This window comes from Salmo salar, chromosome 28 (assembly GCF_965601325.2).
Source record: "Salmo salar chromosome 28, fSalSal1, whole genome shotgun sequence".
Lineage (NCBI taxonomy): Eukaryota > Metazoa > Chordata > Actinopteri > Salmoniformes > Salmonidae > Salmo > Salmo salar.
In genome coordinates this window covers 35,074,101-35,135,048 of record NC_138318.1, presented here as the reverse complement: position 1 = coordinate 35,135,048, position 60,948 = coordinate 35,074,101, and the positions used below count along the sequence as shown (strand labels likewise).

Here is a 60,948-nt window from a genome sequence, read left to right as displayed (position 1 = left end):
ACCACCAACTAACATCTATATACCACTATACACACCACCAACTAACATCTATATACCACTATTACACACCACCAACTAACCCTCCATCTATATACCACTATTACATACCACCAACTAACCCTCCATCTATATACCACTATTACATACCACCAACTAACATCCATATACCACTATTACACACCACCAACTAACATCTATATACCACTTACAACCACCAACTAACATCTATATACCACTATTACACACCACCAACTAACCCTCCATCTATATACCACTATTACATACCACCAACTAACATCCATATACCACTATTACATACCACCAACTAACATCTATATACCACTATTACATACCACCAACTAACATCTATATACCACTATTACATACCACCAACTAACATCTATATACAACTATTACACACCACCAACTAACATCTATATACCACTATTACATACCACCAACTAACATCTATATACCACTATTAAACACCACCAACTAACATCTATATACCACTACTACATACCACCAACTAACATCTATATACCACTATTACATACCACCAACTAACATCTATATACCACTATTACATACCACCAACTAACCCTCCATCTATATACCACTATTACATACCACCAACTAACATCTATATACAACTATTACACACCACCATCTAACAGATATATACAACTATTACATACCATCAACTAACCCTCCATCTATATACCACTATTACATACCACCAACTAACATCTATATACCACTATTACACACCACCAACTAACATCTATATACCACTATTACACACCACCAACTAACCCTCCATCTATATACCACTATTACATACCACCAACTAACCCTCCATCTATATACCACTATTACATACCACCAACTAACATCCATATACCACTATTACACACCACCAACTAACATCTATATACCACTATTACACACCACCAACTAACATCTATATACAAGTATTACACACCACCAACTAACATCTATATACCACTATTACACACCACCAACTAACATCTATATACCACTATTACATACCACCAACTAACATCTATATACAACTACTACATACCACCAACTAACATCTATATACCACTATTACACACCACCAACTAACCCTCCATCTATATACCACTATTACATACCACCAACTAACATCCATATACCACTATTACACACCACCATCTAACAGATATATACAACTATTACATACCACCAACTAACCCTCCATCTATATACCACTATTACACACCACCAACTAACATCCATATACCACTATTACACACCACCAACTAACCCTCCATCTATATACCACTATTACATACCACCAACTAACCCTCCATCTATATACCACTATTACACACCACCAACTAACATTCATATACCACTATTACACACCACCAACTAACCCTCCATCTATATACCACTATTACACACCACCAACTAACATCTATATACCACTATTACACACCATCAACTAACCCTCCATCTATATACCACTATTACACAGCACCAACTAACATCTATATACAACTATTACACACCACCAACTAACATCTATATACCACTATTACATACCACCAACTAACATCTATATACAACTACTACATACCACCAACTAACATCTATATACCACTATTACACACCACCAACTAACATCTATATACAACTATTACACACCACCAACTAACCCTCCATCTATATACCACTATTACACACCACCAACTAACATCCATATACCACTATTACACACCACCAACTAACCCTCCATCTATATACCACTATTACACACCACCAACTAACATCTATATACCACTATTACACACCATCAACTAACCCTCCATCTATATACCACTATTACACACCACCAACTAACATCTATATACAACTATTACACACCACCAACTAACATCTATATACCACTATTACATACCACCAACTAACATCTATATACAACTACTACATACCACCAACTAACATCTATATACCACTATTACACACCACCAACTAACATCTATATACAACTATTACACACCACCAACTAACCCTCCATCTATATACCACTATTACACACCACCAACTAACATCTATATACCACTATTACACACCACCAACTAACATCTATATACCACTATTACATACCACCAACTAACATCTATATACCACTATTACATACCACCAACTAACATCTGTATACCACTATTACATACCACCAACTAACATCTATATACCACTATTACACACCACCAACTAACCCTCCATCTATATACCACTATTACACACCACCATCTAACATCTATATACCACTATTACACACCACCAACTAACATCTATATACCACTATTACACACCACCATCTATATACCACTATTACACACCACTAACTAACCCTCCATCTATATACCACTATTACACACCACCAACTAACATCTATATACCACTATTACATACCACCAACTAATCCTCCATCTATATACCACTATTACATACCACCAACTAACATCTATATACAACCACTACATACCACCATCTATATACCACTATTACACACCACTAACTAACATCTATATACAACTATTACACACCACCAACTAACCCTCCATCTATATACCACTATTACACACCACCAACTAACATCTATATACCACTATTACACACCACCAACTAACATCTATATACCACTATTACACACCACCATCTAACATCTATATACCACTATTACATACCACCAACTAACCCTCCATCTATATACCACTATTACACACCACCAACTAACATCTATATACCACTATTACACACCACCATCTATATACCACTATTACACACCACTAACTAACCCTCCATCTATATACCACTATTACACACCACCAACTAACATCTATATACCACTATTACATACCACCAACTAACCCTCCATCTATATACCACTATTACATACCACCAACTAACATCTATATACAACCACTACATACCACCATCTATATACCACTATTACACACCACTAACTAACCCTCCATCTATATACCACTATTACACACCACCAACTAACCCTCCATCTATATACCACTATTACACACCACCAACTAACCCTCCATCTATATACCACTACTACATACCATATGTATTATTGAATGTGCAGTATAGAGTAGAATACCTATAACTTTTTTTTCTTCGTTTTTTTCTTCTTAAACCTGTGTGTTTGCTTATGTTCTTTGCTAAATATGCATTTTGAATGTATAATTCCACTTACGTATATGTTTGTACAAGTTGCTTGACCGATAAACGATTATTCACTCGGAGCTCTTTTTATTTTTTGTCTTGAACGCACTGAAGTCGGAAGTTAGAGATTTCCGAGTTCCCAGTTGTCTTGAACGTGGAAATAATCTTCATTGACTCTTGATTGTCAGTGTCATACACTTTGACCTAGTGCGTAACCCGGAAGTGTAGTCCCGTCTGCAGTTTTCACAATGATGAGACTGGTAAGTCGTCAATTGTCGCTTTCTTTCATCAAATCATTTAATGATTTGAATGAAGTTTGGTTATTTGGTATGGTAAACATGTTACTAAGAAATCACATCGTAATATTTCATCGTCCTGGGACGTATGGAGAAAAATATACCTCTCGTTCAGAGAAGCTAGCTTGCATGCTAACATTATCGGTTAGCTAGGATTTGTTTACATGTTAGGCCGATGTAACAAACTGGTGATTTTATGACAATAGCCACCTAACAAATCACGAACACTAACAAATCAGTATCTAGCTAGTGAGGTTAGTGAAGTTGATAGCTAAGTGCCCATCACACACTGGACATGTAACAATCCAGGTATTGGCTGTCTAGCTAGCTAAAGGTAGCTTCTTTTTTTTAACGGGATCACAGTTTTAGCATGCAATTGGATGAACTATGCAGATTATAGCATTTTCACATCACATGTATGGAGTGATTGTTTTCTTTCATATGTTTCTAGGATGACAACGATGATGACGTCTCCCTGTTTGATGCAGAGGAGGATACAGGCAAAGGAAAGTCAAAGAAGAATAAAATCAAGTAAGTCGGTTCAGCGTTGCACTCAGTGGCTCAGCCGCAAGACGGTATAATGCAATGGCGCTCAGCCCTGAATAGAAGCGACACATCAATTCAACCTACTGTATTGGCTGAGAAACGCATGAGAAGTTCATGCTCTTGCCATGTTTTCCAGGCATCCAGTGGCCTCCTTCTTCCACCTATTCTTCAGAATGAGTGCCATCCTGGTGTACCTGCTCTGTGAGCTCCTCAGCAGTAGCTTCATTGCCTGCATGGTCACCATCATCCTCTTCCTGTCAGCTGACTTCTGGACCGTTAAGGTAGACTAAACAGTAGTAGAACAGTTAAGAATAATAATATAATACTAATAGATCAGTAACAGCAAAATAATATAAATAGAACAGCAATAGAATAGCAATAGAACAGCAATAGAATATGAATAGAACAGCAATAGAATATTGATGGAACATCAATAGAATATGAATAGAACAGCAATACAATATCCAATAGAATATCGATGGAACATCAATAGAATATGAATAGAACAGCAATAGAATATCCAATAGAATATCGATGGAACAGTAATAGAACATTGAATAGAATATCGATGGAACAGCAATAGAATATCAATAGAATATCGATGGAACAGCAATAGAACATCCAATAGAATATCGATGGAACAGCAATAGAACATCCAATAGAATATCGATGGAACAGCAATAGAACATCCAATAGAATATTGATGGAACAGCAATAGAATATCAATAGAATATGAATAGAAGATCAATAGAATATCGATGGAACAGCAATAGAACATCCAGTAGAATATCGATGGAACAGCAATAGAATATCAATAGAACATCCAATAGAATATCGATGGAACAGCAATAGAACATCCAATAGAATATCGATGGAACAGCAATAGAATATCAATAGAACATCCAATAGAATATCGATGGAACAGCAATAGAACATCCAATAGAATATCGATGGAACAGCAATAGAACATCAATAGAATATGAATAGAACATCAATAGAACAGCAATAGAACATCGATGGAACAGCAGTAGAATAGCAATAGAATATCAATAGAACAGCAATAGAATATCGATGGAACATCAATAGAACAGCAATAGAATATCAATAGAACAAGTGTAAATATTGTCAAACCTCTTTTCTTTTGCTTTAAGTATGTAGCCTAATTATGTATTAACACCAAATACTATATTTCAGAATATCACAGGCCGGTTGATGGTGGGCCTGAGATGGTGGAACCAGGTGGATGGCGATGGAAAAAGCCACTGGGTGTTTGAGTCCAGAAAGGTAGATCACACACATCCCAGTCCTTCTGGACAGGCAGTAACTAACTACCCAACGAACTACTACCCTCTACTGAAATACCTTCGTCTTTAGGGTCAAACCTAGTTCCATAGAACCTGTATCGACTCTGGATTTTTATGGGTAAATCCATTTCATTTCAATCACTTTTTTTGACAGCATCCCTTTTGATTTAAACAACATTTTCCATACATGTTTGACCCATGGTAGAAGTGGTTAGAAAATGAGTGACTTTTTGGACCTGAATACCAAAACATTCAGGAGATAAAAGGTGCTCAGTTGACCCATTTTACATACCCCAACATACCATGATACATTCATGTCTTCATCAATGGAAAAGATACATGGTTGAGTTTGATATCATGTAAACGCTTACAAACATTTTTATCAAACTATATTTTATTATTTCTTGAAAAAAACGTTTTTTAATAAAAAATTATTTCATTTTTAAACCTTTAACATCAATGATATAAAAATGTGTGAACCCAATATTTTTTTCATATTCACATATGTTGTAATTTAGACCTTATTTCACATAATCTGAGGTTTTTGTGTGGTGCCTGCCATCTGTTGAGAAACAATATGCTCTTGAATACAGGGTGGGTGTCATTTCAATCAAAGATATAGAAATTGTAGAATGGACCTATCCCTTCAGACAACTGCAATTTAGCTGGTACACCATTGAAATTGGGTAGAACTGTTAACTTCTAATTACTACCACAAAGATCACCGCCAGTCAACCCCTTGTCGACTGTGAACTTAAATGGTCATGTCTATTCTATTATCTGTATTTCTATGATTTCAATAGGTTTCCTATGGAGTATTGAGAGTATAATATAAAACAACAGATATTCCCACTGAAGTCAACATTCTCTGATGTGTGGACCTCCAACCATCTTTATGGTACCACTTGAAAGTTGACATTTTCAATTTTATTCCCGTATATGTACATTTATCAGCCAAAACATGACACCACACTGCATTCAATAGCATGCTGTGTGCCCGCCATCGGTTGAGACAACACAAAAACCTCAGATCAGGGATGGGGAACTTTCATTGGGGTGGGGGCCTCACTAGAGTCTGCAGAGGCATACCCATACCCACACATGCTCTTGAATCTCCCCCTTGACAGTGGAGAGAAAGGGGAGAAGAAAAAAAAACGTTCAGAGTTAATTTCCTGCAATTCTACACATTTTGACATGGGCCGTAGAGAAAATGCTGCAGTTTTAAAACAAGTCTGCTGCAATTTTACACATTTTGCCATAGGGTGGATAGAATACTTTGCAATTTTATAACAAATTTCATGCCATTTAAAATGTAGTGTGGAAATAAATGTTTGCAGTTTTTTAGTATATCTTAATGAGTGTGACTAACAAAATCAATGGGGGCCCCCTGGTTGGCAATTCGACTACTACAAGTTTAGACAGTTGGCTAGACAAATTTACCAATCTCAAAAATGTCAGCTGACAAGGTCTAATTGAGTGACTGTCAGTGACTGACATAACAAGAGAGAAACTGCTGATGAACAACCAAAAATGTAAATTGCATCTCGTGTATTCTACTATTCTAACTCTCAACAGTAAGTTGAGACCCCGATTGAGTTCCAAAAACAAATGTTTTATCTGCGGGCCTAAAAAAGCGGGGCCGTGCCAGTTGCCACATCCCTGCCTTCGATTATGTATAATATGGTCTAAGATACATCATATTCGAATATGTATCATACAAATGTATCCTGAAATGATTAAATAGTTTGACAACCCTGTTTGTATGTTTACATGATATCAAACTCAACCATGTATCTTTTCCAGTGATGAAGACATGGATTTATCATGGTATGTTGGGGTATGTAAAATGGGTCAACTGAGCACCTTTTATCTCCTGAATGTTTTGGCATTCAGGTCCAAAAAGTCACTTTCTGACCACTTCTATAACGGGCAAATACGTATGGAAGGTTTTGTTCAAATCAAAAGGGGTGCCTTTCAAAAGTGATTGAATTCAAATTGATTTACTCCATAACAAAGCCTATTAGTTGGTAATATCTGACTCCACCTACTGCATACAGTCTTAGGGTTTACAGTCGTGGCCAAAAGTTTTGAGAATGACACACATATTAATTTTCACAAAGTCTGCTGCCTCAGTGTCTTTAGATATTTTTGTCAGATGTTACTATGGAATACTGAAGTATAATTACAAGCATTTCATAAGTGTCAAAGGCTTTTATTGACAATTACATGACGTTGATGCAAAGAGCCAATATTTTGACCCTTCTTTTTCAAGACCTCTGCAATCTGCCCTGGCATGCCGTCAATTAACTTCTGGGCCACATCCTGACTGATGGCAGCCCATTCTTGCATGTTCAATGCTTGGAGTTTGTCAGAATTTGTGGGTTTTTGTTTGTCCACCCGCCTCTTGAGGATTGACCACAAGTTCTCAATGGGATTAAGGTCTGGGGAGTTTCCTGGCCATGGACCCAAAATATTGATGTTTTTTTCCCCGAGCCACTTAGTTATCACCTTTGCCTTATGGCAAGGTGCTCCATCATGCTGGAAAAGGCATTGTTCGTCACCAAACTGTTCCTGGATGGTTGGGAGAAGTTGCTCTCGGAGGATGTGTTGGTACCATTCTTTATTCATGGCTGTGTTCTTAGGCGAAATTGTGAGTGAGCCCACTCCCTTGGCTGAGAAGCAACCCCACACATGAATGGTCTCAGGATGCTTTACTGTTGGCATGACACAGGACTGATGGCAGCGCTCACCTTGTCTTCTCCGGACAAGCTTTTTTACGAATGCTCCAATCCCTGTACCTTTTGCAGAATATCAGTCTGTCCCTGATGTTTTTCCTGGAGAGAAGTGGCTTCTTTGCTGCCCTTTTTGACACCAGGCCATCCTCCAGAAGTCTTCGCCTCACTGTGCGTGCAGATGCACTCACACCTGTCTCCTGCCATTCCTGAGCAAGCTCTGTACTGGTGGTGCCCCAATCCCACAGCTGAATCAACTTTAGGAGACGGTCCTGGCGCTTGCTGGACATTCTTGGGCGCCCTGAAGCCTTCTTCACAACAATTGAACCGCTCTCCTTGAAGTTCTTGATGATCCGATAAATGGTTGATTTAGGTGCAATCTTACTGGCAGCAATATCCTTGCCTGTGAAGCCCTCTTTGTGCAAAGCAATGATGACGGCACGTGTTTCCTTGCAGGTAACCATGGTTGAGGAAGGAAGAACAATGATTCCAAGCACCACCCTCCTTTTGAAGTGATCTCCAGCCTTGTCCTCGTCAATACTCACACCTGTGTTAACGAGAGAATCACTGACATGATGTCAGCTGGTCCTTTTGTGGCAGGGCTGAAATGCAGTGGAAATGTGTTTTGGGGATTCAGTTCATTTGCATGGCAAAGAGGGTCTTTGCAATTCATCTGATCACTCTTCATAACATTCTGGAGTATATGCAAATTGCCATCATACAAACTGAGGCTGCAGACTTAGTGAAAATGTATATTTGTGTCATTCTCAAAACTTTTGGCCACAACTGTACATTCTTTTAGATGCACTTTTTATTTTAGTCTATTTGGTAAATATTTTCTTAACTCTTCTTGAACTGCACTGTTGGTTAAGGGCTTGTAAGTAAGCATTCCATGGTAAAGTCTACACTTGTTGTATTCAGCGCATGTGAGAAATAAAGTTTGATTTGATTCTAAGCATTATAACCCTCAATTATAGAATTGACCCAAAATGTTATATTGCCAAATACTAACTTGGTCAACAAGCTAGTAGGTTATTCTCACATCTGTGAAATGCCTATCTTCCTCAGGGGAATTCAAAGCAGCTGGTTTCAGACTCCGAGTCGAGGATCTTCTGGCTGGGTCTAGTCGTGTGTCCTGTCATCTGGGTCTTCTTTGTCTTCAGCACCCTCTTCTCCTTTAAGATTAAGTGGCTGGTTAGTTTCAATATAAATACTGTATTTACCACTTAGCAGACACTTGTACCCAAAGTGGCTTACAGTACATTGAGTGCATGATTTATTTTTTTGTCTACGGGATCACTGCGGGAATTGTACCCCACGAGCTTGGTATCGCCAGCGCCATACTCTCTCATAATGAGGTTGATTAGTGTGAAAAGTGGTGTGTAAGTCCCTGTTGTCAACATCTCCCTCTCCTCCACCCAGGCCGTGGTGATCATGGGCGTGGTGCTACAGGGGGCTAACCTGTATGGCTATGTTCGATGTAAAGTGGGCAGTAGGACGAACTTGAAGAACATGGCTACTAACTATTTCGGACGGCAGTTTCTTAAACAGGTAACTTTTTTTAATGCCTCGTCTCAGAATTTCATTTCATTTCAGAAGCTTTGAAAGCGCCCTGACACACTTCAGGAGAAGGGTGGAGAATCGGGATGCAACGTAGATAGGCCTTCCGGAAATGGACAATAATTGTTTGCGTTTATTGGATCAGGATGTTATATCTGTTGTTTTTGTTTTGTGTGTTTTCTCTGACAGGCAATGACTAAACAAGAGGAATCATAAAGAAGGACGACTACTCTTAAGATTTGAAGATATGTTTGCATTATTCTGAATGCCGTTGTATATCTGGAGTTTTACTAGCAACTAATACTTAATAGAAATCTTTTGGGACATTGCTTACCTTTGACGAGTTTTCCCATTTTGATACCATTTCAAGAGAGAAATAGCATAATTTGTAGATAAGTACGTTTTTCCACTGTAGCTATACTGACTCAAAGCAAATCCCTTATCTGTTTTGTTGTTTTGCATATTATCCCTAGACTTTATACAATACAATGAAATGTTGTTTCTGACTTGTATTATACAAACATGTTGCCTGTATAATATTGATGGTTGTAAATATAGAACATCAAGGTCATGTGTTCATGTTTTTGTGCAAATACATTTATAACATTTCAAAATGACGTGTGTTTTTGAGTTATTTTGGATGTACTGCGTGAGGTGCATTCTACACTACTAAACTTTTTGGAATCTGACATCTTTAAATTTACTTAGATGTTTGGTGTCAAAGAGTAAGGCCCCCAAGTGGCGCAGCGGTCTAAGGCATTGCATCTCAGTGCTAGAAGCTTCACTACAGACCCTGGTTCAATCCCGGGCTGTATCACAACTGGATGTAATTGGGAGTCCCATAGGGCGGTGCAGAATTGGCCAAGCGTCGTCCGGGTTAGGGGAGGGGTAGGCCGTTGTAAAATAAAAATGTGTTCTTAATAACTAACTTGCCAAGTTAAATAAAGGTTAAATAAATAAAGTTCACACAGAAACATAAATCCCCTCTAATTTGTACTTTTACTTATGGGAACTTTATGGGAAGGTTTAGATAAAATGATGTGTTGTAGTTAAATCAGTACTTTGTAAGTAACTCATGAGCCTGCTTAACATCAGTCATGCATGTTGGTCATAAGTTTGGTCCATTGCTCCACAAATGTTAGCGACACCTTGTGGTACATTATTGCAAGATTTTCTGCAACAACAAAGATGGCCGCTGTCCATGACCGATATGAAGAAGACCTATAGGGAAGCGATCTCTTGTTGATTGTCCCTCCCCAGCCAATGATCATTCTGGGTGTCATTGTTATTATTTTTTGAAAGCTATTGCTAAATATATTTTCCATATTAGTAGCCTTTATTCTGTATCCACGTTTGACACGAACGCTCAGGATGATCCCGACCGAGGATGCGTCCGCGAGGGAGATAGAGGACAAACCAAAGCAGGTCGGGTTCAGGTAATCAGAAGGGTAACTTAGCTAGCTTGACTCTGGCAATTAACTACTTTGACAGTTGAATTTGTCTTATTTTCTACCATTTGTATGCATGTTATGAGTGTAACTTATTCAAATGATGAGTGCACAGTAAATGTTCCCTAACAAAAAAAGATTGCAGTTTTAAAACTGCAGTAAAAGTACACTAACTCAAATGTGACCAATACTTATTTCCCTCATTAAAATGCAAATCAATTTATAATATTTTTGACATGCGTTTTTCTGGATTTTTTTGTTGTTATTCTGTCTCTCACTGTTCAAATCTCACTGTTCAATCTCACTGATCATTTCTTTGTCAGTGGGCAAATGTACAAAATCAGCAGGGGATCAAATACTTTTTTCCCTCACTGTACATACCCCAACCAGAAACCACGGATTACAGTAAGCATTCGCACTGAGCTAAAGGCTAGAGCTGCCGCTTTCAAGGAGCAGGACTCTAACCCGTAAGCTTATAATAAATCCCGCTATGCCCTCCAACGAACCATCAAACAGGCAAAGCGTCAATACAGGACTAAGATCGAGTTGTACTACACCGGCTCTGATGCACGTCGGATGTGGCAGGGCCTGCAAACCATTACAGTCTACAAAGGGAAGCACAGCCGAGAGCTGCCCAGTGACACGAGCCTACCGGATGAGCTAAATTACTTCTATGCTCGCTTCGAAGCAAATAACACTGAAACATACATGAGAGCACCAGCTGTACCGGAAGACTGTGTGATCACGCTCTCTGCAGCCGATGTGAGTAAGACCTTTATGTTGTAGAGTTAAAATGGTTATTCCATCAAACTTCAAATTATTAGAATAGTACACAACGCAGAACAGAACAACCAGGTTGTTGGTCAGTGGCCAAAGCCCGCGAACAGAAGTATTCCAAGTTCAGACAGAAATGGGGAGTCAGATCGCTATGATCGCCAGGAACTTTACTTTTGGTGTCTATTTTTAATTGTTGTGCTACTGGTGCTGCTTGTTGATGTTAGGTAGGGCAGCTACAGTAGCTGAATGATGGTAACATCTTTGGGTTTTGTTTCATTAAATGTATTTTATTTTATCTGGGTGCTTGCGTTGCCTACTAACACCCTGGTACTACCCGTAGCTCCCATTCTCCCCAGTCCGAGAAAACACAGAGAGAAAGGTATGTGTTTCAGATGACTCCTTTGTAGAAGTCCATAACGTGAAATAAATAAAACATCCCAAGGTTAATGCTGTAGATATTGTTATAAGGGAGTGTGAGACTATTGAAACATGTAACTTTCAGAGTTTTATTGTTGTTATAAATATAGTTTACAGAGTGCTAAATGTGCTGCTGTTGCTAGCTAGCATGCCTTTCTGTGAAGCAGACGGTTAGCTGAGCTGCCGACTGGTGCTGGCGTTGCCTTATGGGAGATGTAGTTTGGTCCTCTAAAGTCTGAATGGGATAGAGGCGATTTCACGTTGTAACTTGTTTGTGTTGCAGTGTTTTTGTACATGAGTTGTTGTATTTTGGTACTGTCAACACTGAAGGCACCTAGCAATGTATTGGGGATGTGAGACAGGATATGTGTTTTACCTTTCTTCATGCTCCTGTGTACAACAACTTGTCAGATGGTGCATTGGAGACTGATGTGTTCCTGTCCTGTCTTTCCACAATACTATTGCAGGTAAGGTTCTATTGTCTAAGAATTAAGATTATACATTCTTTGTATTGAAGACTGGTTATTATTTTATAGTATACATTATGGCTTTATGTATGAGTGTGATTGTGTGAGTCTGAGAAAACACTGAGAGAGAAAGAACAACTTGTCAGATGGTGCATTGGAGACTGATGTGTTCCTGTCCTGTCTTTTCACAATACTATTGCAGATCAACATAAAAGCCGTAAAGACAGCTGTGGTGTCGCTCTTCATTTCTTGGTTCTCCTGTGGTGCATATAAGACCCGCTACATTTAGGCAGGTCAACATTCACAAGGCCTCAGGGCCAGACGGATTACCAGAACGTGTACTGCGAGCATGCGCTGACCAACTAGCAAGTATCTTCACTGACATTTTCAACCTCTCCCTGTCTGAGTCTGTAATACCAACATGTTTTAAGCAGACCACCATAGTCCCTGTGCACAAGAACACTAAGGTAACCTGCCTAAATGACTACCGACCCGTAGCACTCACGTCTGTAGCCAGGAAGTGCATTGAAAGGCTGGTCATGGCTCATATTAACACCATCATCCCAGAAACCCTAGACCCACTCCAATTTGCATACCGCCCCAACAGATCCACAGATGATGCAGTCTCTATTGCACTCAACACTGTCCTTTCCCACCAGGACAAAAGGAACACCTACGTGAGAATGCTATTCATTGACTACAGCTTAGCGTTCAATACCATAGTGCCCTCAAAGCTCATCAATAAGCTAAGGACCCTGGGACTAAACACCTCCCTCTGCAACTGGATCCTGGACTTCCTGACGGGCCGCCCCCAGGTGGTAAGGGTAGGTAACAACACAACCGCCACGCTGATCCTCAACACACGGGCCCCTCAGGGGTGCGTGCTCAGCCCCCTCCTGTACTCCCTGTTCACTCATGACTGCATGGCTAGGCACGACTCCAACACCATCATTAAGTTTGCTGATGATTCAACAGTGGTAGGCCTGATCACCGACAATGATGAGAAAGCCTATAGGGAGGAGATCAGAGACCTGACCGTATTGTGCAAGGACAACAACCTCTCCCTCAACGTGATCAAGACAAAGGAGATGATCGTGGACTACAGGAAAAGGAGGACTGAGCATGCCCCCATTCTCATCGATGGGGCTGTAGTGGAGCAGGTTGAGAGCTTCAAGTTCCTTGGTGTCCACATCACCAACAAACTAACATTGTCCAAGCACACCAAGACATTCGTGAAGAGGGCACGACAAAACCTATTCCCCCTCAGGAGACTGAAAAGATTTGACATGGGTCCTCAGATCCTCAAAAGGTTTTACAGCTGCACCATCGAGAGCATCCTGACTGGTTGCATCACTGCCTGGTATGGCAATTGCTCGGCCTCCGACTGCAAGGCACTACATAGGGTAGTGCGTACGGCTCAGTACATCACTGGGGCCAAGCTTCCTGCCATCCAGGACCGCTATACCAGGCGGTGTCAGAGGAAGGCCCTAAAAATTGTCAAAGACTCCAGCCACCCTAGTCATAGACTTTTCTCTCTTCTCTCTCGGCAAGCGGTACTGGAGCACCAAGTCTAGGTCCAAGAGGCCTCTAAACAGCTTCTACCCCTAAGACATAGGACTTCTGAACTGCTAATCAAATGGCAACCCGGACTATTTGCATTGCCCCCCCCCCCCCCCCCCCCCCCCCCCCACGCCGCTGCTACTCTCTGTTATTATTTATGCATAGTCACTTTAATAACTCTACCTACATGTACATGCTACCTCAACTAACCGGTGCCCCTGCACATTGACTCTGTACCGGTACCCTGTATATAGCCTCGCTATTATTTTACTGCTACTCTTTAATTATTTCTTATTCTTTCTCATACTTTTTTTTAAAGGTATTTTGTTAAAACTGCGTTGTTGTTTAAGGGCTTGTAAGTAAGCATTTCACTGCAAAGTCTACACCTGTTTTATTTGGCGCATGTGTGAAATACAATTTGATTCACATTTACTATGTTACGTCTAACCCTCAGTCCAGGTTGCACCTGTAGTCAACTGTGGCTTGTACTAAGCCAAGGTGAGTCAAAGGTAAAAATACACAGAAGAGAAAGAAGCAAAAATATACTACAAATTAAACCCCTCTTTTGTGCAGGCTAGTCCAGATCAGATGGCGTCTCTGTACTGGTATTCAACGACCTTCTATACTCTTGATCTGAACCAGTATCTGGGCAAAGGAGACGATGAATATGACAGATCGCCTCTGCCCATAAAGTGTCCCTTCATTTTCCCATTAGACAGCTCTGCAAGCGTTATAATGTCAATGATGCCCATTATATACTTCCTCAGAGTCAGATGAACTCGTGGATAAAAAAAATGGATCTCTCTGTGTCCAATATGAAGGGAGTTATGCTAGCAGATACCCATAGACTACCAGTCGTTGTGCTAATGCTATTTAGCATTGGCTCACAAAACTACCTCTTAACTTCCTTCATACTGGACACAGAGACATAAAAATTGTATCCATGAGTTCTTCTGACTTATTGCCAAAATCCCAAAGTATCCCTTTAATGTATTGTTTTCTGGTCGAAAACAATATGTATATATATATTTTTTTTACACCTTTTTTGAAGGTACATGCCGGCCTTAACAGCAGGAAATGACTGTCCAATGAATGTCCAGGAGGATTTCAATGCAGTACACTCCTGGCACATAGCAGTTTTTGTTTTCATACAATGAAATGTTTTAGCTACTATCTATTAAGAACTTGATTAATATTACCACTATATTGCAAACACAATTTTCTACTAGCCCAATGCCAATCTATTTCACTTCAACAAACACATGGAAGCAACAAACCATGTCCCCTGCGGTGGCAGATTACATATGACTTTCATCTATACTGTGTTATCGGATGAGTGCAGATACGAGAAACGATAGGATGAGGACTGTTGAGATACACCCAAGGCAGTCTGATTTAAACTTCTTCTTTGCCTTCTTCGTCTTCTTCGTTGGGGCTTTACGGTGGACTACATCCCCAATTTCAAAAAATAAAATGTATTAGTCATTTTTTTGTTTAACCTTTATTCAACTAGTCAAAAGCAAAACAAAAGTTGTGTTGCTGCCATGTCTGATTACCCTGTTTCACTTGTGCCAGGTACTCTGTGTTCCCTTTGAAGCGTTCCAGTGAAGGAACACTTACTTACATCCTGGACCGGAGGCTCTGATAGGCTTAACGAGGGCAGTGCCACTGAACTCTGGCACATTGCCTGTCAAATCATTGTTAAAAATCTGGCTATGCAATACTAAATTTCTCCATTTCTCACTTTAACTTTGTTCTTATGATGCGGTAGCTGGCTGCTGTCTAGTGTTGGTTCTGAGTGGGAAGGAACAGAACCTTTTCGGGTGACCCTACACATGTTGTCAAATCACCAGATGAGGTAACTACAGATTGTAATGTGATTTAATACATTTTTTCCCCTATCCATTATATTGGGAGATACAGGTTTGCCTATACAAAATGTCGCCAGAGAACTAACCTTATATTGGCGATACTATCTTTGTTCTCGATCGTGGGAAATGAGAAACGATAGGATGAGGACTGTTGAGATACACCCAAGGCAGTCTGATTAACCTTCTTCTTCTTCTTCGTTGGGTTTTTTACGGCGGACTACATCCCCAATGTGCCACTGAACTCTAGCACATTGCCTATCGAATCATTGTTAAAAATCTGGCTATACAATACTAACCTTCTCCATTTCTCACTTTAACTTTGTTCTTATGATACAGTGACATTTTGTATAGGCAAACCTGTACCTCCCAGTATAATGGATAGGGGAAACAATTGGTTATGTCACATTACAATCTGTAACCTCTCGGGGGAAGGTGCATCTGAGGTCGAGGGGAGGTGCATCTGGGGTCGGGGGGAGGTGCATCTGGGGTCGGGGGGAGGTGCATCTGGGGTCGGGGGGAGGTGCATCTGGGGTCGGGGGGAGGTGCATCTGGGGTCGGGGGGAGGTGCATCTGGGGTCGGGGGGAGGTGCTTCTGAAGTTGGGGGGAGGTGCTTCTGGGGTCGGGGGGAGGTGCATCTGGGGTCGGGGGGAGGTGCATCTGGGGTCGGGGGGAGGTGCATCTGGGGTCGGGGGGGAGGTCCTTCTGAAGTCGGGGGGAGGTCCTTCTGAAGTCGGGGGGAGGTGCTTCTGAAGTCGGGGGGAGGTGCTTCTGAAGTCGGGGGGGGTGCTTCTGAAGTCGGGGGGAGGTGCTTCTGAAGTCGGGGGGAGGTGCATCTGGGGTCGGGGGGAGGTGCATCTGAAGTCGGGGGGAGGTGCATCTGGGGTCGGGGGCAGGTGCATCTGGGGTCGGGGGGAGGTGCTTCTGAAGTCGGGGGGAGGTGCATCTGAAGTTGGGGGGAGGTGCATCTGAAGTCAGCCGATAGTCGGGCACCAATATGGTTTTCCAACAAGGCTCAGATCAATATGGCAGGGTTGCCATTGTTTATAAAAGGTATTGTTTATAATGTCTAAATCAACATGTATTGAACACCCATATCACACACTCTGAAATAATACAAATAGTGTGTGTACATTGTACAATCAATTAGTGAGAGAGAGTCTCAAATATAATTTATTTGTATATATCCACTGTACACATTAATTGAGGTAATTTGGTTCCTGTTTCCGTCATGTCTTTGGTCACGTTCGCGTGGGTCAAATAAAAACAGCCTAATGATTGGTTGACGATAGAGCCTCCCACAATGCAGGCGATGGCTGCAGGATGAAGTTGATGAAGAACAACTGCAGGAACTTGCAGTCAAAACTTCATGACCTTTGATCATATGATTTTTGTAAAGTTGATGAGAGATGACATGTAGGCGCAAGTCTGACAGTTTCTATCCCCAGAATGCAACAACACACTTTGAAAGGTGGTGACCATTGACTTGACAAAAGTGATCTGCGCGCGTGCCCATTGTTTCACAACTTTCAACATCACAGTACAGCATGGCACAGTTCAGTAGAGTACATTGGAGTAGAGAAGGATACAATACATCACATTATACTGTACTGAACTAATGCTTTTCTTTACTGTACTCTACTGTACTCTACTGTGCTGTACTGTCCAAACTTGTGAAACACATGTCTATGGACGTCTGTTTGAGCCAAATCAAGGCCAGTCCGGACCAGACCAAATCAAGACCAGTCCGGACCAGACCAAATCAAGACCAGTCCAGACCAGACCAAATCAAGACCAGTCCGGACCAAATCGGAAACCCAACATAGACGTCTTTCCCTGGGATTGAACAGCCACCCTGGACAGTACAGTATTAAGACAGGCAGAAACGGCTTCTCTATTAGAAATCCCAGCTCCAAGCTCATGCAGCACGTCATCGGTTCTAACAGTCGTCTCGTGCCGAACTGCGCATGTGCAGGCCGTCAAATCAAATCCTTCCATATAAAGTTGTTTTTTGACAGAAATGACAACGTCCGTTTTTCACTTTCATGAGGTTGGAGTAATAACATGTTCTATTACTTCCTTTAGATTGAGACAATTGACAACGAAGGAAGACTTCTCAAACCCCGAACCCCGGCCTGGTCTACTCGGTCTGTTTCGCAAGGGTTCCCGGAAGTCTCATGATGTTGCACCTCTGGGTTTAGAAATAGATCTGTGACACCACCTGCAGATCTGGAGTCCACGGATTACGCCCATCCTCCATCCCTGTCCACAATGACCTAGCAAAACCCAAGCCTACTTCACGGTATTAGCGCTTACTGTTGCCGCTAACAGCCGGTTTGGACTTGTCTTGATTTAATTCATTACCAACTTGGTTAAGTATAACAGAAAGGCCTTCGTCCAATTGGTTCGGGTTAGTGTTAAGGTTTGGGATAGGGTTAATTAAATTCAGACATTCATTATGGTTTATTAAGTTCCCGAAAAAACAACTCACCGGTTTAGTTTAGCTATTAAAGGCTGGCCTTGCTAACTCATTGTGGATGGATGGTGCAGTTGTCTAAGCAGTAAAGTCCCATTTTATAGATACAGGTTCAATCCCAAGGTCCCATTTTATAGATACGGGTTCAATCCCAGCAAGGTCACATTTTATAGATACGGGTTCAATCCCAAGGTCCCATTTTATAGATACGGGTTCAATCCCAAGGTCCCATTTTATAGATACGGGTTCAATCCCAAGGTCCCATTTTATAGATACGGGTTCAATCCCAAGGTTCCATTTTATAGATACGGGTTCAATCCCAAGGTTCCATTTTATAGATACGGGTTCAATCCCAAGGTTCCATTTTATAGATACGGGTTCAATCCCAGCAAGGTCACATTTTATAGATACGGGTTCAATCCCAGCAAGGTCACATTTTATAGATACGGGTTCAATCCCAAGGTCACATTTTATAGATACGGGTTCAATCCAAGCAAGGTCACATTTATAGATACGGGTTCAATCCCAGCAAGGTCACATTTTATAGATACGGGTTCAATCCCAGCAAGGTCACATTTTATAGATACGGGTTCAATCCCAGCAAGGTCACATTTTATAGATACGGGTTCAATCCCAGCAAGGTCACATTTTATAGATACGGGTTCAATCCCAAGGTTCCATTTTATAGATATGGGTTCAATCCCAGCAAGGTCCCATTTTATAGATACGGGTTCAATCCCAGCAAGGTCACATTTTATAGATATGGGTTCAATCCCAGCAAGGTCACATTTATAGATACGGGTTCAATCCCAGCAAGGTCACATTTTATAGATACGGGTTCAATCCCAGCAAGGTCACATTTTATAGATACGGGTTCAATCCCAGCAAGGTCCCATTTTATAGATACGGGTTCAATCCCAGCAAGGTCCCATTTTATAGATACGGGTTCAATCCCAGCAAGGTCACATTTTATAGATATGGGTTCAATCCCAAGGTCCCATTTTATAGATACAGGTTCAATCCCAGCAAGGTCCCATTTTATAGATACGGGTTCAATCCAAGCAAGGTCACATTTTATAGATACGGGTTCAATCCCAGCACGGGGCACTGTTTTTTTTCTTATTCTTCCCCAGTGGACGGTTTTGACGGCGTATCCCGACGTCCTGGAGACCTACTAAAACGGAACATTCCCCTTGAATCTGGAGTGATCTCACTGGGCTACAGCACTTATAGGGCCTTACGCAGATGTACGGGTAACAAAACACATGGCTAATTAGTTAAATATATATATTTATATTTGAGTGTTCTTGCTCAGTGCCTCCCTCCCAATTTCCCCTCTTCCTCTACTGAGAAGACGAGAGCAGTATTTTCTGTGCTATGCTATTGGCCAAAGAAAGATTTCTGTAGTATCCCATCTATCCTTGGCGGAACCCCCCTCCTCCCACCAGTGACCTGACCCACTATTCCCCACCTCACCTGCTCCTCACTCTCTCCCCAGACCCCCAGTCAGGCATGTCCCAAATGACATCGTATTCTCTTTATAGTGCACTACTTATGACCAGGGCCCATAGTGCACTATGTAGGGCATAGACATCACCAGGACCTGACTTTAGCCGCGAAGGATTTTGGGTCAGCCCCTAGTCTTTTGCGCTGCTGCAATGGTGTTAAAAAAATAAATATTTGTAGTCAACTGAATAAGCCACTTAGTTCATAGAGCTGTGGTTTTGTGAAACTCCTAGAGTCATCCAACCGTTATAATCAGGGGTGTTGTGCTGCGGGTGTGCAGCGTGCCACTTCTCAGAATGGTGCTACAGTATGCCTCGCAAAGATCACTTAATGATTCATTAGTATTCTACATAACCACCAGACTATGATAATGTCAGTCTACTGTTATAACAAAAAACACCATGTCATTTATAATGACTATTTAGGATGATTGTGCTGGAATATATATAAATATATATTTTCTCATGCTTTGTTTTAGACCATCTGCTCTAAACTTTGATTAGTTCGACCGGTCAGCCACCCTTACATTGTTCAAGAAGATCGAAATGCATATTGTCATGAAACTGATTGGGATCAAATGGTTGGCATGCATGTGTCATCGACGTTTCACCTGTAAAACATGAAGAAATGATCATTCACGATTGACAGTGATTTATAATGAGGTAGGCCTAATTTGGTGTTTTAGGATTTTCAAAATATAACATTTTGGCTGGGAAATGTTAGCTAAATTGAGGTGTGCTCATGATCATTAGTCTAGCAGTTGAAAGCAATGCAGATCTTCTTCACACACACACACACACACACACACACACACACACACACACACAGACAGACTCTCTCACACACACACACACACACACACACAGACAGACAGACAGACTCTCTCACACACACACACACACACACACAGACACACAGTTGTAACGTCTCCAGTCATGTAAAATGACATAGTTGCAGGAAATTATTTTAGAGAAGGCCCTTTTATTCTCTGACCCACAAACCCCTCAGCCCCTGGTCTTCAGGATTGTGCCCCGAATGTTATGAAACTCTAGTGATGGCCCTGATGTAGGGCAGAGGTTCTCAAACTTATTGGGTCCGGGGACCCCTTTTGTGATACCAAATTCATCAGGGACCCCCCTCATAATCAGAACACAAATCGAGTTAGATGAAAATAGCATAGAAGGAGTTTTACTATGACTTCATCAGTGGATGGATGGAGGAACCAAGTCTTTGGCCTTGGGAAGGAACATTTTAGGCCCGCCTCTTGGCATCGGAGAGAAAATGTAAGAGTTTAAAAAGTCAATGTCCTGCAATTCTACACATTTTGTCACGGGGCAGAGATATTATTTTGTTGTTGCATCAAAAAATATAAAGATAATATCCTGCCATTCTACAGATTTTGTCATGAGGCAGATAGAAAATGTTGCATTTTTAAAGCATTTATGTAAAAAAAAAAAAAGTATAATTGTTGCAGTACTGTGGATACCAATATCCATGTGAGCCAATCATGTTGTCCAGGGTTACTAACAGAAATTAATAATATTACATTGTATTGTATTACACCCTTTAAACTTATCCCACGGCTCACCTGACAAAGTTCATTTAATTTGTCGTTGTTAGTAATATTCATTAAACAAATATTTTATGTTTAAAAAACAAACATTTGGGAGTCTGGTTGCGGACTCCTAGCAGTACCCCACTTTGAGAACGCCAAATGTAGGGAATAGGGTTCAATTTGGGACACACAACACTGTCTGCTCTGTTGTTTGATTTGCTTAGGCATCTTTGAAGAGCTACACACAAAACATATTCATTATGGTTTTACTGCCCTCTGCTGGTTTTACCAGCAGAGGGCAGACCCCAAAATGTTATGGTTTTACCTACCAGCAGAGGGCAGTAAAACCATAATGAATATGTTTTGTGTGTGTAGGCCGCATGTAATCTGTACTGATACACAGGCCTTGTCCTAAAATTGCACCCTGATCAAAACAAGTGAATAGGGTGGGAAGCAGCCATTATCTACTGCTCATTGCTGGGTCTTCTGGGAACATATCCTCAGTATCATCCACAGGTGGAGCTGGGCTGTCCAGATCCCACCCTTTTGTATTTTTTATTTAACCAGGCAAGTCCGTTAACCTGTTGGGTCTAGGGGGCAGCATTTGCACGTCTGGATAAAAAAAATGTACCCGATTTAATCTGGTTACTAATCCTACCCAGTAACTAGAATATGCATATACTTATTATATATGGATAGAAAACACTCTAAAGTTTCTAAAACTGTTTGAATGGTGTCTGTGAGTATAACAGAACTCATTTGGCAGGCAAAACCCTGAGACATTTTCTGACAGGAAGTGGATACCTGATGTGTTGTATTGACTTTAAACCTATCCCATTGAAAAACACAGGGGCTTAGGAATATTTTGGCACTTCCTATTGCTTCCACTAGATGTCACCAGCCTTTACAAAGTGTTTTGAGTCTTCTGGAGGGAGATCTGACCGAACAAGAGCCATGGAACGATGATGTCCCATTAGACACCTGGCGCGCGAGTTCATGTTGGGTACCCTCGTTCCAATACGTTATAAAAGAGTATGCATTCGTCCACCTTGAATATTATTCATGTTCTGGTTAAAAAAGGCCCTAATTTATGCTATACAACGTTTGACATGTTTGAACGAACGGAAATATATTTTTTCCCCTCGTTCATGACGAGAAGTCCGGCTGGCTTACATCATGTGCTAACGAGACGGAGATTTTTGGACATAAATGATGAGCTTTTTTGAACAAAACTACATTCGTTATGGACCTGTGATACCTGGAAGTGACATCTGATGAAGAGAATCAAAGGTAATGGATTATTTACATAGTATTTTCGATTTTAGATCTCCCCAACATGACGTCTAGTCTGTATCGCAACGCGTATTTTTCTGGGCGCAGTGCTCAGATTATTGCAAAGTGTGATTTCCCAGTAAGGTTATTTTTAAATCTGGCAAGTTGATTGCGTTCAAGAGATGTAAATCTATAATTCTTTAAATGACAATATAATATTTTACCAATGTTTTCTAATTTTAACTATTTAATTTGTGACGCTGACTTGACTGCCGGTTATTGGAGGGAAACGATTTCCTCAACATCAATGCCATAGTAAAACGCTGTTTTTGGATATAAATATGAACTTGATAGAACTAAAAATGCATGCATTGTCTAACATAATGTCCTAGGAGTGTCATCTGATGGAGATTGTAAAAGGTTAGTGCATCATTTTAGCTGGTTTTATGGTTTTGGTGACCCTGTCTTTGACTTGACAAAACATTACACACAACTCTTGTAAATGTACTGTCCTAACATACTCTAAATTTATGCTTTCGCCGTAAAACCTTTTTGAAATGGTAAAACGTGGTTAGATTAAGGAGATGTTTATCTTTCAAATGGTGTAAAATAGTTGTATTTTTGAAAAATTTGAATTTTGACATTTATTTGGATTCAAATTTGCCGCTCTTGAAATGCACCTGCTGTTGATGGAGTGCACCACGGGTGGCACGCTAGCGTCCCACCTAGCCCCAAGAGGTTAAGAACAAATTCTTATTTACAATAACAGCCTACCCACCGGCCAAACCCAGATGACGCTGGGACAATTGTGCACCGCCATATGGGACTCCCAATCACGACTGTTTGTGATTCAGTCTGGAATCAAACCAGGGTCTGTAGTGACGCTTCTAGCACTGAAATGCAGTGCCTTAGATCGCTTTGCCACTCAGAAGCCATCCGGCTTTAGATGCTCAGAAATAGGATGGTAAGGCTGGTTGCGGGAAGTCTATTAACACATATTCTGCTCTGACACAGTCATGGAAAGTCCATTGCGTTTCGTGTGTGTTGTGTCTGTCCTATGTGTCAATGTTGCCACTAGATGTGGTTTCCACTGAAATACCACTTGGTATTCAGGCCAGAGAATACACAGCAGTTAAGTGTGTGTTTGTGTGTTTGTGCGTGTGCGTGCGTTTATGTGTGTGTGTTGTGTGTGCGTGGTTTGATTATGTTGCCTGATTAAAAAAGAACATCTTTGTGTTATTAAACCTCCATTATTTTGTGTGTGTGAATGTGACTGGAAAAATGCAATGGCAACTGACTTTGAATTTTCCCAATAACCACAGGTCAGAAACACGAAGTCAATGAGAGAGAGAGAACTCCCCTGAACTTTCATCCATTCGTCTGGAATCTGGGATCCCCTGGACGTGATCAATGGAACAGGTATGGTAATGAGTAGTACGGTTAGCATCGCCCTAGCGTGAGAATGCTGCTCTTCCACCAAGACGCCTGAGGTTCACTGGCAGTCTCTTCCACACAGCTGTGTGTGTGTGTGTGTGTGTGTGTGTGTGTGTGTGTGTGTGTGTGTGTGTGTGTGTGTGTGTGTGTGTGTGTGTGTGTGTGTGTGTGTGTGTGTGTGTGTGTGTGTGTGTGTGTGTGTGTGGAGATTGGAGTAAGGGTAGTCAATGAATGAAAAAGGCCTGTCGTGCAAGTGAGCCTTTTCCATGTCTTGACAGCAGGTGTGTATCCACATCACTGTTACCAAGAACCACGGATGATATGCAGGGCTGTAGCTTTTGGGACTGGAGTGCTTTGCAGCCAAATCCGTGCAAGAAGGCATTTGTATTACTAAGGCTGTCTTTAGACAGGCAGCCCAATTCTAATATTTTTGTTATTTTTGACCAATCAGATCAGCTCTGAAAAAGATCTGATGTGATTGGTCAAAAGACCTATTAGTGGGAAATAGATAATAAATGGGGTGCCTGTGTGAACACAGCCTTCGTCAGTACCTGCACCATCCCAATCCGCCCACAACCCCTCCCCCAAAACCCCCTCTTATGCCACCCCCAGGCCTCTATTGCCACCCCCAGACCTCTAATGCCACCCCCAGGCCTCTAATGCCACCCCCAGATCTCTATTGCCACCCCCAGGTCTCTATTGCCACCCCCAGGCCTCTATTGCCACCCCCAGATCTCTATTGCCACCCCCAGGTCTCTATTTCCACCCCCAGGTCTCTATTGCCACCCCCAGGCCTATATTGCCACCCCCAGGCCTCTATTGCCATCCTCAGGCCTCTAATGCCACCCCCAGATCTCTATTGCCACCCCCAGGTCTCTATTGCCACCCCCAGGTCTCTATTGCCACCCCCAGGCCTATATTGCCACCCCCAGGCCTCTATTGCCACCCTCAGGCCTCTATTGCCACCCTCCGGACTCTTATGCCACCCTCCGGCCTCTATTGCCACCCTCAGGCCTCTATTGCCACCCTCAGGCCTCTTATGCCACCCCCAGGCCTCTATTGCCACCCTCAGGCCTCTTATGCCACCCTCCGGCCTCTTATGCCACCCTCAGGCCATGGCACTCTGAGTTCAAAGGACAGACAGGAAATGGAGCTCTGAATCACCTTGATTGGGGAGAAAATTTGGGTTTTCTTGTTTGGGTAAAAGTCCATCCTCTGTCCTCTCTCCTCCGTCCTTTCTCCTCCATGACCCGGAAACCGATAAGTGGTCGAGGAGTGTGTCAACTCGTTAGTAGGCAAACTAAAGACCCTCCTCGATAATCTCCTTTTGGTGACGAAGCACAAGTGCATCCTACCGGAGTCCTTCACAGAAGATTTGTGAAATATGCCACACCCTCTTAGAATCAGCTGTTGTTTTCTCAAAAGAGAAAAGCATGCAAACATTTCAAAAGATATGCTACTTATCCTTCTATATAAAACATTTCGAAACAATATGTTACTTATCCTTCTATATAAAACATTTCAAAACGATATGTTACTTATCCTTCTATATAAAACATTTCAAAACGATATGCTACTTATCCTTCTATATAAAACATTTCGAAACAATATGTTACTTATCCTTCTATATAAAACATTTCAAAACGATATGTTACTTATCCTTCTATATAAAACATTTCAAAACGATATGCTACTTATCCTTCTATATAAAACATTTCGAAACAATATGTTACTTATCCTTCTATATAAAACATTTCAAAACGATATGTTACTTATCCTTCTATATAAAACATTTCAAAACGATATGCTACTTATCCTTCTATATAAAACATTTCAAAACGATATGTTACTTATCCTTCTATATAAAACATTTCAAAACGATATGTTACTTATCCTTCTATATAAAACATTTCAAAACGATATGTTACTTATCCTTCTATATAAAACATTTCAAAACGATATGCTACTTATCCTTCTATATAAAACATTTCAAAACGATATGTTACTTAACCTTCTATATAAAACCTTTCAAAACGATATGCTACTTATCCTTCTATATAAAACATTTCAAAAGATATGCTACTTATCCTTCTATATAAAACATTTCAAAACGATATGTTACTTATCCTTCTATATAAAACATTTCAAAACGATATGTTACTTATCCTTCTATATAAAACCTTCCAAAACGATATTCTACTTATCCTTCTATATAAAACATTTCAAAACGATATGTTACTTATCCTTCTATATAAAACATTTCAAAACGATATGTTACTTATCCTTCTATATAAAACATTTCAAAACGATATGTTATTTATCCTTCTATATAAAACATTTCAAAATGATATGTTACTTATCCTTCTATATAAAACATTTCAAATCCTTCTATATAAAAAAATGTCTTGCACAACTAGCTAAATATTTTTTTTGATCACTTTCTACATTTATTTTGGGATTCCACCCTGTAAATGTAATTTTCCTGATGATGCGTGGTTGGAGAGAGTCTCATTTCATACAAGCGCATTTTCGTCCACTTTCCCTCTCCTCACTGCGTGTCCTCGATTACCTTTGACCTTTTTCAAAAGGAGGCCAGAGAGGACGCAGGAGAGATGACGCAGGAGTTGAGCAAATCTAATTGAGAAAAGGCCAATGGGTTATTGTCTGAGCGATGTGCATTTGTGCAGACTGAGGGACGGACAGGGTCTTGTCATGGTAAACTGAAGCCGAATCGGACAGGGTCTTCTCATGGTAAACTGAAGCCGAATCGGACAGGGTCTTCTCATGGTAAACTGAAGCCGAATCGGACAGGGTCTTCTCATGGTAAACTGAAGCCGAATCGGACAGGGTCTTCTCATGGTAAACTGAAGCCGAATCGGACAGGGTCTTCTCATGGTAAACTGAAGCCGAATCGGACAGGGTCTTCTCATGGTAAACTGAAGCCGAATCGGACAGGGTCTTCTCATGGTAAACTGAAGCCGAATCGGACAGGGTCTTCTCATGGTAAACTGAAGCCGAATCCAAAACCCCTTGTGTGTAACTTTGGGACAGGAGCATTAATTTGCTCTTCACATAGCTATATCCAGTTTTATTGTCTGGACTGTAGCTGTCCTGGTCTAGTTTGGTTGTGTGTCTGGTGTCAGATGAAACAATGACACAAGTCATCACACTCAGGTGGATTGATCCTGGTCCTCTGTAGCTCAGTTGGTAGAGTGTGGTGCTTGCAATGCCGGGACCACCCGTATATGAAATGTATGCATGCATGACTGTAAGTTGCTTTTTGAATAAAAGCTTCTGCTAAATGGCGAATATTATGATTCACTGTGTGGGCTGTATTTTAAACTCTCCCAGAGTTGGACTGTGTATTTAAGTAACAGGGCTGCATATTTTCAACAGGGAAGTGTTTCTGTGGTGCAGGATCCAGCCATAGTACTCTTTTTGACGTCGTTCCTAACACACAGGCACACACTCCAAATGTGTACACACACACACACACACACATACACACTGACACCAGCCACTTGGCCAGACTGAGGCCTGTGTGGAGGATGGCTGCTGTGGGGCCTCTCTGACCTACGGTACTTCTCCTTTATTACAGTCTGGAGGAGTCATCTTGGTGTATTCTTACCGTGTGTGGCAGTCAGTGTGTTTCCGCACATGTTAAAGTAGGAACTACAGAATTATCTCTTTGTGGACTTATTATGGAGTAGTACATCTTTGTTTCACCTGGTTGGAATGGACAAGGGAGAGAGAGGAGACAGTCAGACTGATCTAACATCTGGTGACTTTGAACAGCAGTCCTGATCAGTTTTGACCTCTGCAAGTTCAGGGTATTTTTTTAATTCTTCTAAATATTCCATTGGTGGAAAATATTCATATGTATTTCCAAACTAATTGCTCAAAAGGACACAAAGTTGTAATGAATTTGACTTGTCCTTAGTATCATAGTATCAACCCGTCCTTGACTCACTTATTGTGCAATGAGCACAGCAACACACTGTGGTAGGACTGTGAGTAGTGGCCTGGGACTAGTAGGACTGACTGTGTAGTGGCCTAGAACTAGTAGGACTGACTGTGTGTAGTGGTCTAGAACTAGTAGGACTGACTGTGAGTAGTGGTCTAGAACTAGTAGGACTGACTGTGTGTAGTGGTCTAGAACTAGTAGGACTGACTGTGAGTAGTGGCCCAGAACTAGTAGGACTGACTGTGAGTAGTGGACCAGAACTAGTAGGACTGACTGTGAGTAGTGGTCTGGAACTAGTAGGACTGACTGTGAGTAGTGGCCCAGAACTAGTAGGACTGACTGTGAGTAGTGGACCAGAACTAGTAGGACTGACTGTGAGTAGTGGCCCAGAACTAGTAGGACTTACTGTGAGTAGTGGTCTGGAACTAGTAGGACTGACTGTGTGTAGTGGTCTAGAACTAGTTGGACTGACTGTGAGTAGTGGTCTAGAACTAGTAGGACTGACTGTGAGTAGTGGTCTAGAACTAGTAGGACTGACTGTGAGTAGTGGCCCGGAACTAGTAGGACTGACTGTGAGTAGTGGTCCGGAACTAGTAGGACTGACTGTGAGTAGTGGTCCGGAACTAGTAGGACTGACTGTGAGTAGTGGTCCAGAACTAGTAGGACTGACTGTGAGTAATGGCCCAGAACTAGTAGGACTGACTGTGAGTAGTGGCCCAGAACTAGTAGGACTGACTGTGAGTAGTGGCCCAGAACTAGTAGGACTGACTGTGAGTAGTGGTCTACAACTAGTAGGACTGACTGTGTGTAGTGGTCTAGAACTAGTTGGACTGACTGTGAGTAGTGGCCCAGAACTAGTAGGACTGACTGTGAGTAGTGGTCTAGAACTAGTAGGCTGACTGTGAGTAGTGGTCTAGAACTAGTAGGACTGACTGTGTGTAGTGGTCTAGAACTAGTTGGACTGACTGTGAGTAGTGGCCCAGATCTAGTAGGACTGACTGTGAGTAGTGGCCCAGAACTAGTAGGACTGACTGTGAGTAGTGTCCCAGAACTAGTAGGACTGACAATGAGTAGTGGACCAGAACTAGTAGGACTGACTGTGAGTAGTGGTCTAGAACTAGTAGGCTGACTGTGAGTAGTGGTCTAGAACTAGTTGGACTGACTGTGTGTAGTGGCCCAGATCTAGTTGGACTGACTGTGAGTAGTGGCCCAGATCTAGTAGGACTGACTGTGAGTAGTGGCCCAGAACTAGTAGGACTGACTGTGAGTAGTGGCCCAGAACTAGTAGGACTGACTGTGAGTAGTGGCCCAGAACTAGTAGGACTGACTGTGAGTAGTGGCCCAGAACTAGTAGGACTGACTGTGAGTAGTGGCCCAGAACTAGAAGGACTGACTTTGTGTAGTCGTCCAGAACTACTAGGACTGACTGTGAGTAGTGGTCTGGAACTAGTAGGACTGACTGTGAGTAGTGGTCTAGAACTAGTAAGACTGACTGTGAGTAGTGGTCTGGAACTAGTTGGACTGACTGTGAGTAGTGGCCCAGTACTAGTAGGACTGACTGTGAGTAGTGGCCCAGTACTAGTAGGACTGACTGTGAGTAGTGGCCCAGAACTAGAAGGACTGACTTTGTGTAGTCGTCCAGAACTACTAGGACTGACTGTGAGTAGTGGTCTGGAACTAGTAGGACTGACTGTGAATAGTGGTCTGGAACTAGTAGGACTGACTGTGAGTAGTGGTCTAGAACTAGTAGGACTGACTGTGAGTAGTGGCCCGGAACTAGTAGGACTGACTGTGAGTAGTGGTCTGGAACTAGTAGGACTGACTGTGAGTAGTGGTCTGGAACTAGTAGGACTGACTGTGAGTAGTGGTCTGGAACTAGTAGGACTGACTGTGAGTAGTGGCCCAGAACTAGTAGGACTGACTGTGAGTAGTGGTCCGGAACTAGTAGGACTGACTGTGAGTAGTGGTCCAGAACTAGTAGGACTGACTGTGAGTAGTGGTCTACAACTAGTAGGACTGACTGTGAGTAGTGGTCTAGAACTAGTAGGACTGACTGTGAGTAGTGGTCTAGAACTAGTAGGACTGACTGTGAGTAGTGGTCTAGAACTAGTTGGACTGACTGTGAGTAGTGGCCCAGAACTAGAAGTCAAGGAGAGGCTGTCAGTGTGAGTGGAAAATGTGACATCATGAAGCATTCCATAAGGCAGGACAGAACGTTTGTGGTCGGATGTGCTTTTCAGAAGTTACGGAAGCCTGACTCGCGTGTGCCGCCTCCTTCGCTCTGTGAATCTGTGTTTGACGATTTTCATATTCTGTTTCACTGTTTTGTTTTAAGGGGGAGAGGAGGGTGTGGGCTTCTGTTGATGTTGTTGTTCGGCTTTATTTCTAGCTATTCCAGATCTTGTGGTTTTCGCATTATGAAAGTCTGCAGCACTGCCTTCCCACTGGGCACAGACATAAATTCTACACTGGTTCAACGTAATTTCATTGAAATTACAGTACGTGGAAACTACGTTGATTCAACCAGTGTGTGCCCAGTGGGTTTCCGTACCAGGCCGAGCAGGCTCAGCCAATAGGTTTCCACCGCATAACAACAATGTTTCAATTTGTCTAATCGGGGGTATTTAGGCTAAGTAAACTATTACTCTTCTGATTTCATCTGCAGCCCATGGCCCAGTCATACAGGCCTCTTATTCAAACCATTTGTGTGCGGTCTGGATTGAGGGGCGGAGGGTTGCGGGGGGACAGAGGAGGGGGTGGGGGGGGGTTAGGCAGTGGAGAGACGAGAATGGTGGGGGGGATTTGGATAGCCCTGGGAGAAAGTCTGGGACGCTGAGAGTGAGAGGTATTGGCAGGGAGAACTAAACCACAGCTTGCGTGATTGTGGTTCTCATTCAGCCCCTCTACTCCTTTCCCTTCTCTTCCTCCCAGCTCCCCCGAAGCACCTGCACGCACACAGCCACTTAACCCCCTGACCTTTGGCCCATGGCCTTGTCAGTGGAGACACACCTCAGCAGTGTTTATTTGATATGGTTTATTTCATTGGTGTTCTCAGTGCATTAAACTGAATTATCCAGAATGCACAGTTACATTGAATGCACAGTGTTCATTAGGGCAAACAGTAGAAAATGAGTGTTTTTAATATCAGTCCTTTTTATTCCATTTGTTGCACACCCCTCATCTGGTAATCTGAGCTGAGAGTGACAGATTAGATAGACAGATCAATCCATCGATCAATACAATACACACAGTAGCAAGTGCCGAACCTTTTGATTTGAGTGAACCTTTGAGTGACACGATATGCGGTGGTGTGCAAAACAGCTGCCACATTCACCCAGACTACCTTTTATTGGTGAGGTCATGGCACTCTCTGCTTACCTACCCTAGTCTGTCTCCTCCATCCCCTTGCCTTTCTCCCCACATCGATTTAGGATCATAACTAGTCTCATAAAAAAGTCTTGAGAAGGACGCAAAAGCCAAAAGCCTGATCCAGCCAGCGAGTTTTTAATGGTACAGGTTTATAATGAAACACTCCTTGAGCCGTTCTCCCAAAGCGCTGACGTTATCCACTGGACACGCGCATATTAAAAGTACACACTATTTATAAAGTGTGTGACTATCAGAGAGAAGGGAGGCGGGGAGGCGAGGCCGGCTGGGAGGATGTAGAGAGAGTTGTGTGAAACCTTTGCATAAAAGATAAATAAAAATAAATGTTTACATTTTAGTGGATGACTACTAGACTTCACTCTGTTGTTGTAAAGAGCAGATGTTTTGAGGTCATTGCTTAATTTCAATCACTCTCTCTCGGCTGGTGTTTGTGGGCTATAGTCATACTTAATGAGAGAGTCATGATGTATGGTTGGTGGGTTGTGGTCTAGAGAAAGTGCCATGGCCATTCATACGGTGCTTTGACCTCTGTCCACACAATATGAACCACCATCGGTGATTTAAATAATGCATCATGTTTCTGCTCAGAGATGTGAAGTCCACACACACTTATGCCACATTATTCAATAAACTATAACATGTTAAGCAATCCACACCTCTTCAAAATGGATGTGAGCTAAGGTTTGAGTCAATGACTGTGATAAACCCCCTAAAGCCGAAATCACATGGAGAGATGCCCGTCAACGGCGTGAAATTTGCATGCTAGAGTAGCCAGCATCAATTCACATGCACTGCGTAGCGAATGCCAATATAATTGTCATGAAAATTCATAATAAACAGTTGTATTTGTGACCCGTTTCAGGAAACTAGACTTATGTCGCATGTCACTACTTCACAGGAGAGCCATTTCAACATAAACATAGATTTTCTTTATCAAAATGCCTTTTTTGGGGGGCAGAAATGCCTTCTGGAACTTGTCAACTTTCATGTGCCTTAACCTGTTAGGGCTAGGGGGCAGTATTGACACGGCCGGATAAAAAACGTACCCGATTTAATCTGGTTACTACTCCTGCCCAGTAACTAGAATATGCATATAATTATTGGCTTTGGATATAAAACACCCTAAAGTTTCTAAAACTGTTTGAATGGTGTCTGTGAGTATAACAGAACTCATATGGCAGGCCAAAACCTGAGAAGATTCCATGCAGGAAGTGGCCTGTCTGACAAGTTGTGTTTCATCTTGGCTCTTTTTATTGAAGACTGAGGATCTTTGCAATAACGTGACACTTCCTACGGCTTCCATAGGGTCTCAGAGCCCGGGAAAAAGCTGAACGATATCGAGGCAGCCTCTGGCTGAAACACTTTATCGCGTTTGGCAAGTGGCCGATCAGAGTACTATGGGCTTAGGCGCGTGCCCGAGTCGACCGAATGCTTTATTTTCTTTAGTCTGTTTACCTAAACGCAGATTCCCGGTCGGAATATTATCGCTTTTTTATGAGAAAAATGGCATAAAAATTGATTTTAAACAGCGGTTGACATGCTTCGAAGTACGGTAATGGAATATTTCGAATTTTTTTGTCACGAATTGTGCCATGCTCGTCACCCTTATTTACCCTTTCGGATAGTGTCTTGAACGCACGAACAAAACGCCGCTCTTTGGATATAACTATGAATTATTTTGAACCAAACCAACATTTGTTATTGAAGTAGAAGTCCTGGGAGTGCATTCTGACGAAGACAGCAAAGGTAATAACATTTTTCTTATAGTAAATCTGACTTTGGTGAGTGCTAAACTTGCTGGGTGTCTAAATAGCTAGCCCTGTGATGCCGGGCTATCTACTGAGAATATTGCAAAATGTGCTTTCACCGAAAAGCTATTTTAAAATCGGACATATCGAGTGCATAGAGGAGTTCTGTATCTATAATTCTTTAAATAATTGTTATGCTTTTTGTGAACGTTTATCGTGAGTAATTTAGTAAATTCACCGGCAGTGTTCGGTGGGAATGCTAGTCACATGCTAGTCACATGCTAATGTAAAAAGCTGTTTTTTGATATAAATATGAACTTGATTGAACAAAACAGGCATGTATTGTATAACATAATGTCCTAGGGTTGTCATCTGATGAATATCATCAAAGGTTAGTGCTGCATTTAGCTGTGGTTTGGGTTTATGTGACATTATATGCTAGCTTGAAAAATGGGTGTCTGATTATTTCTGGCTGGGTACTCTGCTGACATAATCTAATGTTTTGCTTTCGTTGTAAAGCCTTTTTGAAATCGGACAGTGTGGTTAGATTAACGAGAGTCTTGTCTTTAAAATGGTGTAAAATAGTCATATGTTTGAAAAATTGAAGTTTTTGCATTTTTCAGGTTTTTGAATAACGCGCCACGGGATTACACTGACTGTTACGTAGGTCGGACGATTTGGTGCCACCTACCCTAGAGAGGTTAAAGAGATGGGTGGGGCTAAGGCTTAAGAGGGTGTGAACGATGCTGAATGGGTGTTGACAAAGAAGAGTTCTCCTGTAGGTGAACCAAAACATTCAAGGACCATTTTCTCACAAATGGCGTTACAAGCTTAATTAAATGTCCAATTGTTCCTCAATTGGTTGGTGGTTGGTTGCATTTGTTCGCTATGGGAGTTATTGTTGTGGGTTCCTTTTTATTCACCTTAGATGTCCTACAGGAGCCACCGTACCGGTGCTAAACTGTCGTTGCTTTGCTATCTCACAGAGGATGTTGTAGCTATATAAATCCAAGTTGTTTATAAAACAACCAAGTCTTGTTCTTCTACATAACCAGTATTCTCTCTTGAAATCAGAGTCTTGGAGTTTTCCAGCTGTAGCCTGCCTAGGCTATATGCCTATGATAGATATCAACACAGGTAGGCAGCAATTGTTTTAAAAAAATGTAGCCTATTTGACTGATAACCCTTAGCTTGTGGCCTGATACATTTTTATTTACTTAGAATTGGGAAGATCATAAAAATTCCTCTAATTCCTTTTGTACAAATGTATCTGTTTACTTTAACCAGTATTTCTCCGCGTAGATGTGAAAAATCTACACTAGCTTTCCAATTTGAAGCACAATGACACTGTACCGTAGATGCTCTCAAATGCATTCTATTTCCAGCATGAGCATGCTCAGTCGCACGCTTAAAAAAAACCCCAGTTTTGTTTGAATTGGGCTTAAGAACTCTCTCTAGTCATGCGTTCAAGCATGCCTAATTTGGTTAGCAGTGCATTCTATTCATTACGCTATGTAAAAATGGGAATAAATCATTCACCGTCCACCACCACCACCGTTGCCTCCAACTGCACTGTCCCAGTCTACACAGTTCACACACGCTTTAATGATTTCTTCTGATTGGATGTCTAAATAATTCCATGTGTGGCCGCCTTCGGCCTGGACGCCGTGACGACTCTGCCGGGTCTGGTTACTATGCTCAATCTTTCACCCAGGCGGCTGTGTGTCTGTGTTCGTGTCTGTGTGTCTGCGTGTGTGTCTGACTCCTCTCTCACCTCGGTTGCTTAACTTTGAACCACTGAACACTGCTGCCTGTCCAGGGTGGACACAACAACCGTGTGATGTAATTTCCTCATCGAGGGGTGTCTGCTCAATCCCTTGTGGTAGCAGTGGTTATAGGTCACCTCCAGAGGGTATTCAGACCCCTTGACTTTTTCCACATTTTGTAATGTTACAGCCTTATTATAAAATGGATTAAATAAAACATTTTCCTCATCAAGCTACACACAATACCCCATAATGACAAAGCAAAAAAAATCTGCTTTTTAGACATTTTTGCCAAAAAATAAAAAAATAGAAACAGAAAAACCTTATTTACATAAGTATTCAGACCCTTTCCTATGAGACTTGAAATTGATCTCAGGTGCATACTGTTTCCACTGATCATCCTAGAGATGTATCTACAACTTGATTGGAGTCCACCTATGGTAAATTCAATTGATTGGACATGATTTGGTAAGGCACACACCTGCCAATATAAGGTGCCACAGTTGACAGTGCATGTCAGAGCAAAAACCAAGCTATGAGCTCGAAGGAAATGTCCGTTGAGCGCCGAGACAGGATTGTGTCGAGGCACAGATCTGGGGAATGGTACCAAAAAAATTCTGCAGCTAGAACACAGTGGCCTCCATCATTCTTAAATAGAAGAAGTTTGGAACCACCAAGACTCTTCATAGAGCTGGCCGTCTCAGTCTACTAGACTCTAGTAGACTGTAGCAGACTGTAGTAGACTGTGGTAGAATGTACAACATCCTCCTCACGTAGCCTAACCACACAACCTGTAGATCATTAATTAAAACTCAGCCTCTCCTTCTCTCTTCTCCTTCTCTCTTGTTCTCTCTTCCCTCCTCCCTCTTCTCCTCTCTTCTCATTCTCTCTTCTCCTTCTCTCTTCTTCTCTTTTCTCCTTCTCTCTTTTTCTCTTCTAATTCTCTCTTCTTCTCTCTTCCCTCTTCTCCTCCTCTCTTCTCCTTCTCTTCCTCTTTTCCCTCTTCTCATTCTCTCTTCTCCCAATTGTGTATAAGCGATCATACAAGAGGTTTTGCAATGATTCCTATGTCAAAGATGTGAAAAATATTTGTTGGTCTGATGTGTGTAATGAGGAACAACCTGACGTCGCACTTGAATCATTTATGAAATTGCTTTATCCGTTTATTGATAGGCATGCAACCATCAAGAAACTGACTGTTAGAACTGTCAAATCGCCATGGATAGAAACTGTTTGGCTGAGAGGGATGAGGCAAAGGAAACAGCAAGGAAACAGAAAAATGAGGCAAAGGAAACAGAAAAATCACTTAATTAAACTAAACAAAAAGAAGAAGAAACTATCCAATGGAAAACAAGATAAATTATACAAAAAGTATAGTAAAAAACTCTGGAGTACCTTGAAATTCTAAGCAAACAAGTGAACTCAACTCCATCCTTCATTGAAGCAGATGGCTTATTCGTAAAAAAATAACCTTTGATATTGCCAGACACTTTAATAACTTTTTTGTTGACAATATTAGCAAACATAAGCATGACATGCAAACAACAAACGCTGAGCCTTCATATTCATACATAATGGACCAAATAATGAAAGACAAGCACTGTAGTTGCGCAAAGTTGACGTGGAAGAGGTGAAAAATTGTTGCTATCTATAAATAAGGACAAACCACCTGGTACCGACAACCTGGATGGTCAGTTGCTGAAGTTGGTAGCTGAATACATTGCGACTCCTGTTTGCCACATCTTCAGTTTAAGTCTAGAAGACAGTGTGTCCCCTCAGGCCTGGAGGGAGGAAAAGGTCATTCCGCTGCCCAAGAATATCAAAGCACCCTTTAATGGTTCAAACAGCCGGCCAGTGAGCCTGTTACCGGAGCTTAGCAAACTTCTGAGAAAAATAGTCTATGACCAAATGCAATGTTATTTTACAGAAAACTAATTAACAACATATTTTTAGCATACTCATAGGGAAGGGCACTCAACATGCTCGGCACTGACACAAATGATTGGCTGAAATACATTTATAATAAGTAGATTGTGGGAGCTGTTTTGTTAGATTTCAATGCAACTTTTGATATCATTGATCATAACCTTTTGCTGAAAAAAAATGTAGGTCTTATGGATTTGCATTTTCTGCCTTATCGTAGATTGAGAGTTACCTATTTACAAGTTCAGTTGAGTGTGGTGTACCGCAGGGCAGCCGGCTAAGGCCATTATTGTTTTCTGTTTTTACTAATGACCTTCCACTGACCTTGAATAAAGCCTGTGTGTGTATGTACGCTGACAGATCAACCGTATATAAGTCAGCTATGACAGTAAAATAATTAAGTGACACACGTAACATAGAGCTCTAGACAGTTTTAGAGGGTAACTAGCAATAGATGGGTGGTAAATATCTCAAATATCCTCAAATATCCTTTTTGGGACAAATCACTCACTCAACCCTAAACCTCATCTAGATCTATTATTGAATAATGTGGCAATTGAGCAAGTTGAAGAGAATAAACTGCTGGGTGTAACCCTAGATACAATGGTTGCTCCACTAAAAGTTTTGCGATTATGCTGCGGGGTTTAGAGGTAATTTGTGGTTTAGTACGGTACCCTGCGTCACCACTTCATTGCTCCAGACCAGTGCAAGGGGGAGTTAGATTACTGATTATGCTTTTGGGTCCTACTGTGTCTCTAACTGACAATGAATGGGTGACATAAACCTAAATAGAAACTGATAATTGAACACGACTTCAGTATTACTTACTAACGCTGTTGTTACACTAAGGTTTGTATTTTATTTTGTTAGGATTATTAGGTTTTACTGTAGTACTGTAGCCCACTCCCCACCGGTCACGTTGTACAGTGCCTGAGTGGTGCAGTGGTCTAAGACACTGCATAGCAGTGCAAGCTGTGTTGCTACAGGTGCTGGTTCAATACCTGTGCTGGTCTCGACTGGGAGACCCATGAGATGACTGTAGGTTTTTGGTTGCTCTCCCTCTAAAAACAGAAATAAATCATTCTAAATAACAAACTGTCTTTATTTACAAATTAGTAACAATGTCTCACCCCAAATACAAGAAGGGCCTTTTTCTCACTCATTTTACGTTATTTGAAAACAAAATCATCTCCAAAATCTAATTTTTTATACAAAGCGTTTATTATTATTATTATTATTATTAATTTAGAATGATATAAAAGCCTGTTGGATATTCTCACCAATAAACTATTAACCCTGTTATTAGCAGGACAATATATATTGGTCATGTCTCCCGAGTGGCGCACAATGGGATTGCCTTGCAGTTCTCCAGCTGTATCCACTGAAACAGCTGTGGGCGTGTGAGGGGGATAATGGCGCTGACTAGGGAAACGTTCCCGTTGTTCTTAGTGCCAGTCTGCACGTTCAAACTAAAACAATGGAACTAATAACGGCGTGAAAAATACCCCTTAGATATGAATTCGGAGGTGCAGATATTATTCATTATTAAAGCATTAGACCTCTCACTAAAGGCATCAGTCAAAACTTCTACTTTAATCCAAACTGGATTTAACGAAAAGTGGCATGAAAATCGCACATTTGTAAATCCCAAACTCTAAAAGTAATTGGAAAGGTAGATACAAATGATTTGTGACATTGTGGTTACAATAAAGAATGTAAAAAAGATGTAAACAAGATGCCGTGTTTTTATTTACAGTAGTAATGAATAGCTGGTGGCATTTTGAAAACAGGTTTTCAAACACTTGTAGCCCGATTAGCAGGACAATAGACTCTTTATAGCCCGGCTACTGTAGGTGTGAACATCCCCCTACATGCAAAAAAAGACATTGTGACCAAAGAGAACAGATGAAATGGACATCGTTTTCATTAAGTCAGCTTCTTTCTATGGTGCTACCCGTTCCAGGGTTAGGACCGTAACCACGAGAGGACTTGAAAATGAGCCGGAGCAGAGAGGATCACCAAAACTAAAGGTATTTTGGTTTCAGTGCATTTTCTTTAAAAAAAAAGTATATAGCCTATCAATGTGTAGGCATACTGTGTAAGAAAATCGATAATTAAATAAAGGTTAAATAAAAAATGATTGTCTACTAAAAACGTGAATGTGTTTTTGCAGAGCATATAAACATGCCGACAACCATCTGTGGAGATCAGTGGACAAAGGGCTGGACAACGGACCGGATCCGAAAAAACGCATGGTTGCCAAGAAAACGGTTTGTTTTGCTAGATTCTTAAAATGTGTACGCAGCATATGTGTGTTGGAGTCACTTTTAATTCTTAATTGATCTACCGTTTCTATCATAGGCCACTGTAATCGATGGGGGCTCTTGGCGGTACCATTCTGCTCATCTGATGAAGGAGCACATGGATCAGATTAAAACTTTGTAGACTGAGATCAAGTCCTTGAAGGCAGACCAGCAGAACAGAAACATTATTGGAGGGCAGAGATATGGGCGACAGCTGATGCATTAGTCCAGAGCCAGGCGGCATTGGTGGAGAGTCAGGTGGAGAATGACGCGTTGAAGAGGGCGAGGAACGAGATGGAGTCACAATCCATGCCAGGCACACCTGTGAGCTCTGGAACTCTACCTCCGACAGGCAGAGTCAACATACCTGGTGGGTTCATTAGGTCGTCGTTTCAACCTGACATTTCCATTCCTCTTCTGACAACAGAACTTGACCAACTGCTCACCAGATACAGCAAGGGCCGTCCGGACCATTATGCTGTTCTGCTATAGCACAATAAACAAATGCAGCTGGCTTATATCTTCAAAAATATTTTAATGCTTTATTATCCAAATGTAAAAGCATATACTGTACAGTACTGTATTTCTTCATCAGCATCTTTATGCTTTTGTTAATCAAATAATGATAAAAATACTCTTTCAAAATGCCGATGTTTCTTTAGTTAAGGATCCATAATGAATTACTATGGGAATAAATATCACTGAATTACAGAAATATTGAAACATAGTTGTCTAATTGTTGCTTACTGGAAAATACTCTTTCAAAGACACACGGTCACATTGTACAGCTCCATTATGGCTATTAGCAGGGCTATATTTTGGCCTTTATGGGCGGCATACAGTTGGCCCAGAGTTTCTCTCCCTCTAAAAACAGAAATAAATGTTTTGGCTTTTATTCAGATTATAATCACTCACTTTCATTTTTTTTAAACAAAATAACCTCCAAAATATCATTATATTTATCAAGTTGATGGCACAGTCATATAGCCTGGGCACCTACATAAAGCTGAGTGATTCACTCATTCATGGCTTTGGATCAAAATAAATAAGTACCAACATTCTTTCTGATTAGTCTTTAATAAAGAAATGTTTGGGTTATCCTGACCTGGACACCATGTACAGTATTATAATAGCTCATTATGGCCCATTAGCAGGGCAATATACCTTTACCAACACCTCTCTGTATTTTGATACTTTGTGGATAGGGGCTCCGGAGTGGATGGGGGCTCCCACTGTGCAAAATGCGTTGCTACAGATGCAGGTTCAATACCCGTGCCGGCCGCCACCGGGAGACCAATGAGGCAGCTTTTGGTTTTAATTTAGAATCCTCCAATCCTCTATGTGTAATTATTGCCGGAGAGTCACGTCATATTTTTTGATGTACTGTAGGCGACATCAGTCTCACTGGTGTTGAGTAATGTGCTGTTAAAAGTGGTGTTTATATTTATAGAGCATATTGAAGTTAGAAGCAACAGGATTTGAAGCAATAGCCTACAACTATTTTAGCACCGTTTTGCAAGCATGGGGACTGGTCTTGATTAATCAATGCGATTTTTATATTCACTGAATGTCCATTTGGATATTGGTTAGACTACAATTATGCAATTAGGGTGTAGAAATGTTATGCTCTTAGTGTTGCCTTTATTTAACTAGGCAAGTCAGTTAAGAACAAACTCTTATTTACAAGGACAGTCTACTCCTTCCTCCTCATCGCGGTCTCACGACACGGGATTCTTTAGCTAAATAGCCCAGTACTGTAGCCTACTCCCGACCGTCACGTTGTACAGCGCCATATTTTCCATTCCATCCTAATGGAAACCCGGATGGTTTTTCATTTATCTTGGAATAGAAACACCATAATATTAATAAAATTAATTAAGCAACATTTCTTAAAATCTGTCCCATATACTATGTTCTTACAATAAAAGGTTTTAAATTCTCTAGTACAGCCACTATTGAAGGCTATCAAATGCTTCTCAAAGATGCCCTCTGGTGGTCAAACTAGCACTAACTAGCATTAATGGTACCAGTGGTTGGCACTTAAATAACGTGCCATTGAATTCTGCGGCACCACGCAAGCTGTGCCGCAGTACGCAGCAACTTTAATAGGAGGAACCACTGTAGCAAGCTGTCATGGTCAAAACATACAGACTCAGTGGTTGCTAAAATGGGAAGAGGTCTGTTCATGATAAGGTGTTGCGAGGCCGTCTTGACATCTAAGTCAACCAGGGAGGTCCTACAGGCCCTAGTTTTGTTGCACCTGGACTACTGCCCAGTTGTGTGGTCATTTGCAGCAAAGAAGGACATAGAAAAATTCCAGTTGGTTCAGAACAGAGCAGCGTGTATTGTACTTAAATATATATAGAGGGAAATGCCTAGAGTGTGCAAAGCTGTCATCAAGGCAAAGGGTGGCTACTTTGAAGAATCTCAAATATAACATATATTTTGATTTGTTTAACACCTTTTTGGTTACTACATGATTCCATATGTGTTATTTAATAGTTTTGATGTCTTCACTATTCTACAATGTGGAAAATAGTACAAATGAAGAAAACCCTTGAATGAGTAGGTGTGTCCAAACTTTTGACCGGTAGTGGGTATTATGTATTGTATGTATTCTCTTTGGTTTTTTTGTTTAATTTTTGGACCACAGGAAGACTAGCTGCTGCCTTGGCTGCTGCTAATTGGGGACCCTAATAAAATACTAAATACTAAAATGAACACCTCTAGTTTAAAACATGCCGTTTTATATTCCTTCTTTCCCTCTTTACCAATTACTGAACTGCATAAACTTCAATTGTTGTTGGCTGTCTTTCCTATAGGTTCTGTGTCTCACTAATGGGTCTAGAGGAAATAATATATTCCTCAAATCACTCATTAAAATAAAGTGGAACCTTAGTTTTTAAAGCTGTCTCAATCATAATCTTCCCTGAGAGAGCAAAACAATAAAACAGAATAAAAGCATGTGTTCTTATTAATTTGGCATCATTTAGCCTATTCCCGATTAACCTTAACATCACACACACCTTCCCTCCCCACATTTAAACCCATATGAACTGAGCCGATAACCCTGGGCTGTGAGTAGCTTACACAAGGGAAAGGGACAATGGATTGAACCAAGGTGAGTTAGACCACAGGGGAGTGACAGACAGACATTCAACGTTATGATCATGGGAGACTATTTTATTTCCATCCATTCCTCCCTGTTACTGCACTGTTGCTGTTATACTCCACCTTGTAGCCCTACCATTCTATCGGTCTACATGAAATACCCTGTCCAGAGAGAGAGATTGGAAGGAGGCTCCCAGTCCCAGTTCAATGTTTCAATTCCCCTTGGCTGTGTCTGGGGCATATTCTACACACAGTAATATTTTAGAGTTTCCACAACAAGTAACAAGAGGGTCCTGTATTGTCCACTTGGTAGAGCATGACGTTTACACCCAGAGGATAGTGAGTTTGATTCCGGAGACCATCCATACGTATAATGAATGCATAACTGTAAGTCACTTTGACATATATTATATGATGTACCTATTTGAAGCTATCTTTGTCTCCCTATGGCCTGTTCAGTGCCCTGCCTCTGTATACAGCCCCTGTCCAGGGAGAGAGAAGAGGGAAGGGGGTCTGGCCCCCTAGTCCCACCACCACCCTACCTAACCGGTTGATTTTTCCAGCAGGGGACTTTATAGAACCGTGAGAAATGCAACCGCTTCATTGTGCTTACGCTATCTACCTCCACACAGCATAATCTGCGGCAAACCATTTACTTCCTCTTTGTGTCCTAAATGGCACCCTAGTCCCTATACTCAAACAAATGAGGGTTCCTCAAGGGTTCTTTGGGAAGGTTTTATGTGGAACCATAATGACTCAAAGAACCTTTTGAGCTCTTCAATGGTTCTTTCCAGTTCACAAAATGGTTCTTTCTTCGTTTAGTGATAATTTAAATGTAAGGGAGGAGGCTCATTAGAATATTTTGGGGTGTGGTTTGCGCACGGCTCTTTTTTGGTACAACTGTGAATGAGAGTGTCGTTCCAGTTAATCTATTATATTATGCCATAGCACATTGTTTTTTGAATATAGCTGGTATTGATGTCTTGACAAAGACTCAATTATGACCTCATGTTATGTAACAGTTTACTTAATTAGTAAGTTATTCTCAATTCTCTCACCATGGTGCCCTCACTGTTCCAGAGGTAGCTCACTTGATTGAACTTGTCAATTAACACAATAATATCACCTATGGAATTGAGACAATATAATATGTCTAACCATATTAAAATATCCTGTGGTCCTTCAAAAGAATCTACACAAAAGCTTTGAGATTAAAAAATGATAGAATCATTCTCCATAAATAACCTGTTTCCTAGGTAGCTCTCCAAATCAGTTACAGTGTAGTTAATAGTTGTGTCATGTTTGTTCTCTGTTGTAACTAAAACGCTGTGGTCCCCTTACTGTGGAGGCTGTGGGAGTCTGTGTTGTAACTAAAACGCTGTGGTCCCCTTACTGTGGAGGCTGTGTGAGTCTGTGTTGTAACTAAAACGCCGTGGTCCCCTTACTGTGGAGGCTGTGGGAGTCTGTGTTGTAACTAAAACGCCGTGGTCCCCTTACTGTGGAGGCTGTGTGAGTCTGTGTTGTAACTAAAACGCCGTGGTCCCCTTACTGTGGAGGCTGTGTGAGTCTGTGTTGTAACTAAAACGCCGTTCCCTCATTGGCACCGATTTGCTTTGCGTGATAGAAAATGTGTGTAGAGACCTTTTAGAATGGGATACACTCCAGGTACAATGTACATCTCACTGTGTGTGTGTGTGTGTGTGTGTGTGTGTGTGCGTGTGCGTGTGCGTGCGTGTGGGGGGGGGGTAATTCTACTTTGTTAGTCTATCTATAACACCTGTCTTCTAAAACAAGGCAAAGTTGACCCAGTCATTTTATTTAATGGCAGTGATTAAGTACATTGAATTGTAGATTGAACTGTTCATTTAACTGCACATTGAACTGCACAATCAGTGGAATTAATATTACACCAGAGCAGCATGGGGAGCAGCACGGAAAATATATGTAATCTAGGGTAAACCACACACACAGACACACAGACACACACACACACACACACACACAGAGCATGTCCTGTCAGCCATTAAGTCACCTTGCATGCAACAGAGAGCTCACATGTACACATCTGTGATTCCCCCAAATCTGTGGTGGTGTGTGAAAGGTCCAAACATCAGGACCGGCTCATGGTTTGTTTGCATTTCTCCATAATGAGGTACGGTGACAGATTGACCTATTCAGGGAGGTAAAAGCACAGTCTTCGTCTCAAATGGAATGCACAACCAACTGAGGAACAGAGCAGACAGGCTACTTTAAATGGATTGGAAGATGGTTCATTCATTCTTACATAACAGAGTAGAATAGAGTAGCCGTCACTCTAAATATAACCCAATGGGCAAACACTGGTTGAATCAAGCTTGTTTCCAAGTCGTTTCAATGAAATGACGTTGAACCAATGTGGAATAGATGTTGAATTGACGTCTGTGCCCGGTGGGAAGATTGTTATCATTAGGATAGTCTTATTTCCCAGGCTATAATCCACACCTGGGTTCAAACACTATTTAATCTATTTCAAATACTTTAGCTGTGCCTGAATTGGCTTGCTTCTCACAATGGAACCAATAGACAAGTTCCAAAAGTTGCAAACCCCACACATCTGACACTCCAGGCCAGGTTGGATCAAACGCTCTATGTGTTTTGAAAGATTTTGAATAGTTTTTGAACCCCGGTGTGGTTCCGTCATGTCTGTGTTTATTCCAGGAGCCACATGGTGGTATTTATCCTCAAAACAGACAGAGGAACAGGAAGGACAACAGATCTGATCTTATTATTTACAAAACAGGGTGAACAACGAATGCACCTGTTTCTGCACTTAACCTTCAGGCCGACTTTTTTTTTTGACTGTATCTTCTATTCTTTCTTCATCCTGTTGTGTCCAGTGTGTGTGTGGCCTGACTGATATTAAAGTGTGTTGTAGATCTTGTATTATTTCCATCTCAGACCTTTGATCAGATAGAAAAAACAACAACAACAGCAAGATGATGCAACCAAGATGCTATTCTTTAGCAATCGTTGAGAATGGGGGACAGGAAGTGAGACACATGCTATTTCCTGTTACTATCCTATTCTCCTCAGTACACCGAACCCTTTCTCCGTTTGTGATAACTTCCCAAAATAAAATATTACTTATTTCTTTGATTTGTTCTTTTTTTAAGGCCTCTCATATTATTTTTAATAGGAATAATCAAAAACAAATGCAGGCCATAATTTTATAGTATGAAATGACTACATACTAATATTTAATGATTTCTTTGCAGACAATGTTTCTCTGTTTCCATCCGATTTCTTGAGAGGTCCTGGTCAGTACAGGTAGCCAAAAGTGGCAGAGAGAGCACAGGTTAAACACCCAGCCGTTGTGTCTACAGTAGGCATCCGGGCTAGTCTTCTCACACTGTGTGTGTGTGTACTGTGTTTGTTTGCGTGCGTACGTGCGGTGGTGAGGAGGAGGGGGGTGGGGGCTGAATGTAAAAATGCTCATTTGAGATCTGAGCTTGTGAACCCCCCCCAGAAATAGCTATTTTACTTCTTCAACCACATCTAAAAGTCACAACGACCTTTTTAACAGGCATCAACCATTGCGGGTGTTGAAACATTAAAAGAACACATTTTTATTCCTCCCCCCCTTCAAACCAAAAGTCAGTCTACCCTGCGTGCCAAATATATTACAACAATAAATGTTTTCCTTTGGCTCCAGTTCAGAGTTGAGATATCAATACTATTGTTGTTATAAATTGTTTTCTCAGAGAACACTTGATGTTCACTATATAATTAATTTGACTGGAAGATCAATTCAGGCCAACCGTGTTAAAAAAACAAAAAAAGACCTGTTGGCCAAATCTTACCTCACCGGGGTTCAAGGCAGTCTTGAATTGAACTGAATAACTTTATTGATCACCTTCAAGGGCACCAAGCACAGTTGGCCATACAAGTAACTCCAGTCCAGACTGTTGAAGGGCTATAAACTGTTTATTTCACTGCTTTGTTTGTCCAAGTCTGAATTCAAGTTAAACACAATACTGAGATATTGCTGCACCATTGACATTACTAGGTATTTGTGAAACCTTGTGTCCATTTTAGACCAGAGGCAAGAACAAGCTCAGTTAAGTAATGGGAGAAAGGAAGTGCATTTTTCAGGACAATGACACTTCTGGATCAAAGGAAGTGAGAGAGACAACCTGTAATTTTTTATTTATTTAACTAGGCAAGTCAGTAAAGAACAAATTCTTATTTTACAATGAAGGCCTCCTATGGACAACGCTGGGCCAATTGTGCGCAGCCCTATGGGACTCCTGATCACGGCTGGTTGTGATACAGCCTGGGATCAAACCAGGGTCTGTAGTGACGCCTCTAGCACTGAGATGCAGTGCCTTAGACCGTTGCGCCACTCGGGAGCCCATCATTTGGAAGGAATAGAAATGTTACAAACTATCAAAATGCTGACCACCATGAAAAAAAACCCAGAAACCACACACTCCAGAACTCCTTAGTAGTGAGAAAGGAAAAGAAAATCTGTGGCCTGACTGCCTTGTTGCGTTCGACATTCAATACATTTCCTCCTCATCTCAAGCTGGGAAGGTCATTAGTAGACTGCTGTTCGGGAACCAGGGGCCTGCCAAAACCCCTTCCTTTTTTCCCCAACTCCTGCTGCATTTCCTGGGGTCAAGACAAGTCTCAAGCTGGGTCTGTTTCTTAGGTCTGGTTCTTACAGAGATCTGAGGCTTATGTCAAGGAGACACTGTCAAACCTCCCATAAGAAAAACAAAATGCATTTCAATTTATTTAACATCATGTAAAATGTATTCCAGTGTCTTGCAGAAAGTATTCACACCCCTTGACTTTTTCCATATTATGTTCTGTTATAAGGTAGGATTAAAATGGATTTAATTATATTTGTTTGTCAACGATGTATACAAAATACTCTGTAATGTCAAAGTTGAAGAAAATGTCTAACATTTGTCAAATAAATATGAAAAATGAAACACTAATATATCTTGATTACATAAGTATTCAACCCCTTGAGTCAATACATGTTAGATCACCTTTGGCAGCAATTACAGCTGTGAGTCTTTCTGGGTAAGTCTGTAAGAGCTTTGCACACCTGGATTGTACAATATTTGCACATTGTTATTTTTTTAATTCTTCAAGCTCTGTCAAGTTGGTTGTTGATCATTGCTAGACAGCCATTTTAAAGTCGACATTGGAAAACCTCCCTGGTCTTAGTGGTTGAATCTGTGTTTAAAATTCACTGCTCGACTGAGGAACCTTACAGATAATTGTATGTTTGGGGTACAGAGATGAGGTAGTCATTAAAAAATCATGTTCAACACTATTATTGTGAGTCCATGCAACTTATTTTGTGACTTGTTAAGCACGTTTTTACTTATTTAGGTTTCCCATAACAAAGAGGTTGAATACTTATTGACTCAAGACGTTTCAGTTATTTGTTATAAGTTTGTAAAAATGTCTAAAAACAGAATTTGATTTTGGCACGAATGAGTATTGTGTGTAGGCCAGTGACACAAAATCTATATTTAATCCATTTTAAATATTATCTGAAGGACTTTTACTCAAGCGCATGTAATGCTTGACAATATTCCAGAACTGCATGGCTATGCCGTCTATCCTACAGGCTGGCCAGGCTGGTTCTTATTTCTCTTAAATTACTCTTTACATATTGATCAATGGAGATGCTTTTTTTGGGCCAACAAGCCAGAATTGAAATTGTTATGGTTATTACAAAAACAACTTTGGATTTCACTTTCATTTTTAAAAAAATAAGGGAAAATGAAGACTGTAGTGCCTCTCCTCAGCTAAATGAAACGATGAAACAACTCTAGCGCTCAAAATCTAAGCTGTTTTTATTTTTTTAATATATATATTTTTTTTTATCGATTTAAACTTAAACTATACATCGTACAACACTATGCAATAGTGTAGGTCTAGGTTCTGGTGCTTCTAATGAGTGGTATTATACGTCTCTACAGTGGATGGTTAGCGTTGTTATGGTGCGTTCGTACCCAAGTGGGAAATGGGAATTTACCACATCTGGGAAAAATCCACTTCAATGGCCCTCCAACTGGTAATTACTAGTTAAATCAGGCATGAATCCCCTTGTGACAGGGAGAATGGAAACTTGTTGTGTGCAACAGGGAGGGGCAATTGAATGCATTTCATAGTCTATCTATGGGTAACAGAGTTGACGTGTTATGTTCGACATGCTCAGTTTTTTTTTTTACCACAAAACACCAGAAAACGTCCGAAAAGAGGAGAACAGCTCACCTGCTTTTACACTATAATTTATTATTAGATGTTCAATGTTTCTTTTGAAATAAATACTTCAAAAGGAATAGTTTCACCATATTAAAAGGAGAGATCATTTCACGTAACAGGGTCCGGCTGTGATTGGGAGTCCCATAGGGCAGCGCACAATTGGCCCAATTGGCCCAGCGTCGTCCGGGTTTGGCCGGGGTAGGCCATCATTGTAAATAAGAATTTGTTTTTAACTGACTTGCCTAGTTAAATAAAGGTAAAAAAAAATATACAATTAAAATAAAAGGAGGGACATATGTAAATTAATCACATGAAATAAATTATAATCTTCAGAAATAATTTTGTCAAAGCAACTATGTAACTAGGGCTTTACAATGGTTCAAATTTAAAAGAATCTTCCTTGATGTCACAGAGGGTGCACACAGAGACATGTCAACATGCTGAATTTGAGCACTTTAGCAAGTCTTTATTGATATTGAAAATCTGATTTACTGAATTCTCCTTGTGCCCTATATTAAAGGACAATATGATTTAGCCAATTTTTTATATTTGCCATACATTTTAATTAAATAATATATTTCTTACAAATATATTTAAATGCATGTCCAAATACATTTAAAAATATATTTACCAAATATATCAATAAATACATGTGAATTTACATTCTAAAATACATTCCATATATATTCCGATGCATTTAATATACACTGAGGTTCAAAACATTCGGAAATCTTTCCAATACATAGACTGACCAGGTAAATGCAAGTGAAAGCGATGAATCCATATTGATGTCACTTGTTAAATCCACTTCTTTCAGTGTAGCTGAAGGGTACTAGACCGGTTAAAGAAGGATTGTTAAGCCTTCAAACCATTGAGTTACCCTGCTATTCAGAGGGTGAATGGGCAAGACAAAATATTTGTATATATTTTTTATTCTTTTAGGGGGTAGATCAGCTTTAATATTGCAGATAGATTGTCGCTTCCATCATTTACATAAGTATTCAGACCTTTTACTCAGTACTTTCTTGAAGCACCTTTGGCAGCGATTACAGCCTTGAGTCTTCTTGGGCACACCTGCATTTGGGGAGTTTCTCCCATTCTTCGCTGCAGATCATCTCAAGCTCTGTCAGGTTGGATGGGGAGAGAGTCGCTTCACAGCTATTTTCAGGTCTCTCCAGAGATGTTTTTGATCGGGTTCAAGTCCGGGCTCTGGCTGGGCCACTCAAGGACATTCAGAGACTTGTCCCGAAACCACTCCTGCTTTGTCATGGCTGTGTGCTTAGGGTCGTTGTCCTGTTGGAAGGTGAACCTTCGCCCCAGTCTGAGGTCCTAAGTGCGCTGGAGCAGGTTTTCATCAAGGATCTCTGTACTGTACTCCTTTCATCTTTCCCTCAATCCTGACTAGTCTCCCAGTCTCTGCCGCTGAAAAACATCCGACACCATGATGCTGCCACCACCATGCTTCACCATAGAGATGGTGCCAGGTTTCCTTCAGACGAGATGCTTGGAGTTCAGGCCAAAGAGTTCAATTTTGTTTCATTAAACCAGAGAGTCCTTTAGATGCCTTTTGGCAAACTCCAAGTGGGATGTTATGTGTCTTTTACTGAGGAGTGGTTTCCGTCTCTACCATAAAGGCCTGATTGGTGGAGTGCTGCAGAGATGTTTATCTTTCTGGAAGGTTCTCCCATCTCCACAGAGGAAGTCTGGAGCTCTATCAGAGTGATCATCGGGTTGCAAAACAACATGACAACAACATGGTTGCAACACAACATGGCAGCAGCACAAAACATGGTACAAACATTATTGGGCACAGACAACAGCACAAATGGCAAGAAGGTAGAGACAACAATACATCACGCAAAGCCGCCACAACTGTCAGTAAGAGTGTCCATGATTGAGTCTTTGAATGAAGAGATTTAGATAAAACTGTCCAGTTTGAGTGTTTGTTGCAGCTCGTTCCAGTCGCTATCTGCAGCGAACTGAAAAGAGGAGCGACCCAGGGATATGTGTGCTTTGGGGACCATTAACCTCTATGGGCTAGGTGGGACGCAAGCGTCCCACCCGTGGTGCACTCCATCAACAGCAGGTGCATTTCAAGAGCGGCAAATTTGAATCCAAATAAATGTCAAAATTCAAATTTTTCAAACATACAACTATTTTACACCCTTTGAAAGATAAACATCTCCTTAATCTAACCACGTTTTACGATTTCAAAAAGGTTTTACGGCGAAAGCATAAATTTAGAGTATGTTAGGACAGTACATTTACAAGAGTTGTGTGTAATGTTTTGTCAATTCAAAGACAGGGTCACCAAAACCATAAAACCAGCTAAAATGATGCACTAACCTTTTACAATCTCCATCAGATGACACTCCTAGGACATTATGTTAGACAATGCATGCATTTTTAGTTCTATCAAGTTCATATTTATATCCAAAAACAGCGTTTTACTATGGCATTGATGTTGAGGAAATCGTTTCCCTCCAATAACCGGCAGTCAAGTCAGCACCACAAATTAAATAATTAAAATTAGAAAACATTGGTAAAATATTATATTGTCATTTAAAGAATTATAGATTTACATCTCTTGAACGCAATCAACTTGCCAGATTTAAAAATAACCTTACTGGGAAATCACACTTTGCAATAATCTGAGCACTGCGCCCAGAAAAATACGCGTTGCGATACAGACTCGCCGTCATGTTGGGGAGATCTAAAATCGAAAATACTATGTAAATAATCCATTACCTTTGATTCTCTTCATCAGATGTCACTTCCAGGTATCACAGGTCCATGACGAATGTAGTTTTGTTCAAAAAAGCTCATCATTTATGTCCAAAAATCTCCGTCTTGTTAGCACATGATCTAAGCCCGCCGGACTTCACTTCATGAACGAGGGGAAAAAATATATTTACGTTCGTTCAAACATGTCAAACGTTGTATAGCATAAATCATTAGGGCCTTTTTTAACCAGAACATGAATAATATTCAAGGTGGACGAATGCATCCTCTTTTATAACGTATTGGAACGAGGGTACCCAACATGAACTCGCGCGCCAGGTGTCTAATGGGACATCATCGTTCCATGGCTCTTGTTCGGTCAGATCTCCCTCCAGAAGACTCAAAACACTTTGTAAAGGCTGGTGACATCTAGTGGAAGCAATAGGAAGTGCCAAAATATTCCTCAGCCCCTGTGTTTTTCAATGGCATAGGTTTAAAGGTAATACAACACATCAGGTATCCACTTCCTGTCAGAAAATGTCTCAGGGTTTTGCCTGCCCAATGAGTTCTGTTATACTCACAGACACCATTCAAACAGTTTTAGAAAATTTAGGGTGTTTTCTATCCATATATAATAAGTATATGCATATTCTAGTTACTGGGTAGGATTAGTAACCAGATTAAATCGGGTACATTTTTTTATCCAGCCGTGCAAATACTGCCCCCTAGCCCCAACAGGTTAACAGAATGTGACTGGCAGAACGGCTGTTGTATGTAGAGGATGAGGGCTGCAGTAGATATCTCAGATAGGGGGAAGTGAAAAGATTTACACAGAATCGGCAGGAATGAATACACCCCTGATCATGTGTAAACAGAGTTCACTCTCATAACAGCCACGTTGTATTCCTTCTCTTGCCTTCACTTGTGGACTTCAATGCACAACACATCAACCTTTCCATTCCAAACCGCTACACACAGCCTACGTCGTTGTCACCATAGTAGCTAAAATAACGTCATAGTCAACATAGCTAATAGAACTAACGCGTTAGTAAACCTGCTACAATCATGCAGTAACGTTACAGTGTATAGTCAGTAAACAGTTACACCGTCGGGCCCTGGTGGCAATAAATTAGTCATACCAAAAGTTCCAGTGTTGCGTTGGAAAGTCTTAGCCGGCTAGATAACATAGCATCCCTCTGTTTGAGGAGTGTGTTTCAGTAGGCTAAACTAGCCAGCAGCATTTGCTAATGAAGTAAGTGAAACTGAAATTGACAAAATCTCTCTCTATCTCTATTTCTCTCTTGCTTCTCCTTCATTTTGGAAGAAATTAATTTGTTCAAAACTTTTCAACTGTTTTTCACTCTCTTTGAGTCAACTACTCACCACATTTTATACACTGCAGTGCTAGCTAGCTGTAGCTTATGCTTTCAGTACTAGATTAATTGTCTGATCCTTTGATTGGGTGGACAACATATCAGTTCATACTGCAAGAGCTCTGATAGGCTGGAGGACGTCCTCCAGAAGTTGTCCTAATTACTGTGTAAGTCTATGGAAGGGGGAGAACCTTGAGCCTCCTAGGTTTTATATTGAATTCAATTGTACCCATAAGAGGACGTAAGCTAGCTGTCCCCTGGCTACACCATGGTGCTACCCTACAGAGTACTTTTGAGGCTACTGTAGACCTTCTTTGCAAAATAGGGTGTTTTAATGAGTTATTTGGTGATGTGATTATATTTAGTATAGTTTTAAAAGGGATATCTTTTTTTTACATTTTTAATTGTTATGAAATTCTCTGAGGAGGATGGTCCTCCCCTTCATCCTCTGAGGAGCCTCCACTGAAATATATATATATAGATATATATTTTAAATATACTGTGTTTTCCTTTATTATTTTACTATAACCCTACCACCCCTCCCCTAATTGGAGTAAACTGTAAGGATCGACGCAGGAGATGAGAAGCAGGTACAGAGTGTGTAGGTTTAATAACTGACGGACATGAAACGGAACAGGAACAGCGTTTGGACAGGAACACATAACAACAATTAATGTGGACACAGGGAACACCACCGAGGAACAGACAGATATACAGTGGCAATCAACCACGTGAAGGAGTCCAGGTGGGTCCAATGAGCGCCGCTGAGCGAAATGATGGTGACAGGTGTGTGTAAAGAAGGGTAACCTGGCGCCCTCGAGGACCAGGGAGGGGGAGTGGGAGCAGGCATGCCATAAACTAATGGACAACAACACTTAGGCTTCTACTTCCAGCTTATAGGTTATATATACATTACATGTAAAAAGTATATTTTACATTAGTTATCTTGTTGTTTTTAGTCCCAGCCTTCAGCTCCACTCAACCCCTCCCATTAATCTCTTAACACAATCAATTTTTTCATATATTTTTCAACTGTGCTGTTTCACAAACGTTCTGAACCTTCCTATTCTTATAGTTTCTACAGATTGTAAATTAAAGATACATTTTTTTTGCTAAAACTATTATTATATTATTGATTGACTATGACTTTTCAAATCACCCAGTATTGCTATCTGCAGAGTTAGCTCCAGGTAAATGTTGTAGTTCTTCATCCATCCCTGGACCTGTGACCAAAAACAAGCTATATATGGACAGTACCAAACCAAATGATCTAATGATTCTGTCTCTTTGCAGCAAAATCTGCAGAGCTGGGATGGTTCTATCCCCCATATGCAGTACCAGTCACAGTTTGACACACCTACTCATTCAAGGGTTTTTCTTTATTTTTACTATTTTCAACATTGTAGAATAATAGTGAAGACATCAAAACTGTGAAATAACACATGCAGTAACCAAAAAAGTGTTAAACAAACCAAAATATGTTTTATATTTGAGATTCTTCAATGTAGCCACCCTTTGCCTTGATGACAGCTTTGCACTCTCTTGGCATTCTCTCAACCAGCTTCATGAGGTAGCCACCTGGAATGCATTTCAATAAACAGGTGTGCCTTGTTAAAAGTTAATTTGTGGAATTTCTTTCCTTCTTAATGGCAAGTAATTTGGCCTTCACATGAGTTTTTCTGTACAGATGTTAATTTGACATTATTAATAGAAAAAAATTCATACAATTCACTTTGGTTAGTGGAGATGGAGGAGACTGCAATGTAAACATATGCTTTTCTTCCTCTTTCAAAATATAGTTTGGTGAATCAAGTTTCAGTAAATTATTATTGGTAGCATTTCTATGTTGAAGTTCAAAATATAATTTTGTGCATTTTCCCCCATATTCCATCCAGTTCGCTTGATCTTTTTAAGACAAAAGATTTAAGTGCCTTTGAATGGGGTATGGTAGTATGTGCCAGGCGCACCGATTTGTGTCAAGAACTGCAACGCTGCTGGGATTTTCACACTCAACAGTTTCCAGTCTGTATCAAGAATTGTCCACCACCCAAAGGACATCCAGACAATTTGACAAAACTGTGGGAAGCATTGGAGTCAACATGGGCCAGCATCCCTGTGGGGCACTATCGACCCCTTGTAAAGTCCATGCCCCTGTGAATTGAGACTGTTCTGAGGGCAAAAGGGGGAAGGTGTTCTTAATGTTTTGTACACCCAGTGTATGTTGTGATATACCTTTTACATACATTTATATACACTGCTCAAAAAAATAAAGGGAACACTTAAACAACACAATGTAACTCCAAGTTAATCACACTTCTGTGAAATCAAACTGTCCACTTAGGAAGCAACACTGATTGACAATACATTTCACATGCTGTTGTGCAAATGGAATAGACAACAGGTGGAAAATTATAGGCAATTAGCAAGACACCCCCAATAAAGGAGTGGTGACCACAGACCACTTCTCAGTTCCTATGCTTCCTGGCTGATGGTTTGGTCACTTTTGAATGCTGGCGGTGCTTTCACTCTAGTGGTAGCATGAGACGGAGTCGACAACCCACACAAGTGGCTCAGGTAGTGCAGCTCATCCAGGATGGCACATCAATGCGAGCTGTGGCAAGAAGGTTTGCTGTGTCTGTCAGCGTAGTGTCCAGAGCATGGAGGCGCTACCAGAAGACAGGCCAGTACATCAGGAGCCGTGGAGGAGGCCGTAGGAGGGCAACAACCCAGCAGCAGGACCGCTACCTCCGCCTTTGTGCAAGGAGGAGCAGGAGGAGCACTGCCAGAGCCCTGCAAAATGACCTCCAGCAGGCCACAAATGTGCATGTGTCTGCTCAAACGGTCAGAAACAGACTCCATGAGGGTGGTATGAGGGCCCGACGTCCACAGGTGGGGGTTGTGCTTACAGCCCAACACCGTGCAGGACGTTTGGGATTTGCCAGAGAACACCAAGATTGGCACATTCGCCACTGGCGCCCTGTGCTCTTCACAGATGAAAGCAGGTTCACACTGAGCACATGTGACAGACGTGACAGAGTCTGGAGACGCCGTGGAGAACGTTCTGCTGTCTGCAACATCCTCCAGCATGATCGGTTTGGCGGTGGGTCAGTCATGGTGTGGGGTGGCATTTCTTTGGGGGGCCGCACAGCCCTCCATGTGCTCGCCAGAGGTAGCCTGACTGCCATTAGGTACCAAGATGAGATCCTCAGACCCCTTGTGAGACCATATGCTGGTGCGGTTGGCCCTGGGTTCCTCCTAATGCAAGACAATGCTAGACCTCATGTGGCTGGAGTGTGTCAGCAGTTCCTGCAAGAGGAAGGCATTGATGCTATGGACTGGCCCGCCCGTTCCCCAGACCTGAATCCAATTGAGCACATCTGGGACATCATGTCTCGCTCCATCCACCAACGCCACGTTGCACCACAGACTGTCCAGGAGTTGGCGGATGCTTTAGTCCAGGTCTGGGAGGAGATCCCTCAGGAGGCCATCCGCTACCTCATCAGGAGCATGCCCAGGCGTTGTAGGGAGGTCATACAGGCACATGGAGGCCACACACACTACTGAGCCTCATTTTGACTTGTTTTAATGATATTACATCAAAGTTGGATCAGCCTGTAGTGTGGTTTTCCACTTTCATTTTGAGTGTGACTCCAAATCCAGACCTCCATGGGTTGATAAATTGGATTTCCATTGATTATTTTTGTGTGATTTTTTTTTCAGCACATTCAACTATGTAAAGAAAAACGTATTTAATAAGATTATTTCATTCATTCAGATCTAGGATGTGTTATTTTAGTGTTCCCTTTATTTTTTTGAGCAGTATATATTTAAAAATACATTCAGTAATTTATGTTAGAATGTATTTAAAATATATTAAACTCAGGCCTCCTGAGTGGCACAGCGATCTAAGGCACTGCATCTTAGTGCTAGAGGCGTCACTACAGACCCTGGTTTGATCCTGGGCTGTATCACAACCAGCCGTGATTAGGAGTTCGATAGGGTGGCGCACAATTGGCCCAGGGTCGTCCGGGCTAGGAGAAGGTTTGGCTGGGGTAGGCTGTCATTGTAAAATAAGAATTTGTTCTTAACTGACTTTCCTTGGGCTAGGGGGCAGTATTTTGACGTCTGGATGAAAAGCATGCCCAAGGTAAACTGCCTGTTACTCAGGCCCAGAAGCTAGGATATGCATATAATTGGCAGATTTGGATAGAAAACACTCTAAAGTTTCTGAAACTGTTAACAATAATGTCTGTAAGTATAACAGAACTGATATGGCAGGCAAAAACCCGAGAACAAACCATCCAGAAAAAACAAAATTTCAGCCTACCACTGTTTCCAATGGCTGTCATGTTTAATATGAAGGGAAAACCTCCCAGATTGCAGTTCCTAGGGCTTCCACTAGATGTCAACAGTCTTTAGAAAGAGTTTTAGGCTTGTTTTTGGAAAAATTAGCTAGAATTTGTAGTTTTTCTAAGTGGCTCCCATTTTGGCTGTAGTGTTTCCAAGCGCGTGGAAGAGAGCGAGTTCTTTGTTGTTTATCTCTGGTAAAGACAATAATGATTCTCCATCTTAAATTTAATCGTTTATTTACATATTACGGTACCTGAGGTTTGATTATAAATGTTGTTTGACTTGTTTGGAGAAGTTTATTGGTAACGTTTGGGATTCATTTTGTATGCAGTTTGAAGGAGGGAAACCGGTGGATTATTGAATGAAGCGCACCAGCTAAAATTAGTTTTTGGGGATATAAAGAAGGACTTTATCGAACAAAAGGACCATTTGTGATGTAGCTAGGACATTTTGGGAGTGCCAACAGAAGAAGATCTTCAAAGGTAAGGCATTTATTTTATCGCTATTTCTGACTTTCGTGGTGCACCTGCCTGGTTGAAAAATGTTTTTAATGCTTTTGTGTGCGGGGCGCTGTCCTCAGATAAATTGCATAGTGTGCTTTGCTGTAAAGCCTTTTTGAAATCTGACAAAGCGGCTGGATTAACAAGAAGTTTAGCTTTTTTCTGATGTATGACACTTGTATTTTCATGAATGTTAAATATGACTATTTCTGTAATTTGAATTTTGCGCTCTGCATTTCACCGGATGTTGTCGAGGTGGATTGCTAGCGGAACTCCTGCACCAGAAAGGTTAAATAAAGGTTAATAAGAAAAAACATATATATGTCGTTTTTGGCCAATTTTAAATATTTCAAATGTATCCCACAATTTTTTTCTCCAAAAATATATTTTGTCCTATTTTCTCCCAATAGGAGCTACTGGTAGTGGCACAAGCTCTTTTCCAAATCGTCTTTAATTGATTTCTTATGTCCTCTCTCCTCACATGGGAGGAGAAGAAGGTCAAAGGAGAGGAACCATACCTCTCAATTCATCTTTCCTCTCTCCTCCAATGTGTTTTGAGAAGCAGACAAGAAAAAAGGAAGTTAGGAATCAATAAAAATAATAATTGACAAACAGCCACAGAGTGGTGGCTGTCGAGAGGATCGCCTCAAGTTCTTTGTGACCTCAGTTCTGAGACAATAGTAGTAAATATTATGTAGAGGTAATCTAATCTGTTATTACATAGCATAGTGAATGCAGTGAAGGGCAACTGCTAGTTTAGATGGCATAGGCTTACTGTTGTAACTTGTGACCTTTGGATGGATATATAGTATACACAATGTAGTGTGTAGAGAATACCCAGAAACCTGTATGAGGGTTTCAAAAATACATTTGTGTATACAGGTGTAGGATCCTAATTTGATCAACCTGTTGCAGAATAACTTTTCCGCAGTGCAGGAAATGTTCAACTTGTAGTGTATTTGAGGTTTAGAGAGGCTTCTGAAGCTTGTAATTTCCACTTAGAAATTTCAGACTTGATTTTCCCTTACGGAAAATGTGTGTGCACCTTAAGCTGATAGTGCTGTAGGTTGCCCTTTCTGTTGACACAACAGACGCTACGCTGTCCTGTGTGTGTCCGACTGTTTAAGCCATATTGTCATTGCATTGTCAGATTTGTTATTTCCCAGAGGGAGACAGCCAGAGAACATACATTCAGTGAGAGACTCAACTGAGGTCTAGTCTCCAGTGTTGTGGTACTCAGTGAGGGACTCAAATGAGGTCCAGTCTCCAGTGTTGTGGTATTCAGTGAGGGAGTCAACTGAGGTCCAGTCTCCAGTGTAGTGGTATTCAGTGAGGGAGTCAACTGAGGTCCAGTCTCCAGTGTAGTGGTATTCAGTGAGGGAGTCAACTGAGGTCCAGTCTCCAGTGTAGTGGTATTCAGTGAGGGAGTCAACTGAGGTCCAGTCTCCAGTGTAGTGGTATTCAGTGAGGGAGTCAACTGAGGTCCAGTCTCCAGTGTTGTGGTATTCAGTGAGGGAGTCAACTGAGGTCCAGTCTCCAGTGTTGTGGTATTCAGTGAGTTAGTCACATGTTCATGGGTTTGTAGCGTTCAGGAGTTACAAACTTGTATCTAGCAGATACAAAAAAATGGAAATAACTCATTACAAGGTCAAAAAACACTATCCAACTCGTAAAAAAAACAAAAAAAACAAGAAAAGCTTTTTTTTGCCAGTTGGTCCCCAGACAGTTTGAATGGAAACTGAGTGAGAGTGATCAGGTCACATCTGAATGCACACTTAAATGTTGTGGAGGAGAACACGTAACATCTACAGGAAAAATACCCTCTAAAGCCGATGTCAAGATGTGCATCCGAAAACAGGTATCAAAGTATTTCATTTTTAATCCAGGGTATTGCTTTCTACTCACTATTCTTTCATGCCTCAGTGGTCATGTTAACCTCTCTAGGGTAGGGGGCAGTATTTTCACATCCGGATAAAAAACGTACCCGATTTAATCTGGTTATTACTACTGCCCAGAAACTAGAATATGCATATAATTGTTTGATTTGGATAGAAAACACCCTAAAGTTTCTAAAACTGTTTGAATGGTGTCTGTGAGTATAACAGAACTCATATGGCAGGCAAAAACCTGAGAAGATTCTGTACAGGAAGTGCCCTCTCTGACCATTTCTTGGCCTTCTACACTCTCTTTATTGAAAACTGAGGATCTCTGCTGTAACGTGACACTTCCTAAGGCTCCCATAGACTCTCAGAGGGTGCCAGAACATTGAATGATGACTCTGGTGTCCCAGGCTGAAAAACAGTAGCGCATTTGGTAAGTGGTTGATCTGAGAACAATGAGACGGGCGCGGGCGCACGTGAAGAGGCCATTTTCAACTTTGAGTCTTTGAACGAAAACAGGGTTTCCCGGTTGGAATATGATCTCTTTTTTACGAGAAAAATCGCATAAAAATTGATTTTAAACAGATTTTTGACATGCTTCGAAGTACGGTAATGGAATATTTAGAATTTTTTTGTCACGATACGCATCCGCGCGTCACCCTTCGTCACCCTTCGGATAGTGTCTTGAACGCAAGAACAAAACAGAGGATATTTGAACATAACTATGGATTATTTGGAACCAAAACAACATTTGTGGATGAAGTAGAAGTCCTGGGAGTGCATTCTGACGAAGAACAGCAAAGGTAATCCAATTTTTCTTATAGTAAATCTGAGTTTGGTGAGTGCCAAACTTGGTGGGTGTCAAAATAGCTAGCCCGTGATGGCGAGCTATCTACTCAGAATATTGCAAAATGTGCTTTTGCCGAAAAGCTATTTTAAAATCGGACACCGCGATTGCATAAAGGAGTTCTGTATCTATAATTCTTAAAATAATTGTTATGTTTTTTGTGAACGTTTATCGTGAGTAATTTAGTAAATTCACCGGAAGTTTGCGGTGGGTATGCTAGTTCTGAACGTCACATGCTAATGTAAAAAGCTGTTTTTTGATAAAAATATGAACTTGATTGAACAAAACATGCATGTATTGTATAACATAATGTCCTAGGGTTGTCATCTGATGGAGATCATCAAAGGTTAGTGCT

At 41.1% G+C, this 60,948-nt stretch overlaps 1 protein-coding gene across 1 annotated transcript; it reads left to right on the top strand.

The window, feature by feature from the left end:
* The first annotated feature begins 3,405 nt into the window (after positions 1 to 3,405).
* Positions 3,406 to 10,286, top strand: tvp23b (trans-golgi network vesicle protein 23 homolog B (S. cerevisiae)). Its single transcript, XM_014180303.3, has 7 exons — positions 3,406 to 3,494; positions 3,982 to 4,061; positions 4,213 to 4,357; positions 5,271 to 5,360; positions 9,181 to 9,306; positions 9,535 to 9,663; positions 9,862 to 10,286. The coding sequence occupies exons 1-7, from the start codon at positions 3,483 to 3,485 to the stop codon at positions 9,886 to 9,888; spliced, it is 609 nt and encodes a 202-aa protein (XP_014035778.1). The 5' UTR covers positions 3,406 to 3,482; the 3' UTR covers positions 9,889 to 10,286.
* Positions 10,287 to 60,948: the final 50,662 nt, after the last annotated feature.

What these genes read in the sequence shown, in the direction of transcription:
- tvp23b (XM_014180303.3), top strand. An exon ending in GGGTGTTTGAGTCCAGAAAG is followed by an intron (nt 5,361 to 9,180) that starts GTAGATCACACA and finishes TATCTTCCTCAG; the next exon opens with GGGAATTCAAAGCAGCTGGT. An exon ending in CCTTTAAGATTAAGTGGCTG is followed by an intron (nt 9,307 to 9,534) that starts GTTAGTTTCAAT and finishes TCCTCCACCCAG; the next exon opens with GCCGTGGTGATCATGGGCGT.